Raw genomic sequence first — 61,681 nt, 5'->3', positions numbered from 1 at the left:
AAAATTCTCAATCCATCGGCCGAAGACAAACCAAATCATCAGAGATTTAAGTCAAATCCACTTCCATAGATTGTCTATTCCTTCCCTCTGGAGGTCCAAAATGCCAAGAGAGATTGAACAAGGGCAATGATCATCCCAAACGCAGAGACACAAAATGCTAGATGAAAAGGAGAGCAGCAAAGAGCAATATACAATCTCATCTATCAAAGCCTCTTCAAGAGTGATCAACTGAAACTAGTCTTTATCTTCTTCAGTGGCATGTGTGCCACGCCCCACTAGATGAAGCCTTCCAGTGTTATCAGAGAAAGCTAGAGACCAACACACCTTCCAGGGACAAAGTCAGTTTAGTTCTCATAAGGTGGTTAATAGCAGCTATTGAGATTTTACTACCACAAAAAGCTCTCTCTAAGCAACTCTGTTAAAAATAGAATTAGTTTTGGAACTCACTTAGGTCTTCTTTAAGAACTTTGAGCCACTAAGGGTCACTTATTTGGTTAGTACACAAGTGAAGGGGCCATTGTCCAGTGATGTCTTGCAGTGAGAGAGGCCTTTCAGAGTATGAGCAAGGACAAGCCGCCCAACTCTTTAGCTAGAGAGCTCTGCTGTACTCTATAGACATTCTGAGCTCTTTCCCAAGTGATGACCCAACAGATCTTCACTCCCAATTGCCAAGCGTATGAGCATGTTACAGAAGGGCCCTGGGAGACTATAGAACGTGTTGACACTGATCATGATGAACATCACTGGAAGCGACAAAAAAGGTCTGACAGGTTACCATTAGCAACAGGAATACGGCCCTCTTCGGTTCATATAATAGCCTGGAGCAATGGCTTTTGCAGACCTGAAACTTCATTTAGCACAAGTGGGAGAATCAGGGAGGGCTCATTTCCTTTTTCAGTGGTTTCCTACCAGCCTGTTGGGCCACTTGCTGTGCACTGCCCTCAGTCTGCACAGAAGCTTGAACTAACCCAGCTAGGTTGTCTTGTAGGCTAGACACATCACCACATCAGTCACACAACAAATCAAATTACCCCTCTTTAAGTCAACTAGGCATGAGATTTGAATGGCACTGCTCAGGAATCAATGAGGTAGCATGTAGTGGTGAAGGCCAGTCCCTTTTCTAGAACAGACTGTTTGGGCACCTTTCAGTGAGCGTGTAAGGAGGAGAGATTGTGAGTGGAAATATTTTGCCAACATGAAGGCAGGGAGTCACTCACTCAAATTTAGCCCTGGTCATTGTGACAGAGGGGTGGCTGGGCCAAATTTGAACAGTGCTGGGACCCTATGCACTGGTCACAACGCCCAGAGTGGAAAGCTGAGCCCAGCCAGCCCATGATCCTTTGGTGCATTCCAGTGAACCAATTGTGGGACATGATCCTCAGGCTGAGAAACTGCATTAGGGAGACAGCATGACAGCTACAGTAATCCCTCTGTCTGGACATTAGTAGTATAACGCGTATTTACAATGCCCTCAATTCAAACGGCAGCATGATCAGAGTTTTGCACACAGTGACTGGGCAGAGTCTCTCCACTAACCCTCTGAACCACAACACTTCTTTCCAGCTGCCTTGCTGTCAAGGAATCTCATCCTAGATGGCTTTTATCTCTTGGAAGCCCCGTGCCTCACCTCTTTGAGAAAGCTGCCTTGCAGTTAGGCTCAGGTTTCATATGCCATATAAAAAACAAACAACAACAAAACCACCACACACACAGAAATGCAGGGGTGGAAGGGACCTCAAGAGGGCATCAAATCCAGCCCCCTGCACTGAGGCAGGACCAAATAAACCCATCCCTTGATGGATGTTTGTTCAGTCTATTCTTTAAAGCCTCCAGTGGTGGGGATTCTACACCCTCTCTTGAAAGCCTGTTTCATAGCCTAACGATTCTTATAGTAAGAAAGTTTTTCCTAATATCTAACCTCAATTTCCCTTACTGCAAATTAAGACACTTACTTTTTGTCCTACCTTCTGTGGACATGGAGAACGATTCATCACCATCCTGTTTGTGACAGCTCTTAACATATTTGAAGACTTATCACATTCCCCCGACCCGTCTTTTCTCAAGACTAAACATGCCCAGTTTTGTTTTTTAACCTTTCCTCCTAGTTCAGGTTTTCTAAACTGTTTTATCATTTCTGATGCTCTCCTCTGGGCTCTCTCTCTCCAGTTTATCCACATCTTTCCCAAAATGAGGTGCCCAGGATTGAACACAGTACTACCAGTACAGCAGGATAGTTACCTCTAATGTTGTACATACCATTCTCCTGTTAGTACACCCCAGAATGACAGCAGCCTTTTTCATGAATGCATCACATTGTTGATTCATAGTCAATTTGTAATCTATCACCCCCAGATCCTCTTCAGAAGTATTACTGTCTAGCCCAGGGGTCGGCAACCTTTCAGAAGTGGTGTGCCAAATCTTCATTTATTCACTTTAATTTAAGGTTTCACGTGCCAATAATACATTTTAATGTTTTTAGAAGGTCTCTTTCTATAAGTCTATAATATATAACCAAACTATTGTTGTATTTAAAGTAAATAAGGTTTCAGAATGTTTAAGAAGCTTCATTTAAAATTAAATTAAAATGCAGAATCTCCTGGACCAGTGGTCAGGACCCAGGCAGTGTGAGTGCCACTGAAAATCAGCTCATGTGCCGCCTTCGGCGCCCGTGCCATAGGTTGCCTACCCCTGGTCTAGCCAGTTATAGCCAGCCTTGCACATGGTAGGAGCTCTACTCTGGTTCAGAATTACAAACGCTGCCTCTACTGGTGGGCATTCAACTTAATAGGAGAAATGGGATCTTGTCCCTTTAATAACTAAGTTCCTTTTCGTTCCACTAAACACAGTGGGAAAGGCCATTTTTGTTGCATCCAGAAGTCAAGATCCCCTTCTAACACTCTGTTATGGACAGACCATAAAGAGAACATTTCACCTTTCTACAGAGACCTCCAACTGAAGATCCCAAAGTAAATATTTGTTAAGTCTCTCATCCTCCCAGCCTCCAGATGACTGCTTGTTGGGCTTCTGAGCAGAGTGCAGTCCCTAATCCTGGTTCAAGGAGAGGCTGTTAACCACTCTGTCTAGTAGATGTCCGACCATTTAGAATGTTGGCGACAGTCAATTTCTCTCCTGTCCTCTTTCACATTCTCTTTCCTCTTCCAATCAGAGGCGGTGCTAGGAAGCGTCATGTGTCAATAAAAATCTTCTTCCTCCCCCACATCTTCCCTAGAAGCTATGAGGGAACGTGCCTCTGCTCTCTTTTAGGCAAGTTGTTAAGCTATGTGGGTAAAGTAGCACACAAAAAAGGAACAGACCCCAGAAATGGCCACACAGATTCAGAGAGTCTCGGGCCAGAAGGGACTATTAAATCTACTAGCCTGATCTCCTGTGTACCACAAGCCAGAAAAGGACTGCTCTGCTTCAACAAGACCCACTGGGATCAGTAGCTCTGAAGAGAAGGTTGGAAGCAGTCTGCATTCGCTCATTAGACAGCTGGAAGTTTCCACTTGTCACTGGCAAATGGGAGGGTTATCTTTTTCAAACCCTGGGTTAATGTTGTTCCCCTCTGATGAACACCAGCAAATGGCAGAGCTTGCAAGCCAGTTTCCGCTGGAACAGAAGTCAGTGATATGGAGAATAGGTATTTAGTTTGTGTAACTTTTTTTATTTACACTATGTACACCAGTCCTTGAACAAAGATGGCCAAACAGCATGCAGGAAATCCTCTTTCAGGAGCCTCAGTCCAAACACCAAATTCCTCATGCCCAGAAAACAACTCTGCCTCAAGGACTGATTCCTAGTTCGCGATTAAGGGAGAGATTTAACTTTTTGTGTTTACAAATGTTCCCCGAAAGAAACTATCACAAAACTGTAACTAACAGAAGCATTTCCTCAAACACTGAACAGTGCTCTCATGTTAAGAAAAAACCTCATCAGACTCTTGGAAGTACTACTCCCATTTTGTGGAAGGCCACATGGTAAGTGGCAGAGTTGGAAATTAAACTAGAATCCTGGCTCCTTGCCAAACTGAAAGGTTGCGTGCGTGTGTGAGAGAAACTTTTTCAAAATGTGGAACACATTTTAAAGAGATGTCACATGGGCCACCTCCTGCTATGGCAAATACAGCAATTGCTTATGTGGAAAGTAACATCAGTAAGGTTATGTATGTAGTTGTCCTCAGTACAGCATATCGGAAATGAGGAGGAAAGCCAGCACCATGTGGTCAGCTATCTGTGAACTACCGCTAACTGCTGTGTCTGGGGCTTGGGAGCCTTCTGGACTGTAATTCGTAAATAAGACTGTAAAAGAACATCTCATTGCTAGGAATCCATTCCCAAAATGTGTGTACTCTTCCGATAGGGAAGCCTGTGTTCTCCTATTCAGTCGCACTAGAAGTCCCATTCTGCAGGCTTTTCCTATTCTGCCTCATATATTGAGTAAGTGGCACAGGACTGTGGGGTCTCTCACCGCCCAACAAAGTGGGTCTGAGATGAAGAGTGACTCACTGGGTTAGCCTAGTTACTTAGGTACTTACATCAGCACCATCTCATGAAGTAGGGAAGTTTTCAACTCATTGTACAAACAGGGGACTGAGGCAGAGAGAGAGATTAAGTGACTTGCCCAAGCTCACATAGGAAACCTATGGGAGGGCTGGGAATTGAACCAAGTCTTCCACGTACCAGTTCAGTGACTTAACAAAATCATAATTCCCTCTCTCTCAGCTAAGCCTCCTTCATCCCCTGCTCATATGCTCTGGGGAAACAAATGACGCGGCTGCTTGGGACAATGCCTGTGGGAAGCTCAGGCTCCATGACCTCCAGTTAACTTTCTTTGATTTCTAGGGTATGTCCAGACTACCCGCCGAATCGGCAGGTAGCGATCGATTTTGCGGGGATCGATATATCGCATCTCATCTAGACGCGATATATTGATCCCCGAACGCGCTCCCGTTGACTCCGGAACTCCACCGGAGTGAGTGGCGGTAGCGGAGTCGACGGGGGAGCCCCGGACGTCGATCCCGAGCAGTGAGGACGGGAGGTAAGTCGGGATAAGATACTTTGACTTCAGCTACGGTATTCCCGTAGCTGAAGTTGCGTATCTTACCTCGACACTGCCCCCCAGTGTGGACCAGGCCCTAGTTAGAAGCACTACCCCTGGAAGAAAGCCAATGCTGACTGCATCTGTGTTCTGTTCTCAGGTCAGGACATCAGTTTACACTTGTAGGGTTTTCTCTCGAAATATGAACCTGTTGCCTTTTCAAACCATTTTGATCATCCTTAGAGGGAATTTCCTTTCCCTTATATCTCCATCTTCCTTCAGGTCCTTCCTTTTCCATGAAACCACCAGCCGAACTGCAGAAAGAGTCAACTGGACCCCAGTTAGCCTATATTTGACCTCTCAGCTCCTAGGGGGACATAAACCAGTATTCAGATCTCTGAATCTGTCCAACCAGAGACAGCAGGTTCAGTGAGCGATTTGTTTCTTACCCCCCGATGATGCAAGAGCTTTCTCTGAAACTCCTGTCATCTGGAACAGCCATCCTGGATCTTGCCAAGTATCAATACGCTCTCTCTTAAAATCTCAATTCAATCTCTCACGCCTTTAGCTCTTAAAAGGAACACTCTCAGGTAAAAGACAACTACTGCCTTTCCTCACCTTTATCACCTTAGAGCAGGGGGTCGAAGACATTTCATAATGTGGCCCATATTTTAATACAGATTGTCCCATGAATGACTGACTGCCCTCCCAGTTATGATTACAGTTCTCACCTTCCTTTCCATTTGTGATCCTGAAAGTACCCCTGCAGCAATGATAGCAATTGTGGGCATGAAAAAGGATAGTGCATTTTTAGCTGTATTTTACTGCAGTATGGTAGGTGGGAATGAAGAGAAAGATGAAAGGCAGTACCATATGACCAGCCTGCTCTCCACAGAGCTTCTGTCTTAGGTCATCACAACTGGAAAATTTAAAAATCTCAACTAATTTTACTTGTCTTGGTTTTTGTTTGTTTACTTTTGCATTTCATTCAGCTAAAACACTGAAAACAGACTAGCCAGTTTCACTTTTGGGTCTCATTCTAGCACAATGCTGAATGTCTGAGCTGCAGACGCTGCAGGGAACAGTCACAATTCAACTGCTGTCTGTTAGAATTTAAAAACAGTTGTGACAAAAAGTATTAATTAATTTAGGGATCTGAAAACTCCCCGACCAGTGCACAGAACCTGGGTGCTAAATTACCTGCTAGTCCCCCTAGCCCCTTAATAATAATAAAAAAAAAACTGAAAAAATTATTTTCCTCTGTAAAATTTCTTTTAATGAAAGCATTTTATGATACTGTTTGTAAGAAATATTCTGTACATAGAGTAACTAGTCTTTACAGTTCCAGCTAATACTCCTTTCAGACAGTGAATCCCTCCAGTTCCTATCCCACAGCCTCAGCCTGGGGAGCATGGGAAGAGTTGCAAGCCTGCAGATCAGGTTTGTACAGTGGCCTTGCCTCTGCTGCCACTATCCACGCTCCCACAGCTACACTGCTTCTTATGCTACCACGAGTATGCATACTTAAGCAGGGGACTCACTCCCTCAGGTTCATAGTGTAGACATAGCCTAAGATAAGCAGCAGGCTGGTCGAGTTTCTTTTGTCAGACCTGTCCAGAGAGCAGAAGCTCTGAACATTTCAGCCTCTGATCATTAAGCTGCACTTCCTTTTCCAAACTCAATCGATCAGTTGTAATTGCACTCCTCAAAAATTGACAGATAAAGACAAAACTGAAAAGCAACAGCGATAGGAAAAGGGTCAAAAAGTTGCTTTGCTTTACCAATAATCCTGATCACCAGCTGCCCTAGAGGCTGCAGTCTCAGGTTTAATGTACCTGCACTCTTGCCACTAGCAGAATGGAAACTCAGGCTGCAGTTTGAGGAGGAGGCTTCCACGCAGCCTGCCTATGGAGATGCTCTGGCGCAGAGCTGGCAGCCTGTGGAACTGGAAAGCCTGAGCTGTTGCGCTCAGACAGACAGAGACAAGAACAGGAAAGTACTTAAAGGCAGTGGCATCCTGCCCACTCCTGTGGTAGCCTCAGGCCATCAGCTCTCTTCCAATCTTTGCAGCACCTGAGTATGTGTAATCTGGGTTGCCAACTACATTAGGAGCTGGCTGTCCGCCTGCTCAAATTTCTCAAAATATCTGCCGTCTCAGCTTTCCAGGACTGAATCGCTCGAACCCGTGTGAATTCTGGAGGCAAAACAACTAACGGGAAAAGAACGGTCAGACTAACATTATCTGTGTCAATACACGTCACTATGGCACTAAGAAGAGGGGCTTGCCCGCTCAGATGCCTGTTGTGTGGCTCCTTCCAGGGCTCTGGTACCTATGCAGCCACACACAGGAGAAGACTGACTACAACTGTTTACTAAAGATGTGGTCAGTGGAGAAGACAGATTAAATTGCCCTGATGAAATGCCAGTCAATGATACCAGCATCCCGCTGTTGTCACACCATGGCTACTCCTAGCGCATTTTCCAGTCTGCGGAATGGTGACCTCGGTTTTGTTCCAATTCTATTATGGTATTAGTGTTACCTTTAGGATATCTTATGAGCAGTTGCAATGAGGTTTGTATTTGTTACCAATTACACTGGGGCATCATGTTTAGATTCTGGCATTAAGCATTGATCCCTTTGTAATGTCAGGGAAATACTGTAGTAACACTGCTCCAGAAGCCTGCCAGTAAGTCCCCACAGTTCCACTGAAAGGAGCTAATTTCTACTCCCTTGCCAGCGCGTTGGCACTTGGTAAAAGATGTGCTTTACGGTTGAATCTATGCTGGGAAAATCTGTAAACTTTTTCTGTACCACCGTAGCTCTGCCTATGCTACCAATGGTGTAAGCGATACCTGTGCTTTCTCTACACTCTTTTACTACTATGTTGTCTGACCTACTCCGAGCAGGTCTAAAATGACATGCTGGTTATAATATCCCCAGTCTACACTAGCCAACGCTGCCACCTGTGAAGCTGTATGAGATTTTAATGAAACTGCTGTAGTAGAAAAGGCCTATTAGGATAGAATACTTTTGCAACAACTGTCAATCACACCTCAGATCTGCATATGAAAAGCAGCTTGAAAGTCTCAGAACTCAGGCTACTTAACCTGTCAATGATCTGGGTGCTGAACACAACCCAAGCGTGAGAGAACTCTTGATGCAGCAGAGAGTTAGAGCCCTGGTCCTCTGAATCAGGTCTAAAAATCCATTGGCTCAGAGCGCTAGGACTTTGCTCTAAACAGTGTGCATTCCCTTTTAAAGGTGAATGTGGAGTGGGTAAAGCTAATACTTATCTAGAAAAGCGAGATGTGAGAGTGAGATGAGGGGTGATGGAAGACAGCAAGTTGGGCACATTCATAATGCAGAAGTCAGAAAAAAGGCCAGTGAAATTTTGTGGCACATCATAGAACAGGCAGGTAATATCTCCTTTGGTACAGTGCTGGTGGCCACACCTGTAATACTACACACAGTTCTAGGTGCTGGAATGCCAAAAGAGACATTTAAAAAAACCCAACAACAGATGATGAGGAGCCTGAATCCTAAGGAAAGATAAAAAGGAGTTAAATGGTATAATTTGGTGGAGCATTTCAGCCATCTAGTGGCCACAACCACTGACACCTTGGTCCAAAGACAACCCCTTCCCAAACCATCCACATAGTCAGTTTGGGCTCACTCAGTTCGCTTCCTCTGAGCGAATGTAAAAGGCTGAAATGTTGGTGACACAAACCCCACTCCAGCTTCCTTCCATAACACCCGTCACAAGGATTTCTTACAGGAATATGCCACAGTTAAGAAGAAAACAAAGAGCCTCTTTCTTCTCCACAGCGAACTCTGCCGAGTCACAGTCAGCTGGACTTTTTCCAAGCAGTCAATTGAATGATAAACCCTGACTACACCGAAGCCTCTGACTACTTCTATAAAAATATCAACTGAATAAGTGACAGTCTCTCAGGAATGAAAGATATTGTTGTAGAACATATCAAAGATCATCCCACTTTTCATCAGAGGTTCAACCAAACAAGCAAAGCATTAAAAGCTCCAAGGGACATCAGGACCTGTCCCTGCACCTCACACCTTGACCTATCATGGTTGTTCACGGGTCCTCAGCTAAGCAAGATCATCTCTCCTTCAAAGAGAGCAACCTACCTAAGCCTTGAACAAGTTTAGCAAAGATGATTAGAAGATCATCATTATTCGTATTATCATAGTGCTCAAGAGCCCTAGTCTTGGATCTCGTTGTGCTAAGCACGATACAAAGAGAACAGAAAGACTGTAAGCTCTTTGGGGCAGGGACTGTCTAAGACAGACAAGAGACAACAGCTGAATACAGGCAACAAAGGAGTAAAAAACAAAACAATGCTGGTCAGCATGATAGGCTATGGTCTCAGCACACCAGCAGCCAAGCCATTGTCAAGTGTTTTTTTGCAGGCATCCTGGCAAATGAGAGTTTTAGGAGGGCTTTGAAGAAGAACAATGAAATGGTTTTGCAGGTGTTTACCAGATGCTCCTCTCAGGTGTGAGGGGCAGAACAGGACAAAGCACAAAGGGGCTTGTTGGAAAATGTAACATAAGTGATGGAGGCTGGCATCATAGGCTGACTGGAGGTGGGAGTGGACCTGTGGATAGTGAGTGAGAGATAACAGGAAGGGTCAGAATAGGCCACGAAGGGCCTTGAAAGTGAAAACAAGCAGCTTATGTATGACATCAAATATCAGAGGGGAGCCGTGTTAGTCTGGATCTGTAAAAAGCAACAAAGAGTCCTGTGGCACCTTACTGACTAACAGACGTATTGGAGCATGTATGAGGTGATAGAGACGAGGGAGCCAGCAGAGGGATGCAAAGAAAGGAGAGACATGATCAAAATAGAAAACACACAGTGAATGCTAATGAGTTTGCAACTACCAACCAGTTTCTGATCCGATTCCCAGGCAAACACACCAAATGCGTTGAGAACCAGGTCCAACAGAACCCCACCTCTGCTTGTTAACATCCTGGACACTTCGTACATCAGTACTCAGGCTAGGCATAGCACAGAGATGGCTCTAGTAATACAAATGGATTGGTGATCTCCTTATGGCAGACAGAGGCCAAACCTCAATGATCAGACTGCTCAACCTGTCAGGGACGTTCAACACCTTTGACCAGGATGTGCTGGTGACCTACATTCAAAATACAATGGGAATGAACAGTACAGCACCAAACTGAATTTCAGTCACTCCTTTTAACGATTGCAGGTGACAGGCAACTGCTCCAGGAGTACTCCTGTAGAATCCCATCAGAATTAATCCTGTCCCCTCCCTCTTTGTCAACATGCATATAGAGAGTTTCAGTAACACCAATATGCTGATCATCATCATCATCATCATCCAGATAACAGAGATAACAGGATGAAAAACAAATAAGTGAAGCTCAACCCAGGGAACCAGAAATCACACTAGCAGGGCAAAAGAAACACTTAGCCCAGCCTGCCCACAGCCCAGCCATGCCCTGCACAGAAGACATTATGGATCTGGATTTCAAATGAGTGTGTAGGGAAAGTGGGTGGGTTGGTTGAGAGTATACAGAGACAATCCTAAGAACCAGGTACCAGTAAAGCAACCTCTCTTCTTTGACATGGTCCCTGCATGTGCTCAGAGCCTAGTCAGCAGTACAACCCCACAAAGACAGACAAATATGCAATTTGAACTAAACAAGGATTGCAGAACTGCCCTCCCAAAGTGAGCACTAGCTCTAGATACCAAGTCAAAACAACAGCGCCATGTACATTTGTGACTAACTTCAGACAGCAGCTCTGCAGATTCCTAGGACAGAAACATTACGAGGCAGGCGGGCAATGCTGTGTTAGCCCATCAGAGTGAGCCCTCAGACTCTCAGGAAGTAACACATTTCATTGTCTAAGCCACTGGTCACCAACCAGTTGATCGCGATCTCCAGGAGGTGCAGTGAGATTGCCACTAAGGCAGGCTCCCTGCCTGTCCCAGCCCCATGCCACCCCTGGAAGCAGCCAGCATGCCCCCGCGGCCCTGGGGGAGACAAGGGTCTCCATGCGCAGCTCCTGCCTGCGAGCACTGCCCCCACAGCTGCCATTGGTGGGGAATGGGGAACTGTGGCGGCGGTGCTTGCAGGAGGGAGCAGTGCACAGAGGTGCAGGGGTGTGTGGGCCCCTTTTGGGAGCAGCTTGGGGCTGGGGAAGGCAGGGAGCCTGCCTTAGCGGCAGCCCTGCTACACCACCAACCAGGAACCATCAAAAGGTAAGTGCCACCCAGAGGAAGCCCACACCCCAACCCCCTGCCCTGAGCCCCCTCCTGGAGCCAGCACCCCATATTCCCTCCTGCACCCCAACCCCCTGCCCCAGGCTCAACCCAGAGCCCACTCCCACACTCCGAACCCCTTGGCCTCAGACCAGAGCCTGCACCCCCTTCCTGAACCGCAACCCCTTGCCCCAGCCTGGTGAAAGTGAACGAGGGGGAGGGAGAGCTGGAGTGAGAGGCGGGGCCTCAGAATAGGGGCAGGGTAGATCCTGGGTTGCACCTCAATTCAAAAAGTGATCTTGGGTGTAAAAAGGTTTGAGACCACTGGTCTAAACTAACCTATTTTGATAGCATTACACAGAAGAGGTATTCCTTTTAAACTGGTCTCTAAAAGCTACACAAAGTCCAGATAAATTCTGAGTGCCTTACTCCATAGCCTGTTGGGGTTGAGCATTGCAGACACACTGTCCATCAGCACTCACAGGAGCTAAGAGTGCCAGTAAAAGAAAGGTAAAGCACACTGAACATGTGTCCACAGCACATCATTCCTTAAGGCACTAATTCCAGGAAGACAGAAGCATGAAACAGTCTTTTTGAGGTCCAAATCCGACAATGCCCCAGAACTAAGCTGAAGCTTGCCCAGCTTGATAAACATATTGCATAAAGGCTCCACTCACGATGCACAATTCAGAGTCGTTTCTGTCATTAAGCAGCTAGAAGTCTGGTGAAAAAATAAACCAAGATTCTAGACAGGGTGAAGGTCCTTACACCTACAAGTAGCTGTGGAAAGGAATGAGCTGGGAACGGCATGGTCTCGTCCTCAGCTTTGAACATTCAGTGCCACCAAGAGGCTCCCAAAGGCATTGCTTTTTAAAAGCGTGGGTGCATCCAAAAACTAGGAGTATGCAGAGGTTCTCTGGGTATCTGCTGTGGAGCAACACCCCTGCACTGAAAAATACCTACTTGTACTTGCATGAGGCAGCTGCCCCACTTTGGCATGGAAGGAGTTGCAGCAAGCCAGAGAGGCTGTGCAGAGCCCCAGCCAATCGTGGAAGGGCTTATTGGAAGCCAATCAAGTGGAGGTTTGAAAGCAGCCTATCAGGGCCAGGCTGGGCCCTATAAGAAGGCTGCAGGGCAGAGAGAAGCCGACTCTCTCCCTGGAGGGCAAAGGGAGAAGAATTGGCTCTTAGAGAAGCACCTAAGGCAGAGCAGAGCAGAGCAGAGCAGAGCAGAGCAGAGCAGGGCAGGGGCAGGGGCAGCAGAGGCTGGGGGAGCTCAGGGCTAATGGCTACCAGACTGGGGCCCTGACACAAAGGGGCAGAGAAGGTGCTGGGGCGACGGGGAAGTGGCCCAGGGAAGCAGGCAGTAAAGGAGAGCTGGAGGAGGGCAGTAAGTGGCTGCTGCTAGATGGTCCCTGGGTCGGAGCCCAGAGTAACAGGCAGGCCTGGGCTCCCCTTCTTTCCCCCCCCCACTTGCCAGTGATGAGTGGCTAAGCCAGGCTGCAGCTGGCCCTTGGGGGAAGGGGCTAGACTGAGGACTGCAGTGAGCCACTGAGGCCAGTGATAGAACCAGAAGCTGCCGGTCCCCCGGAACGGGGGGGTGGAGCAGGCACAGCTGGAGGGCAGTGTCCGGAAGCAGACCCCGTGGTCCGGGAGTGATGTGGGTCTGACTGTGAGGACAGCGGAGACCGAGGGAGTCACGGTGGGCGAGACACCACTAGCGAAGGCGTACTGCTGAAAGAGCTAATTCCCAAACCAGCCAGCAGGAGGTGCTGCCGTGGTGAGTCACAGTACATTTCAACAGGCACCTTAATACGAGTCCTCAGCTGAGAACATACAGAGGGATACTCTCAAGTGACCCTTTACAAACTGCACTTGCATGTGTATTTGAAGTGCCATGGCTCCTTATCAAAGGACTCCCCCTGCCACCCACATCACCTATGCTAAACTCACATCAAAAACCCACTGTGCTTGTGTGGCACGCACCTCACCAGTCATGCCAACAGTCCCCCAGCATCCCAGCCCTCATGGCTGGGGAGACAAGCACAAACTCCACCAGTCTATGATTGCAGGGTAGAGGGGCACACACCTGCCTACAACCCTCCCAACCATGCTCACAAGCACAGAGAAGAAGAGTGATTTACCTGTCTGCACTTGATCTCTGGTTACCCTCTGTTCCACAGAGTTCGCATTTATAGCATGAGGTGAGCATTTTTCCTGTGCAGATCTTCCTTCTCCAGAGCACATGAACTTTGCTGGCATGAATCACCACTGCCCTGAGGAACAGTCTCATTCTGAAGAGTGACTGAGCCAGGCTCTGAGCAGATCAACACTTTTTTGCAGTGTTCCTTTTGTGAGGAAGGGCTCTTAACGTCTCTGTCAGAGCCCTGAAACCCCCTTTGTTTGGCCTTGCTTTCTACCTCTAGCCCTTGAACTCTTGAGTTGTAGCCCTTGGCCTGCTAAAACAGTACCGGTCTCGTTAGAGACGCTCACCAAACCCACTCACCAAGAGTCACTGTTGATTGACAAGGCACTTCCCAGCTCACCCCGTGTCCCACATGACACTTGGGAACTCACCTCCTGCATGGTTTGGCTTTAAAACATTCCTCACAGATAGTCCTTTGCCCAGACTACAGCAGAGCCTGCTGCTTGGAATGGCATCGATCATCCACGGGCCTCAAGTCCTGAGCTCTGCTAAAATAGGGCCACTAGGACCACACAGATTCCCCCCACCGATGCAGCTCAGGGGACAGAAACTGCAGGAAGGAGTCAGCCAGAGACAGCAGCTGGCACAGCAACTCCAGAAGCACTTGAAGCAGGATACACTGATGACAGCCTGCTTGCTGCATTTTCACTCTGAACATTCTCTTTGGTGCTGATTGGTTGTTAGCTCAACCTCCTCTCCCCACCTTCTTTTCTTTCTATTTAGCTAAACCCTTCCCAATCAGATCCCCCATGAGAGACACACACACCATGGTTACATGCCATGTGCACACCTCACTTTGCCTGGACAGTGCAGCCCTTTCCCCTACTGGGTCTGTCTTGTTTATTTAGATTGCAGTCTTTGGGACAGGGATTCTCTCTTCTTCTACATTTGTCGAGAATTTAGCTTTGGGCAATATCATAATCCTTCAAAATTACAGTGACTTGGTTTTTACTGAACCAAGTAAATACGATGGGTGGGCAGGTGAACTTGCCTGACCCCTTCTAGGGACAGCTAAAAACCAAGAGCTGGCTTAGGGTCTTTTCAGCAACATGACAAGAACATTCAAAGCAGAGAAAACCTAACTTTTCCCTTCCTGCCCCTAGTGGGGGACCACTCCACTGGTTCTCCCCTCTTTCACAGTTTCAGGGCCTTGTCTGCACCAAAAAAGTTTGCAGACATAAATATAGTGGTAAAAGTGTACCTGCAATCCCTGAGAGTGCAGACACAGTTTATACTGGTGTAGAAGTGCTTATGCTGGCATCGTTTATAACATTTCCTGAGAGAGATAAGCTACGCTGGCAACAGCATACCCAGTGCAAGTACATCTACGCTAAGGCTCATACTGGTATAGCTACAGTGGTGTAATTTTTTTTATTTATTTTTTTTTACCGCTAAGTGACACACTATGGCGGGATACGTTTGTCATGTGCAGACAAGGCCTCAGCAGTGTTTAACAGGTAAAGCCAGAAATTTCAGCTGTCACTGACTTGCTGTATGACCTCAGGCAAGTCCATTAGGGAAAGGGTTTTCAAAGGGGCAGCTGATAACGCATAGAGAGGGCAGGGGCCCCCCTAGGAACCAACTTTAGAGCTGCATAAGGTCAACATTAGCAACGAGCTAGTTGTGATTCTGGCAGACACAGATGGAGGCAGCTACCAAGCAGCCCTCCACTGGTTGCTGACTCAGCCCCTTTTGCTCAAGAGGATGGCTGGGGCGCTGTGGATGGAGTCAGAGCAGGTTGGGAAGGGACGCTCCAGAAACAAGTGGCAAGTTTACTCTCAGGAGGAATATGGGCGAGGGACAGCATACCAAATGGGGTGACCATTGGAATCGGCTGCACCCACAAGCCTTTCAGCCCACACTTTGCCTGAGGCATTGTTAGGTGTACAGCAGCCCCTAGCATATCAACGGCCTGTTCACATAATACCATCTCGTAAGTGACTAGAAAATTTACCAGACAACACAAATTCAATTAAATATTCCCCTCCCCCACTTCCTTCGTGCAGTGACTCTCAAACTTGCCAGACTATTCTACCCCTTTCAGGGATCTGATTTGTCTTGCGTACCCCAAGTTTCACTCATTTAAAAATTACTTGTTTACAAAATCAAACATAAAATACAAAAAAAGTGATTATTACTGAAATTGCTTAATTTTCATTTAACCATATAATTATAAAATAAATGGACTGGAGTATAAATATTGTACTTACATTTCAGCGTATAGTATACCAAGCAGTATAAACAAGCCATTGTCTGTACGGAAGTTTAGTTTATACTGATTTCACTAGTGCTTTTTATGTCGCCTGTTGTAAAACTAGGCAAATATCTAGCTGAGCTGACGTGCTCCCTGGAAAACCTCTGCGTACCCCTGGCTGAGAACCACTGCCTCAGTGAGTCCAGCTTCTGGAAGATACCATTCCAGCAGTCACCATGTAAATTTCAGTCCACACTAGTGTAAGTGAAGTAACAATTTATTAGTTTACAACTTACCTTTTCTACTTTCCCTTATTTCTTTTGCAGGAGAAGCAGCCTACTGGGTAGAGTATTTTAATCTTTGATTTAGTTTCTTATCCAACTGTCCGACAGTTAATATTTGTATTCCTTAGAAAGACCAGGCTAGCAATGCCTTGACTGCTCTCTTCCCTTCCGGGACCAGAAGCAGAGGAAGGGGAGTAGAGATGCACACAAACAGGCATCAAAACAGCCTCTGCTCCCTACAGCCTCTCTTCAATTTGTGCATGCCGTTCTTGGATACACTTCTCAGGCCTAATTTTCCGATAACCCAATGGGTACATAAGGGCATTTAAAAACCAAGTGTCATTCTGAGGGCAAAAAAAAAAAGCACATAATGGCAGCGTGAGCATACACAGGCTTTCAAAACTCTAGCTCTTAACCTCTCCTCACTCCAGATACCACGTTCCCTCTGCCCTGCACTCCCTCACCCTCAGGAAACCCATGCCACTGCTCCTATGTTGTCATATCATCCAATATTGTTGTGTTTGGCAGAATTCATTTTTATATAATTTTACAGATATTGATGTATTTTAAAGCATTTTTTCAGTCACTAAATTTTTACCATTATGCAAAATTATGAAGTTTAAGCTTTTTATTTCTACTGATTTAAATTCACGGTTGCAGGAAATCATGGGGGTCAGAATTATTTAATGACAGTAGACGATGAGATTCACAAAGTTAATGCTTTATAACCATTAAGCCACCAACTGTATATTTTGATATGTGATGTTCACAAAGTAAATATCCTTAAATCACACTCTAATTAGTTCTCAAGGAGGATTCTTCTTACTTTGTCTATTTGTAAATTTCAATCATCACCTATGGGAAAAAAAATTCTGGTTTGTGTGTGTACACAGTGAAATCAATGTTTACCAGTAAAAATCTAATCCTATGGCCTATTATTTTATTTTGTGCTAGAGACCCTGTCTTTCCAACTGCACTCTGACAACTTACAGTACCAAAATGCAGACTGTGAATTGGCATTTCCCCAGCCAACATACCAAGGACTCTAGCTGTCACATCACCATCATCTTCTGGTTAAAGCCACCAGGCAGAGAGCAACAAGTTTTCAAAGCCAGTACTTCCTGTTTATTCTGGCTCAGGAGCTCAGAGAATCCCCTCCTAGGCAGGGCCATGTCAATCTAGATGTGAGGTCTGGGCTTGAATCAGAACCAAGGGAGACAGCATGAATCCTACTGGCCGGAAAGCTACATTTCAAGCAGGGAGGTCAATGTCGGAGACAGCCAATAAGCTACATTATATGCTATGCAATGGGACCACAGGCACTTATCTCAATTGGAAGAGACAGAGAAGGTTCAGTACAGGTGCAAGGCAAACCAGGGAGCTGCTGCCTGCCTTTCACTTCTAGTCCGATTCCCTTTTTCTAAGGTCGTTTTAAAACAAATTCACATTAAAAACAGCGTGAAAACATCCAGGCAGGTATGCCCCAAAGACCAGAGCAGGCTGCCTGAAGTGAATTAAGTTGCTAGTAGGAGCTCTGAAACTCCAACTTCCTTGTATGTGTTACTTCTCAACCCTCTAAACAGTTTTATTCAATTTGTGATCTGATTCTCCTTCTCAACAGGAATTCCAGCTGTTCTACCAACTGGACACACTGCGTTCCCTGCCTCCAAAGTAGACAGACACCATTCTGCCAGGTGCTACTGATGTGCAGCTGCAAACTGCTTTAAGGTAAGAGGAAAGCAGACCCCTCTCCTCCACACCCTGCAGGTAAAAAAAGAGTTAAATGTAAAAAACATAGAAACAGAAAGCATGGAGCTAGACAGACATGCGTAAGTGTGATCTGAAATCAGAAACACAGCATGTGCATCTTTTTTTTAAATCCTACAGAAGCAAAGTCCAAAATGTCTTCATCCAACAAAAATAGGTTTTTGTTCTGCTTCGTTATTACATTCAGAATTCAAGTTTCCTGTGTCCTATTCGTCCTGGAAGGCCTATAAACAACTGAACAACTAAGGGGATAACACCAACTCTGGCGCTAAGTGACACCTGAGCAGAGTACAATGGGAGAGATTTTTATTCAGACAGTTTAAAGCTTTTTGTCAGTCAACTGAGTTAAATAAGTCAAACCAGACAAGCTGAAAGAAGCACCTTTAGTTTCAAACACTTCTCCCTTCAATTAGGGAACGAGAAAGCTCTCCACTTACATTACCTGAACCCTCCAAATGACCTCTTGCAGGAAGAGGAAAGATTGGACTGGTATTCCTAACTAGATTTTAAGCATTGCTGGAGTTTTTGTAGCTTTAAAGAAGGGGGAATAGGCCCCATTTTCAGATCACCTAATATCACTGCTTGATCAGTGATTCCATCACATCTCCTCCATTCCTTTGTGTATTGTACATTTAGGGAGTTACCTCTTCAGGCAAAGGACCTGGGCTTGGTACTTGTCTGTGGGCGCTGTGTTGCAACGAGCACTCCCCAAAAGATGAGAATGAGCATGTCAGGGCACGTGTCCCCATCCCACAGGAGGTGGGAAGCGTGGCAGGAAGAAATCCAGCCGCTCCATAGATTCCAGGCACTCCTTTTCTCCCTCCCCCACATCAGATTAGCAGTTCTAACCTCCCCATATTCTGTGCCTCTACATCACGCAGGCGTGGAAGAGGAGATACATTTTTACAGATGTTGATCCCACGTGAAGGGTAAAGATTTCTCTCACATCCTAGGGCTTAGAGGAGCACATTCTAGCTCAGGGGTCGGCAACCTTTCAGAAGTCGTGTGCCAAATCTTCATTTATTCAATCTAATTTAAGGTTTCCCGTGCCAGTGATACATGTTAACATTTTTTAGAAGGTCTCTTTCTATAAGTCTTTAATATATAACTCAACTGTTGTTGTATGTAAAGTAAATAAGGTTTTTAAAATGTTTTAACAAGCTTCATTTAAAATTACATTAAAATGCAGAGCTAGGACCCGGGCAGTGTGAGTGCCACTGAAAATCAGCTCGTGTGCCGCCTTCGGCGCCCGTGCCATAGGCTGCCCACCCCTGTCCTAGCTCCTGACAGTGCGAGGAGAGCATGGCAAACGAGTAAGGGGGAGAGAAGAGGTACTAACTTAAAAAGAGATCCTCACTTTCTTGTGGGCAGGCATGCATGGAAAAAATGACAATCTCATTTATTCCCTCCCACCTGCACGTTTAAAGTTAAGGTAGGAAGGCAGGTGTAACGGAGAGCTTGGCAATGGTTTAGTAGGAGCTGCACCTCTGGGAATGGATTTGATGTCATGTGTCAGCAAGTAAATTGCTATTGGCTTCTCAATAAGCAGCACTAGTGAGCTAAGTGTTTCCCTGTGTTGTGCAGGCTCTCTCGGACTCAATACAGCAGTATTGACAGCACAATCACACAGTAATCCAAGCTCCACTAATATCTCAGCACTTCCTCATTGAAAATACACTTTCTGCTTGGACATCAGCCCATTAGCCTGGGCTAGAATCATCCCCCAGCCCACTAGGAGATGTAACTGGCATTGCCCTCAACGTATTGTCAGGCACAGCCAAAAGAAACAATCACAGACAAGGGCCTTCTCTCCCAGCAATAGATCACAGCAGAAACAAAATCAAGCAAAAGTCTTTATGGATAAAATCTCAGCCTCTGCTAAAGAAAACGGGTGTTTCCTTTCTAGATATACAGGCTCATTGCGGGAATTACCCATCCTCCCACCTTCATCCCACTTTGCTGTGTTATGTCTAACTTAGGGTGTAGCCTCGTCAGGGCAGGCGCCTGCCCTTTCATTCATCTGGAAAGCATCGCTGATGTCCATTGTGACTAGAGCGCTTAAAAAGTAGCCACTTGTGGACACTGGCTCTAAGCGGCCCACACCACCAGGGTAGCAGAACTGTTCAGGGAAACGCTGCACACAATTCCTCCACAGCTCTGTGCTGGAAACTTGGACTAGCCTGGGAAACAGCTTCATATTCCTCACAGCCAGACACTCCATTGGGGCTCAGCTTCACAGCCTAATGTTCGACTTTTACCCAGTGCAGCTAGTGTCTGCTGCCACCTACACCTGGTGTTTGTCCCGCAGCTCCAGCTCCCTTCCTCGCACAAAAGGCAAGAGAATGGAAGGTTAATATTGGACACTAAATAGTGCCAGGACTCCCAGCTGTGCAGGGTTTCACATCCCAACACTCCAGCATGGTATTAGGGTAGTGCTGGCTGGACGCAGGGTCAGACAACATCGGGGATTGTTCAGAGTTGAACCCTGCCTGTTTCCAGATGTAAGCCAGCCTGATGTGAGGATGGCTCTATGTCCAGGATTAGGAAGGTGAGGTCAGAGACTCTTCTGTTGCCGAGAGAAAGGTTATCCTGTTTGGAGTCAGATGAAGAACTGATATCTGGTTAGGAAAAGGTTAACTCTATCCCAGCCTGCAATCTGATAAATAGCTCTGCAGAAAGCAGGTTCTCTCACTTGGATATATGATGTCACTAACCTTTATTGATCCACAATCAGAGAACTTTGCTTATCTCTCTCCTGTGATATGCTGCCCTCCTGTACTCAACTAGTGTTTAATACACTGCTGGGCGTCTGCACTCTTCATAGCTCACCAGCAGACCACCGCTAGGCCACCAGGGGCAATATTTCACAGGCTGTGCCAGCACAGGTCACTTACGGGACAGACACACCCCCCACTCCCAATTCCTTTCTCCTTTTCTGCATATCATCATTCTAGATCCACTGTACATGTCCCTTTTTAAGTACTTAATGCAAGCAGAAGCTATAAGGCAAGAGTTAGCAGTGTGAAACTGATCACATTAACTCGAATACATTTTAGCCTAGTACTTGGAGTCTATTTTAAACCAGATATCTGATATTAACTATTTTTTCCAAAATTCCTGAATTTAAATTTAATCCTAATTTCCATTATATTTGGAAGGTAAAACACAAATGAATAAGTGAAGAAACAGAGCAGGAATAAATGATGAATTTTCAATGCATCAGTAAGTTAACAGTGGGAGCCACAAGGTGACATACTAAGACTAGTGTTTTTTTAATATATTAGTGATCTTGGAAGAGGGGTGAACAGTGAATCAATGTTGACAGTAGCAAGGTGATGCACACTGGAAGAATTTATATGAACTACTCACACACATTGCTGGGTTTTTAATTAACTGTGGACTCTCAGGAAAGATCTGGATATCACTGTGGACAACTCAATGAAAGTCTCTGCTCTACATGCAGCTGTGGCCAGAAAGGCAAAGAAAATGTTAGGATGATTAGGAACAGGATAAAAAAATGGATGTTATAATGGCATTATATAACTCTCTCACTTGGAATACACCTCTACCCCGATATAATGCGGTCCCTGGGAGAAATCTCACCGCCTTATAGGTGAGACCGTGTTATATCGGGTATGGGCCGGTACACTGTGCCGGACTGGCTTCCCCAGCAGTGATTTAAAGGGCCTGGTGCTCCAGCCACAGCGGGGAGCTCAGGGCCCTTTAAATCACCGCTGGAGCACCGGCGGCGGGGCTCAGGCAGGGATTTAAAGGGCCCGGGGCTCCACACAAATTCGAATTTGGATACAACGTGGTAAAGCAGCAGGGCTCGAGCGGGGATTTAAAGGGCCCGGGACTCCCTGCTGCTTTACTGCATTCTATCGGGGTAGAGGTGTACTGTGTTCAGTTCTGGTCACCCTATCTCAAGAAGGGTGTAGCAGAGACAGAGGATAAAAGTTGTTGGGGGTTCCGGGTGGGCATCTATTTGAGGAAAGGTATAAAAGATTGAATCTGTTTAGAGAAGGATGAGTAAGAGAAAACAAGATAGATGTATGAAAAAATAATGACTGGTAGAGAGGATATAAGAGGTGCTCCCATCCCATACTACAAAATCAAGTGGATGGCCAATGAAATCAAAAAGCAAAATATAATTAACTTATGAAACTCACCACCATCTCTGAATCCAAGAAATTAGGAGGATTCAAAACATATACTAGAGGTTGCATTAGGCTGGATAAAATATCTTTTAAAAGGATATAAACCCTCCTGCTTCAGAGTATAAGCCAACATCTAAATGCTGAGGGTTAGGAAGACACTTCCCCCTTGGGTAGGTTATTCCACAGCTGTCTACAATGAGGTCCTTGCATCTTCCTCTGAAGCACCAGGCATAGGCCAGTCAGAAACAGCATTATTGGAGTAGACGAAGTTCCAGTCTGGCAATTCAGACATTCCAAGACTTTCGTTGAATTTTTTTTTTTTTTAAAGTTAAAGCCATTTTGAGCCACATGCCTACAAAAGCATCTTGAAGTAGCATATCCCCGCCCGCCTTCCCCCGCCCATGGAGATTAGATAGGACTATTGTCCAAATGATCAAGTAAAGGGGGCAGCACAAAAAAACCCAAATGTAGACTCCTCCCACAGCCTGAAGGAGTTTTAAATCAGGCCTCTCTCTTATGAGGCTGAAGCTATTGCAAGGGCCAGACCACAAGACAAAGCAAATCCAACAGAATCCAGAAACAGTGCCAGATGCTGGGTTTGGTTTTGACAAATGACACTGTGCCCCTGGCCTTAGTACTGAATAAGCCAGGGGGAAGATAGGTAGGAGAAGCCACGCAGATTTGTTCTCCTACCCACGTGAGCCATCTATCATGCAACCACTGGAGCCCTATCACTCCAGTTATATCACACCCCAGGGTGCAGAGAAAAAAAAAGAAAAAAGGGAGCTGAAAGTTTTGATCGTGCTAATTGTTGTGTACCAGTTTAGGTTAGTAAAATACTTTCTAGACCCTTCTAGGTTTCTCCTGTATTTACCAGGACAACAGAAGGCAAAAAAGCAGTGCATAACATTCAGAATGTCCTTTCACTGCTTCAGAGCACCCACTATTTGGGTAACTGAACATTAACAAGTTGCTACAATAAAGTTTGTGGTTTTAGTAAGCAACTTCCAGTCTGCATCTATGCCAGCGCATCACCACCACCAGACGTGAGCAGGAGTCGAACACCTCACACAATACAATGCACAAAGGAGAGAGTCGGTCACTCCCCACCTCTCAAAACTCTCAATAGCAGACCCTGGCCAAACATTTCCCTCTTCCTGGGCTCCTCCACACTATAGGATTTTTCTTCCATTTCCGAGCATTGCACTGCCACTGAATCCGCTTTAAAAAGAGAGGAATCCTAGGGTAAAAAGGGTACTATTGGCCTCTTCCAAGCAGGGCTAGGCAACCTGGTGGTTAAAATATTGGTGCCCTGCCTATGTTTGCGTGCCCACTGTTGCTACTACTGGAAGTACAGCTGTTGGAAATTTGAAGAAAAATCTTGGTGTAGAGCCAGTTTCGATGCCCCATTTTCCCTACAGACAGGCACTCTGTGAGACTGTGCCTACCCCGCAGCGCCGCACCTTGGACAGGACTTGTAGCACCTCCATGACAAACCAGCGAAAGCTGGAGTGGTTAAAGTCTTCATCGTCAGTGAAGGCACAACGTTCAACAACATATGTGATCTGCACACAGAGCCAGGCAAGTAACCTCACTTCAGAAACACACATCTTTATAAACACGTTCGTGTCCCAGGCTGGCACAGACTTTACCTTTTCTTCCAACAGATAAAATTTCAGCCACACCAGGATATTTCTGGGAGTTCATGCTGTGCTCTCAAACAGGGATTTCAGCCTCTTTCCACAATAAGCGCTACAACAGGTCTCCAGTGTTGCCATCTCTCATGATTTTGTCACAAGTCTCAAGATAATTGTTTTCCTTAAAGCTCCAAGTCCTGGAGTCAAGTGGCTAGGTGAGGATTTCAGCCTTCATTCTTATAGAAAAAGTAAGTTTCTAGCCCCCATGACTGTGGAGAAAGCTTCAAAATATGACCCCAGTGCAGCCTAGAGACTCAAGAAGCAGAAGGCAAACAAACACCAAGTCTACAATTTTTACTTCATCTCCTGATTTTAAAGCCAATCTCATGATTTTTGGTGAGCTTAACTCGTGATTTTTGAACATTTGGGGCTGGCAATACTGGTCTCCTCCTCACTGCCTGGAGCACCCAAAACAGACTGTACAATAATGAGGATATGATGCAGGTGCTACTCCACCACTTTACAAGAATGGGTGAGTAGCCTCATTTTAATACAGATGTGGAAATAGGAAGAGGTTAAAGTCACTTGGCTTAGCCACTGCATGACCTCAGTCGAGACTAGAGCCTACATTGCCTAGATCACACTCCTCCTTTATGTAAGCAGCCCTGTAGCACTTGACCCTAGGTCTGCACCTATGTCGCACTTGCGGCCAACCATCAATAAAATAATAAAAGCAAACATTGTTTGAGGAAGCCTCTCCGAAGACCATACTGCTCTGCACATCGGGGCACCCTCAGCAGAAGCCAGTCTGTCCCGCAAACAGCACCAAAGGGAGGGCTTTTCCCTTTTCTTTATGTATTGAATAGGTGCCGCTGGAGGCACAAACACACGAAAGTCTGTGTAGGACAAGGGAAGGAATTATCCCTCCCATTGATTTTCGCTCTGGGGTATTAGAAAGAACACAGCGTTTATCTGGAGATTTCTTCCCAAAGCCAACTGCAGACTTTCAAACAGAAACGAGACTTGAAAGGAGCTTATCGGACAAACGATCGGCTGAAACCATCATCACGGAGAGTGGGAGACCCGGCAGGGAGCTCTATGATCCCATTGTTCCTCCTCGGACATCTGAAAGCAACTGTTATTGTTGCCCAACTTCAAACAAGCAGGCAAGAGGGCACAGAGGGGAGAGACAGACTGACCAAGGCATAAAAGGTTTTCCACATGTCTTTTTTTCCCAGAAACGTATCACTTCTCTTCACTGCTCTGCCTCTTCTGGCAAGACCTGCAAGGTCCCATTCCCGCTCCTTCCCATCACCACAGCAAAGCCATGGTTTCATATCTCAACCTGTCCAATTTCTATCTCATGAAAGAGAATTAATGGAGGGGGCGAGAGTGAGAGAAAGCACTATTCTTCTAACTCTGCGCAGACAGGGAGAGGATCCTAAACACGAAACTGAAGGCTAGCGATGTGGTCACACTGCGTTCTGCATCATTCACTGGGCAGTGTTCCCCCAAGTGTCTGGGTGAAGAGAAATAAATAGCATAAGAAAGCCTTACCTCGGGGGAGCCTTACATAGAACTCCTGGAGAGGTGAGTGACAGATTCACTATTAAACTGAAATAGAGAGTTCTTTCCACTAATAAAACACATGCACAGAGGTGAACTCAACAACTGATGTCTGAGGTACTGCTAGCTAGTCCCCAACTCACCCACCCCCTCCACCTCACTCCCTTTCCTCCTACCTCATCAACAGGCTAGCTCAACAACAACAAAAATTCAAAAGCCCCATCTCCCTTTCACTCTCTTTTCCAGGTAGCAGGAAGGTTGTAATTGGCGAAGCAGGAGATTAGAAATATCGGCAGCCTCTAAGTAAGACTTTAATTTACTGGCAGATCAATAGCGCTAGGGTTATATTGGCAAAGTGTCTACAACTCTATTGACTCACGCAATTCCTCTTATCAATTTATCAGAAATCTGGAAGCCATAAGATATTGTTTGAAGAAAAAAGGCAGGCAGGAGCTTGAGCGTTTAGTGTGTGCTGCCCAATCGGGCTCTCAACACTAAGCATTTTACAGCAGACATATCTGCTACAAAGGAGGCTAATATATACATATATATGAGATATGATTAAGAATTAACTTGCTTCCTCACATGCCACTCTCAGCCTTTTCAAGTGGCTCCCTGTACCTTAGACCTTTAACACAGTGATAGTTTCTATGACAGGAACCACCCCTCATCCAGCAACCAGTGTGATTTGAACCATAGAATATGTATTTAATAAACTCCAGTCCCAAATTCAGGGGCCCCCATTGGGTTTCGCACAGGTTCAGCTTCCTCATCAGCTCACAAGAAGACTTTAAAGAGAGGAGGACTTCACACTGCCAGCTCTCCCCTCACCCCAAACTCCTAGGAGACTGCAGCTAATGGGGATTTTGTCAAATAACATTTCCGCCCTCATTCCTACAGAAAGTAGAAAAGGAGAGGAGATGAAACCCCTCGCTACCAGAGGTCTGGCATAGGATGAAGGAATATGAACACCAGGAAGCACACTAGAGAACAGCACCTTATGCACTAGATCACTGTGGATTAAGTCCAGAAGAGAAGGTGCACAGCATCCCTACCACCAGGCATCCCTCCTCACCCCTCCTCACCATGAGGAGAGCATTTATTTTGTTCAGGGGGAAATCACATCTTGTTTTTTGACTGGCCCGATTCATACAAAAAAAAAATTCTGCTTAACTGCTGTTTTGCATTTTGTTGAGACAAGGAGTAAATATAAGTGTTTCCAGACAAAAATAACTCACTAATGACAAAGGCTCTGCTAATTAAATTGCCCTACCTTGGCACCAATGACCTCAGACAAGGAATTCAGCTGCCCAGCCCCACCCTGTCCCCAGGAGGAGCTGCTGCCCCCAAATGGTAATGTGAAATACTGCCACACTGAGAACGTGAGAGACTTCTCCCCCTTCAAGTATTCCAGAAACATTTTTGCAAGCAGCAGGACAAGACTTAAATGTCTATCTGCAAACAGAAATATCAAATATCACATAACCCCGCAGCAGGCCTGATGCAGCAACCAGAGAGTTTCATTTATAAACTGATCTGGTAGCCAGAAAATTCCCACTAACTCCCTCTTCCTGGGCAAGGAACATTCTTATGAGAGGACCGTTCCAGAGATGCTCCCTTCTACTCCTGGAATCAAAAAGCAAGGACTGTGGTTATACTGGGATTGAAAAGGAAATCCAGCTATTCTCCTAATGCAGCCAGGTTTGTACTACTGATCCAAAAACCGAGAGGTGGAACACTAGAATTTAACAGGCAAACTGGGTTTCAGCTTTTAAGAGTATCACCAACACTCTCACTCTATGAGGCACAGTTTAGGAACTCCAAGTTGCAGAAACCTTGTCCATAGTACCAGTGCAGCTGCTCCTCGTCAGGTTTACCAAATATAGTGATAAAATGTTGCAAATGACTAGAGCTCACAACAACTGCTACCTCTTGAGGAGGTGCACAAGTGCAGATATGTAAAAATGCTAATGCATGCTAGGCCCTACATGGACTTTTGTGGTTTCCAAAGTGCATCCCTCTTTCTTACAAAAAAGCAGACAAGCCAAATATCTGGCTGCAGACTTCAATACTGTCCAGAATATGAGGACAATGCAGAACACATGCAAAGATGAGCACTCTTATAGTGGGCTTGCTTTTCCAGAAGGTACACAATGGCCTAAACATCTAACAAGAAGTCTGTTGATACCTTTCATTTTCCAGTCCTTTCTCCCTCTCCAATCTAGTCCTGATAAACCAGGAATCCCCACATCACTCAACGGAACACATTGTGTTGACACCTAGCTGGAAACTCAGCATGTGAAAAAGCAAAGAACTGCAGATTCTGCTACAATAAAGTTTTTCCTTTGAAAATTAACTGAATTTCAGCTTGCTGTAGGTGAAAAGCTCTTCCAGCCCCCCTCAGGTGACTTTCCCCAAAATTAAAATACTGAAGCTGCTGGAGTGCACACACACACACGACATCTCCTCTGACTTCTGTTCCCCAGACTCTGCACCAGGTCCCACCATATGAATAAGGGTCATGAAACTCATTTCTCTGTAGTCCAGAAGGCAGAGTCCTAATGTTCAAGAGCTGTATCTTGCTCCTCCCAGGTTACAGACCAACCTGTTAGCATCCGAATGGAGCAGGAAGGAATGAAACCCTAGGTGCCTCCTTAATCTCCATTCATAGTCAAGAGAGAAGCTAAACTATTTACATTTGTCTACTGCTTGTAAACAAACCAAATCTACTAGGTGCTACTCAAATCCTCTGCAGAGTCCAATGCACTTTTAAGGGTAGGAAGAGAAAGAAACTAATGCAGCATATAGCTCAGTGAGGGAGCATCAGGACTAAAAAGAACAAGACTCTTCCCCATTAGGGCACTGCCACACGGCTCAGGACACCAAGCCAAGACCCTCCAGCTGTTTCCCAGATGCCAGAGCTGTTTAGAGGTGAGAAACCTCTGACCCAGGTCTTTAAGCAGGAGTAAGAGGGACAGTCTGGCCTGAAGGGAAACACAGAGCTTCCCAACTCATTCTTAACACCCAGGAGCTCATTTCAAACTGCTAGCACATAACAGATACAGGACTCTTCCCCCCCACCCCGCCCCTCTTGTGGGGCAGGCTGAATCACCATGGAGACACAAGTCCTGCTCATACTAATGTCTGGCTGCCCCAGTGTGCATTTGTGAACATTAAGTGGGGGAGGGGAAGGCTGCAATCCCACACAAGGTTACCATGGAGCTCCAGCAGTTTAATATATTGGGGGGGGCAGGAGCAATGCTTCAGGCCTGCTGGCCAATGCATGGGGTTTAACAAACGTGAAGCCGTGGAGCCTGGTCTAGTGGTCTGAGCACAGGCCAGGGAGCTGGGGGACCTGGGTTCTGTACTCGACTTCTGCGGGCTGTGTGGGGCAAGACACTGCACCATCTGTACTGCACAGGGATTTGTAAGAGAAAGGTGCGAGAAGCACAGAATACAGGATTAGATCTTCAGGGAAACGCCACCAAAAGATGGGTTCGGAGTTGAATGCCACCAGCAGAGCCCCAGTTCCATGAGGCCATGGGTTCCATTTCTATCCCTACACGAACCCAAGCTCCCCAGTGAGCCCGAGGCCACTAGGAACAGCAACGGTGGCATACCGGCAAAGCACGCAGGGCAGCATGGAGTCCGAACAAGAGGCCAGCTCAGTGTCTTTTAGAAACAAAAAACGTTTCGACTTGACTGGAGACTGTCCCAGCCACTTAATGGCTCTCCTCCTTTTAAATGCAGATTTGAACTTTTCACCCAGGGTCAGGCAGCTGCAGCTCACCCCACCCTCAGCAGGGGCCAGGCGCCAGCGCCTTTCTTTAGTCTCCCTCCAAACCCAGGCAGAAACAGAGACCAGCTCACCCCTTGCTTGGAAGGCACAGGGCTCAAGCCATGCACCGTCAGTAAGAGCACAAACCAAAGCACTGAACAGGCACTAAATTCTCCTCCCACAGCTTCACGGGCTGAGGGCAGTTTGGAGTTTCCAACCTACCTGATTCTCCCAATTATAACTGCCTGTAAAGAGCAGTTAATGAAAACCTCAGAGGGTCCCACCTGGAAAAAGAATGGCACCCTCTGTAGCACAGATTTCACGCTAAGCCCTCTGGGGGCTCTCTATTTACCTGAGCTGTGTCTGGAGCAAAGACAGCCCCTTTGGAAGGGGCCCAATACTCCACTTCCCATAAGCATTTACATGGAGGCCATCCCCAGGATACCTAGTGCTGAAGGCACTTTGTCTAGCCTGGCTCTCTCTGAAGAGCAGTGTGAGATATAGCTGCTGAAAGAGCAAAGGTATCATAGAATATCAGGGCTAGAAAAGACTTCAGGAGATCATCTAGTCCAACCCCCTGCTCAAAGCAGGACCAATCCCCAGACAGATTTTTGCCCCAGATCCCTAAATGGCCCCCTCAGGGATTGAGCTCACAACCCTGGGTTTAGCAGGCCAATGCTCAAACTACTGAGCTATCCCAGGTGTTTTAGAATTCTCCTCTGACAGGACAGTATTCTGGGAAGAAAGGAAGGATGGCCTTATGGTTAAAGCAACTGACATGCTCAGGAGATCTGAGAGATCTTGGACAAGTCACTCTGGCCTTACACTGACAATGTTAGGGAAGTCTCCCACTGTAGCACAGGTGGGAGCACTAGCGAGCTATTTTACAAGTGCATCATCTATCTTTTCTCAGAGCAGCTGTAGATAACATGATGGTAAAAATGTTGGCAGCCATTCTACAGCAGCATTCCCACTTTTGCTAGGGCCAGCGGAGCTGCACTGGTGTTAGACCAAGGGCTAGAAAAGTTATGAAAATCCTGTTTAGATCTGGGGTCGGCAACCTTTCAGAAGTGCTGTGCTGAGTCTTCATTTATTCACTCTGGTCTGATTTAAGGCTTCGAGTGCCAGTAATACATTTTAACGTTTTTAGGTCTCTTTCTCTAACTCTACAATATATAACTAAACTATTGTTGTATGTAAAGTAAATAAGGTTTCAGAATGTTTAAGAAGCTTCATTTAAAATTAAATTAAAATGCAGAGCCCCTTGGACCGGTGGCCAGGACCCGGGCAGCGTGAGTGCCACTGAAAATCAGCTCGCGTGCCGCCTTCAGCATGCGTGCCATAGGTTTCCTATCCCTGCTTTAGATGCACTTGTTTCTCCATTCTTCAGCTGTAAAATGAGGAGAATGTTCTCCTGCCTCACAAGGGTGGTCCATGAAGTGCTCAGCAGTAAGCACCATACACAAGCCTTTTAATAAATCATGACTGAGACCGTGCTGCTGCCTAAGCCAACCTCGATGGGCTCCACACGTATGCCCAAACCCAGGCTGCCAGATGCTTCCTCAATCTCACCACACCCACAGCTAACCTGCTGAAATCCTCTCTGCCACTCCAAACTCACCCTAGGAGCCTACCCAAGCCTTCAGTGCTATCACCTTCGTTGGCTGAGCAAGACCAAACTCTTGTTGCTTCTTATGCTTCACTGCTCGTTTGTCCAAACCCTTGCGGTCATTCCCTCAAGGTCTTGTTAGGATGCCAATGCCACCTCCACCAGGTGTCCCCCAGCTCTTTTCTCTGAAAGGCTGGCTCAGCACCATTACCTCCATTACTGGAGCCCCTCTTCCTCCCCGCAGACAGCGAGAGAGAAAGCAAGCTTTGCACAATTCAACACCAATGTCACTACATCTCTAAATAAAGGATGATGGGGGAGGGGGCACAGACCGATCTAGCCCAAACATATCATCTCTGAAACATGGCTTAACTCACCAGCCTGAAGACTCCTACTGCTGGGGCCATTTGCCTCAGGTTCCTCAAGTATCACCTCAGCAAGAACTGACTCAACTATTCTTGCTGAGCTTTTACTGTGTTCAAGTGCTTCCTGGGCTGGTTTATTTCTAGAAAATAATTTGCATAAACTCTTGTCCTACTGGATCACTCTGACATCTATCAAGAGTCTAATCCAGCCACTGTTTCCACAAGCCCATGGTTCTGTAACCTCCCAACAGTGCAATATGGGACTAGAGCGACATTTTCATCCTGGTGAGACTACACTGGGCAATACTGATATTCAACCCCAGACCAGGCTGCTACAGAACCTGGTCAATCCCTGCAGGTTAAAGTTTATACTGTAAATCCACAAGGAACCAATCATGGTCTAGTCTAACCTCCAGTATAAAATGTGCAATAGAATTTCAAACAATTCCTGTATCAAGCTCAATAACCTGAATAGAGTTTATCTTTGAGAAAGATCTAATCTTGATTTAAATGAAAAGGAGAAGACACAAAGAAAGGAGGCTGGGGAAGACAGACAAGCAAAGGACATAAATTGTAATAGTGCCCAAGGAGAAATATTTTCTCATAGACTGCCTATAAATGCATAATCCTCCTTCCTTTCTGGAGGAGGAAAGAGTGACCAAAGGAGAAGAAAGAGTCAGTCTGCTTCTTGGACCTCGATTTTCTTCTCTCTCTCTCTCTCTCTTTTTTTTTTTTTTTTTTAAAAGAAGGTGCTCAGATACTATGGCAATAGGAACCTGATAAGATCCTAGACAAAAACAATAAGATTCTTTAATGATGATGATTAAAAGTTTAAATTACTAATGGCTAAGTTCTCCACGTGATCCTCGTGCAAGCCTCTTTCAGAACAGTAGGAGATTCATTGTGGATCATGGGTCATATGTAGTCCTAACTATATACCATGACCCACTGCTCATAATCAAAAATACATTTGTCCCTTTCCATGGAAGGACTGACACCCTGCTGTACAGTTTTGTAACCAGCTCCCACAACATGGCAGCTTTCTATCCTGAATAAGGTCTCCTCTATCATAACGCCAGCTTGGTTTCTCACTGCCATGAGCTGAAATTATCTCATTGCTCCTAGTGTGCGTCTGACACTCATCCAACTAGATCCATCAGGAGTGGCAGATGTATAAACTCTCTCACTCAACCCAGGAGCATGAAAGAGGTAAAGAAATTACTTATGCTTCCAGGAAGGAACCTACTGCTGTCCCCTCTTTGCATCTGACCTGAACCTGGTAATCCTGACAACTGTCCCAACAGAGAAGGAAAAGTGCCCAGTGCTTTGTGAAAGTGAAATGCTTAGCCATCTCCTAGGAGAAGAAAAGATGCACAGATATGGAAGAGCCATCCTAGGTCTTACAATTAGAGGTATTTGCATTCCTCCTGTAGCAGGATTAGCACAAGAATGTGTTTTGCAGGGAAAAGGAGTCCTGGAAGAAAACGCAAAGAAGAGGGGTGGGGGAGGAGTTTTTCTGTCTATCAAAAGCTCTCTTAGCACTAGCATGAAAAATCAGAAAAGTGGAAATAACTTGCTAAAGTAGTCTGGGTTGAAAAGGCCACCCCAGACAGTGGGACAGGAACTGCTTCTCCTGGCACTTTGATCCCAATGGTCGCTATGAGAAACCAACTTCTCTCCCTTGGGTTAATCAAAACCAAATTACTCAGGAATGCAGCAGGACAGGTCTGTGCTTCCAGGCCCTATTGTCTTTGAGGATGTGAAATAAGAAAATAAAAGGAGGTGGAGGAAAAAGCATCCAAGGGATTTAAAGAGAGGAAAATCTGCCTACTAGGCCAAAAATCAAACCAGAGTGCTGATGCATCATGAGTACCAGGAGAGAAGAGTGGAATCGACTCTGCACAAGAGGATGGGCTAGAAGAGGAAAACTGCAGAAAAACATCCCCTTTGCATGCGAAGGCTTCAGGTGCAAGTGGCAATGCGTGCCCCTCTTTTCCCACCCCTTCAAGGCTTTAAAGCCACCAGGATAAAAGGCTGCGAATAGATAACCAAGTAGCACCAAGGTAAATTCTCCCTTTCCTCCCCTCCGCCCGAATGCCACAGGACACAGAGTGGTCCTCTCCCTCTTACCAGGGCCCAATGCAATAGAAGTCACATCACTTTTCACACACACACACACACACACACACACACACACACACACACACACACCAGGGAAAAAAATGTCAATCAAGGCTAGAACAAGGGCTCACTGACTTCTATTTCCGCCTGCCTCGTCTGCAGCCCCCTGCCTCAGGCTTCTAATCCACTCTTTCCATTATTTAAATTGTATCCCAAAACATGCTAGCTGCTTTAAGACACTTCACTGCCCAAGGAGCTTGCAATTTATGTAGACAACATACAGAAAAGAGGTGGGACAAAGGGAATAAAAGAATGCAACTTGAGACTCTAGCCTCCAGTCAAAAGAAAATGGAGTGATTCAGAGAGAGCTCTGCTTTACAACTCCTGCCTCCAGGACACAGCCCATGTAGGAAAGAGAAGCTCACAGTGCTGTCTCTTCAGGAGACCCCACCCTCCCTAAATCTTGTCACTGCTGGAGATTAGCACCCCTTTCACCCAATAAATTAATCCTGTACCTCCAATTAGCTCGAGTTACTGTATTGCAAACTCCAAGGAGAGAACACGGCCCTGTGGAGATTTACCCTCTTTTCCAGATAGGCCAAATGTGCTGTGCGACTCCCTCCCTCCCACACAGAGGCAAGAAGGTGGGAGCTTTAGCAGAGATTAGAGGCTGCAGGGAGCGTGGTCTCCTCTGCTCCACGCCTGCAGCTGTGCAGCCAGGGCCCTACCTTTCAAGAGTAAAAACAAAGGCTTAAAAAAAAAAACCAACCACTGTTCTCACTGACTCAGTAACTGTGAAAAAGACTTTGCTTCAGGGCAGCAAGAAGGGAGGGACAGGCAAGGAGGAGAGTGAAGCACTCTCAGCACAGGATACACACCAGCAACAAGGCACTTAAGGCTCTCAGGGCTGGTCAGGAATTGCACCTATTGCATTTATTTGGATCAAGCAAGTAAAATGGCAAATGGCGAGATCCGACTCCAGGGTTTCTTTGTACAGACCCGGACCTTTCCTTGGGTGTCAAGAGAGCGAGCTAATGCCATTTAACTCATTTCACGTGTAAACCTTACTAGCACGCCAAGTAAAAGCAAGTACCCCAGAATGGGGCAGACTATCCAAACCTTGTATTTTGGCAATAATGAGAAAGATGACAAAATTCAAAGAGTAAAATCCTCCAGGCACACAAGTGAACCTCTGATCCGTACCCCAGGCAATGTAGTTGGGGTCCAAAAATTAGTTTCAAAGCATCAGGTGGAGGCCAACTCCCCCCACACACAAGCAGCGCACTCTAAACTCTGCAATAACTGGGCCACAAGAAAACAACCATGAAGACACTGCCTTTTGGGAGTCATTCATCTGATTGTATTTGGTGTTTCCAGTCATGCCGTGAAAGAAGAAATTCTGTGTTTTCGGGATAGCTTGGGGTTTTTGTTTTAAAAACACCAGACATCACTTGGTTGCAGAGAGTAACTAGCAAACACCAGACACTTCTGTAGCAGAACGCAATCAAGGCAGCCAAGAGAACCAGAACTTCCTATACCAACACTTGGAAAAGGTACAAAACTCTTCCTTGAGCTGTGAGCTGCTGGCCCCCACTCACTTTGCACAACCATGTTCAGAACCCAGGAAAAGTGAAAATTCTACAGTGACAAGTGCTGGCAACTTTGACTGCATGGCAGCTGACCTCCACAGCTGCAGCCATATTCCTTTTATCTAGTGATTAGATTGAGTCCAGAGCACCACTCTGGTGCCCCTCTATTCCTCCTACAGAGGGAAGGGAGGGGCATGGTCTGGCACTCCCCCAATTACACGTGGGTGGGGGGTTAGGTCAGACGACTGGAATCAAAAGAATAAAGCCCCTTTCCTAAAGCTGCAGGAAGCAAAGAGAAAAAATGCTAATTAACTCAGCAGCAAGTTGTTAGTATTTGCATATAAATGCAGTCACAAATCACTACAAACAAGCTAGGACAAATCAGGCTTATTAGCATATACAAATCCACCCTGGACAGCCGCTCTAGGTGGGTCATTGAGATGAGGTGTTCACTTTGGAGGCAGCCTGCCAACTTCCTCCTGGGGGAGGGGAAACAGAGAAAGGGTCTGAATTCAGACAGACATTTGCACTACTGAATCCCGTGGCACAAGTGTGGCAAGAAACACTACCCCCAGCCTAGTAAGAAGAGCGGCTACATGAAAACGTAGAATTTAAATGCAGAACAACAAGGAGGGTCAAGAAGAGAAAACTGAAAACTGTGTTAAGTGAGCAAGTGGCGCCTAGGAAACAGGGGGCCGAGGTCCCAGAAACTGTTTAACACGCAGCAATTTCCTACCTGCAAAATACCAAACAAACTGTGCAGGGTCAGGAGGAGAAGCCCTTTCCCTACAGAAGACGTACAACGGTTGGAGGGAATTAGAAAGCAGACAAAGCTCTGCTGCAAGTCATCAAGAACTATGCAGCAGTGCACAGTCTCTCTCCAGTGGGTACAGGTCCTGTGCTTCAGAGTGCCAGAGGTTCTCCGCGGTAGGGCGTTTTCTTTTAAGTGTGAACTCCTGCTGCAGGCTGCTAGAACCATGTCAGGAAACTATACACTGCACACATGAAGCAACTGGTTCGGCCTCCTACAACCTTGCCACAACGGTTACTAGCCATGCAAATACAAAGCATGTTGCGCCAGTCACGGTGCCTAATGCATCACTGGAAGGTGCTCAGAAGCCATGATGTTAGGCGGAGTAGAAGAATCTAAAACAGAACACAATTCTGGGCTACTTCTATTGCTCACTTGGTTCTTTATTCTCTTCTCCCCACCCAAATCAGGTGGATTTGATTCCTCCTTTGGCTTCCTTCCTTGCTGATGAGAATTTCATAACTTCTGCTGCATGAACTACATGGACTGCAGGTGGGTTCACCTCTGGGACAGCTCTCACCATCCCCCTCCTAGATGTGCAGTAAAAGGGGATGAATCAGCACTCTCTACTTTATTCATGTTGTCCAGCAAGTCACCCATTACGGTAGAGGAGGACACTTCATCCAGTGCTTTTCCTGTTTCTCCCATTCCCAAAGCCCAGCCTGGTGGTCCCACTGTTTTCCCTGACTGGAAACTAAGTTAAAGGAAGACTAGAGATTAGTAGTTTACAGATCCACTCACTAATGTCCACTGGAAAATCCTCCCTAGCAAGAGACCTACAAAATTTAAGCTTTCACATAAAAAAGTGAAGTCTCCAGCCATTTTAACTAGAGATTGCCTTCCAACGCTAACAGAGTGCAAATCTATGCAATGGTGTTCCGAGTTTGCAGACAGCTCCACTGTCTCCTCTGCTTTTGCTCAGAGCTTCCCCAGGCAACAGCAGAATGAACACTTCACTCCACCTATGGCTTGGAGGTTTATTCTTGCTAGCGAGTGTCTGAAATTCATAGAGCTTTCTTCACATAGGAAACATTTTCTACGATACACACAAGCAGGAATTTTTGAAGTAGTTTTTAGAAATCCATGATAGTTTTTAGAAAGATCTATCACATCTTTTTTCAGCAGGTCTCTGGCCTGTGTTACACAGAAGGTCAGACGAGATGAACACAAGGGTACCTTCTGGCCTTGGAATCAATGACTCTTCAGTCAGCATGTGTGCCAGCTTTCTCAGTGGAGGTTGCACTTCATCATTTAACTTGATGCTGCTGGGATGTGTCAGCGCGGGACCAAAAGGAGCAGCTTCTCCATTAGACAGCTGGAGAACCATTCCAAAGTCCTGAAGTTCTATAATGTAAACGTTTTTGGTAATTACGCCCAATTAACAGTTTCTAAATCAGTGGTCACCAACCCCTAGATCACGAAAGAGTTGCCAACCCTCTTGCAGCTAATAGGCTGGTGGGCTAAGGCAGGTTCCCGGCCTGCCTGGCCCCACACCGCTCTAGGAAGCGGCCATCACGTCTGGCAGTGGCTCTGGAGGTGAGAGGCAGAAGGTCTCCCACACTGCCCTCGCCTCCAGGCACCACCCCCACAGCTCCCATTGGCCAGGAACAGGGAACCACAGCCAATGGGAGCTGCAGGGGCAGTGCCCGGAGGCGAGGGCAGCACAAGGAGACCTCCTGCCCCTCCCCCACGAGCCACTGGAAACTGGCCTTTCTAGTCCTCTCAGTCCTACTGTGCACAACCCATTGTTAAAATCACAGTTTCAAGCCTGCATGTTAATTATTATTTATTACACATAACGCAAACATTTCTTAGTGATTTACTCTTTGTAATTAGCTGGCGCAGTTACAATCTGATGGTTTTGTGATCAGCATTTTTTTCTTGAACAGTTAGGAAGATGGGGGCCACCAGAAAGATACCCTACTGAGACTCCAGAGGAATGGCGGCCTCACACATCACTTAAGCCTTGTCTACACACTAAAGCTGTACCAATTTAGCCAATCACTATAGAAACTGATTTAGTTAAATTTGTGCAACTCTCTTGTGTGGATACTCATTTTGATTTAGGAATGCCTTACATCAATTGGCTTAAGTCAGTATTTGTATCAAAAAGCTAAAACTGCTTTGAGGCATTACTACAAGGGAGGTGCACTAATTTATCTACATTAGTTTCTAAAGCAATTTAGCTAACCTAGTACACTTTCTCCTGCATGCTAGGCCTTAGCACAGAACTTTAACTTTGTGTCAAGAAAAAGTCGATGCTCCATTATAATAAATATAAAAACAGCTGGTCATGGCAATGTTTGGGATGGGAGCACCACAGAGCTCGGCCAATTCTAACATTACATTGGTGTAAATGAGGAGTAACTCCACTGGAGTGGATGGTACTACACCGGTACAAGAACCAGAGTGAAATTAAAGTCAGGGCCATTCTGTGAGTCAGCACTCTAACGGTATTTAATATTTAGCTTTAAATACACGAAAAATCCAGTATGTACCATATACTCTAGGCACTGCTGACAACTTAAAAATATAATAAAGTTCTACCCTAACATAACTGACATCCAACAGTACAATTCAACCTTAATATAGCCCGCTATCAGGAAAGGCAGGCAATTCTTCCCTCTCCCCCAGACACAGTTACATTTTTGTTTGAATCCATGTTTCTCTCTCTCTTTGGATCATGCCTGATTGTGCTGCAGAGTCTTTACAATGTTAATGCAGATGTGAAGAAGCCAGTTTCCAAATGTTAATACTGGGCTGTTTAAATTGGAACGAAACTATCTGAAAGCCTGCAGCAAAAATTCATTTTAGAACAGCAAAGAGCCTGAAACACATTAGAAGCCTAGATACACTTTCTGCAACTGCAGAATTTAGCAGTAGAGTTGTTTTTAAGGAAAAGTGAAAAAGGTTATTGCTCTTGGGCAGTTCAGGCTGCAGGAAGAGGAATGTGCGCAGCCAACATACCTAGCAGGGGTGTTAGGAGAATGGGACAGCATTCATACCGAATTCAATAGACCAGTGCTACTGCAAAAGAGCATGTGGAAGGTAAACATTTTTTAATGAAGTGGACCAAAAGCGCTGTTAAGAGCTGCTCTGAGCAGCCTAGCTTTGGCAGGGGTGAGATACTTGTGCAAGTCACAGATGACACTACAGCATTGCATCTACAGTACAGGTTTGCACCAGTGCAGTTCCAGGTGCAAAAGAGTGCACAAACAAGACCTCAGGCTGCAAATCTGTCCCACCCTCAGCCTATGTTGTTTGCGATTTCAGCACAGACACCCTGGCAATAACCAAGCTCAAAAGGGAGTGTTAAAGGGGGAACTGCAGTGCTTAGATACACTACCTTAAACAGCTGAGTATAAAAATTTCCACTGCCATTTTTAGCCATCCTTGTTCCATGAACAGGACTACTGGTTCTCTCAGTGGAGGGGGTGCCCTATGAATGATACTTCCTCAGAGGGGTCCACAGGACTGAATCAATCAGCTTTTCCATACCAAAAAAACTGGAAGCCAAACTTGTAAAGTTTTTAAAAGGCAAGTCCTACAAAGCTTTACAAAAATTCTTATGTTAAATTAAAATCTCTTATTTACTTTGAAAGGAGTCTGAAAAACAGCACCGTCTTGTTCAACAAATGTCCCCCCTCGTGCATATTTAGAATCGTACCTGCCCACTCCAGTGAGAGCTTTTTGTGCTTTTGGTTCCCATTAGTCCTCCAGAGTCAATACAGTTATGACTGAGTGAGCTGGATTCTATTCCTACTTGTCGATCATCAACAGAATTATTTCCTAAGGAACTTGTCTACATGGGAAAATTGCACCAATTTAATCTAAGGTGTGAATTCAATCTGGTTTACTAGTGAAAATCCCTGTATGGACACTCAGATCAGTTTTTAAAAGTCCTTTATGGTTTACCTTAATTTGATTGGGAACAGATATAAATTAAACCAAAATAAGCCACCCATAAACCAAAATTAAAGAGAGTGTCCACCCCACACAGGGGTTTGAACTAGGTTGAATAAACCAGTTTTTAAACCCATTTAAATTAAACTAGTGAAAATTCTGGGTAGAACAGGCCTAACCTTATTCCAATAAATCACACCTATGCAAATCCACCAAAGGCACCAGAGCTGCACAGGTGTGAATGAGGGCCTCCTTTAGCCAGAAGAACCATTATAGTTACAGATAAGGGACATTTAAAAAAACAGCTTGCATCTGACAACACAGGCTGAGTTTGCAGAGTTACCAATGAGAAAAGAGAGCATATCTGATATAGAAATCTTAGAAACAATAAATCCAGAGATGCATCACAGCATTTTTATGAATGGTTTTTCAGAGTAAAACTGTTCTCTATTGTTTAAGTCACTTAAAACAGGGATGTCACAAATATGATATACGGTCAATTTAAAAGAAAAACAGAAATAGTTTCAAGTCCTACACATCCAACGGGGAATTCTCATTTTAGGAAATGTATTTTCAATTTTTGTTAAACTACATCTCTTTCCTCCACTGTGTGAAAGACCCACACCAACAATGAAGAAACTGACTCATCAGAGAAAGTCAAATACACAAAGCACTTTCCAACCCGCACTGTAAACAAAGGGAAAACCTCTGGGCTTCCCATTAACACCTCATGAGATGTTGCCTCTATCAATTTTCAGACAGAAGCATGATTTTGAGCTTGACTTACCCCTTTAAAAATAACCCCCATCAAGGTGATTCTTACAACACTATCATGTGTTAAACTCTGAAGAGGGAATAAAAACCATGTAAAGCATTTGTCGATGCTTCACTCTGTGTAGTTAATGCTGGGAATGAAATCGCACATCACGCTGTCACTCCGTGTAAAGGTGATCTGCCAAGAGAAGGGGAAGTTGCCCTGTTTTTGCTTCTTTACAATATATGAAGGAAGGTGAATCACTCCCTTAACACCGAGCATTAGAAATTCAGGTTTTATCTATTCCAGGAGTGGCCAAAGTGTGGCTCGTGAGCCATATGTGGCTCTTTTACTTTTAAAGTGCGGCTCAGAGTCCCGCATGCCACCCCCCCATTCTTCACCTAACAGACAGGACGGGGGGAGGGGGAGCTCAGGACCTCTGCCTTGCAGTGGAGTAATGAGGTAGGGGCTTCTGTCCAGCAGGAAGGGGAGGGGGGTGTCGTCTTAGGGCTTCTGCCCCACAGGGTGCACCTGCTGGGGATCGGGGCTTCAGCTGAGTGGGGTGGAAGCCTCAAGCCCCGTCAGGAACCACCTGCAGGGCTGATGCCCCGAGCCCCGGCAGGTTGCCCCGGCTCTCGAACTTTTGAAGATTGTCATATGCTGTTCAGAGGGTCAGTAAGTCTGGCCACCCCAGTCTGTTGTTTTCCTGGAAGGCTCTAGACATGACTGGAAAACTAGTAGGATATCACAGTACAGTAGCTAGGGACTGAAACCTGAACTGAAAGGGAAAGGGGTATGAAGGCTCTTTAGAAATCTGTGTTCATATATATTTAACTCAAAGACTTGATAAACAGTTGGGGGAAGTATCATTCTTGTTAAACACTTCACCCCTTCAATGGTAGGCTAAGAAAGCTCCCATTCCACTTCTCTGGTTCCCTCAAGGAGACTTCCAGCAAAAAACAGGAAAGACAAATTTGATACTCCTAATATTTCTAAAGAAAAAAGAAAAAAATAATTTGAGAGAAATAAGACAGATGCAAAACTATTTCTTCCTTTGCTGGGCACCTTCAAAGGGAATGTTAAAGGCTTGAGCTTTATGACTCACTCTTGGTTTCATTCCACTTCTTGGATTTTAATACTAAGAACCTGAGCATTGCAATGGTAGAACAGAGGCTCTCACTGAATCTTCCTTCAACTCTCCTACACTTAACTCGGAGATCCAGTCCCGCATCAAAGCCCCCTCCAGGCACTACATATCAGCTTTATTCCCAGCTCCATCCGGCCCCTCACCCTCACCCCCAGAAATTCATGTACGAGGTCTGAGCAGTCACTAACCTCTGTTAATAAAAATGGAGGGGGGGCACAATTTCACTGCTGAATCAGGGCTCTGAAACTGAGAACACTCAGTACACAGCAGGAAGTCAGCAGCAGATGAAAATTCCACTATCATTTCAAATATTTTAACATGCCAGCTACTCTGTTAATGTTAAGCTTATGTCCCCCTGCCTCCAGCACTCAGAGGGGAATCTCTCTCCACTCCATGCATGCCAAACTCCCACAAGACACTTTCACATTAAGTCAAGAGGGTCCAAATCCTAGCTCCTTTCGCAAGGTCCAGAGGGAGGCCATCTGGCTTGGGCTCTCAGCGTTCCTCAAGGGTCTATGCACATGGAGATTTCTTCTGCCTTGAGAACGGGTTGGGAGGAGGAGAAGAGGTGTCACTACTTTGGAGCACTGCTAGCAGAACCCTAGATGCCCCTATAAGAGAGGACTAAATACAGGAGAGAGGTGCATAACGCTGAAGCCTAATGACTGAGCAGCTAGGAGCTTCAAGATTCCCAGGGGGCCGTCCAATGCCTCTCTCGAGATGCTCACTTCACAGGCCTCATTAATCTTTGTGTTCCCTGACTGTATCATGACCTTCAGATGCAAAAGGAAGAAAAACCAGTTTCATCCAGAATCCTGACAGGATGCCTATTGCATGGAGGAACGAGCTGATGCTTCATGTCCTAGTGGCCTCTCAGACTAATGGAGAAAAAAGGAGAAGAGGAAACGTCAACTCCCCCAAACTAGTCTCCCTCTTCCCACCTTCTACAAAGCTCAGCTCCAAAAATTACAATTCACAAAGGGACTCACAGTAAGAGGAAGAATCTTCAGAGAAAAAACACATGAATGAGGCGACTGCAGTATAGTTAAGACACTCCCCGTATGCCAGCAACATACATGGTCCAGATGCAGAGCTGCTGCCAGCCAGGCCCTTCGTCCTGAGCCCAGAGACAGCTCACTTCAAAACAGCTGAGAGATTTGGGGGGGGGGGGGAAATCAAGGGGTTTACTCCTTAAGGTGAAAGTGGTTTCACTGCCTCTTGTTAAACCCAGAGAAAGATAACTAACTGACACTCCTTAGGACAGAGTTAAAGCTTCTTTAGCCATTTGTTTTGAGTAATTCCCTGGACTCTTCCAAAATTCTGCTCAGATGCTTAAACATTTGCAGTTTCAGATGAAACTGTTGTGAGCCTGCAAGGAAGGGAGCTTTTTAGGCATGACTGCTTTGGCATCAGATCCACTTCAATCACTTCTAGGATCTCATGCTGACCAACAAGAGCTCCTGCCTGCTTAAAACAAAGGAGAAAACAGTCAAGAGACTGATTAAAGCAACAAGACAACCAAGGAAAAAGGTTGCAGTAGCTCCCTCCCAGCAGATGCCACCATAGGCTGAAAATGCATCAACCAGACAAACAACAGTGGGGACGAGAAACCATTTACACTCTACCGGAGGGAGCCAGGTATTGCTCTACTGTACTCAGCACACCTCCCTTCTAGGACACTACACTAAGCAAAAAGAATGAAACTCCCCAGCACTCTACCTCATCCCCCCTCCTCATCTAGTCAGGGACTGCAACAATGCCACCTGACCGGCAGTTAGCGCATCCTTCTCCAACACCGGTCTTAAGATAATCATGTAGCAGACATCTTGCCTCCTTTTCCCCTACTCCTTCATGCTGCAAACAGACTAACAGAGTAGTTGGCATGCGCCTCCCAAACTCCCCTTGCTCTCTGACCCCAGAATATACCAAATCAGGTATTCTGCATAGATCCCAGCAATACCTTTAAGGCTCAATTTGGGGGAGACGGTACGGCTAGGAGTAGAGTATGTCGGCCTGCCCTTTTAGATCTGTCACAGTTTTACTTGATTGAAGTCTTCTCTTTTAAACTACTACACTGGCTCTCCTAACCTGGACACCTCCGCACATAGAATTTACACACCAGGAACCACTGGGAGCAGAAGAGATTAAAGATGACATTTCTGCAGTGGTAAAGCGTGGATTCCAAAGCAATCCCCTTCCCCACAGCAGTCAGACAGCCCCTCTGGATTAGAGATGGACCTTTCACCTTTGCCAGATGTGCACATCCACTCCTCTCCATACCATAACTGCTATCATAGTAGAAGTATTTTACAGCCACTGTCACTGCCCTCTTTCCACGAGATGAGGCAACACATACTAACAAGTGTGATCCAATAAAAATCTAGCACAGCTGCTCAGACAAGAAGATTCATATCCCACCCCCATTCCAAAATAAAGGTCAATTAAACCAGAGCCCCAGGCGTGTCTATAATGGTCCTGCTGAATGAGGCCCCAGGAATGGAGGTGGTGGCAGCCGTGACTGCAGCAAGGTAAGAGAAGCGGAGGAAGGATAACAAGACTAGACTAGGAGATCTCCGTATACAGTCACTTTCTATCTGACAGGCAAAACGGACACTGGGCAGTTTCTACGGGTCTGTGAGCAGATGTTTTCCCGGGGAATCATTCTGTTACCAACACAGCTCCCAAACCTGCTACACTAGCTGGCCTGCTCTCTTTTCCAAGATGAAAGAATACAATTCATAAAGCCTCCAATATGTGGAATTATTTAGAAGATAAGGGAAGATTATGAAGCTAAGAAATAGCTTCATACTCAAATGCAGATTATGGATCCAGGAGGAGAGTGTCCTTCTCTAAATAACTCTAGTCTGAGCACACCTAGGATATGGCTAATTCCAAGCACCTGACTACTAGAAAAGCATTGACAAAGTGGAGGCTATTCACAGCAAAGCAACAGGAACGGCAAGGGGATGGGACATAACGAAGTGCTTTCCATAGTCAGTGTATGACAAACCTTCTACCATTAATCCTTACTACAGTTCTGTGACATAACTAAGTTTTATCTCATTTTACAGATGGAAAGTGAGGCACAACGGTTAAGTGATTTGCTCAAAGTCAGCATCATGACTAGGCTTGGGCATTCCTGACTTCAAATCCATGCTCTAATCAGAAATCTGCATCTCTAACAGCCTACAGGTATTTGAAAGATGGAAACAGAAGGGAGGGAAAAGAACTCAGGATAGGAACACACATAACTAAGAGTAAAGGGGTGAAATTCAGAAAGGGGAGGCTTAGGCTCAACATCTGAAAGAACTTTCTAGGAGCGGATGTTTTAAGGCTGTGGAATCATCTCCCAAAGGAAAGGGTGGAATCCCCATTGCTTAAAACTAAACTGGACAACCTAGTATAAAAAGCAATCCTGCATGGGACACGACAATCTAGCAGGTCTTTTCCATCGTCAGCTGCTACGGTCGTGTTGAAAGGGAGATGGTCAAATCCCCCATGCCCCAAACCATCTCTGGAAGGGAAACTCCCCTCCCCCCACTGCCTGCGAGAGCTGCGGGACTTGCCCAGTCGGCACAAGGCGGGATTCCGATTGCCGTCCCCCCGAGGGCCACCGCCTGAACGCAGTCTTCCTGCTGCCCAGCTTCTGGTAATAGCTTTATGTAAATTAAGCCAGGCTCTCACAATTTGCCAGCGTGCACTGCACTGGGAGGGGGCTGAGGGGAAGGGGGGGCTTCACATTAGACATCAACAAAGCAGAAGGTTAATTTGAAACTCACAGCCCTGCTGCTTGTAGGCTTGTCTCTCCCTCACTGCCTCGCTCTCCTTTCTGTGCAAAGCCTGACATCTACAGTTCTGTCTGGCACACTAAGGGGCGGCTAATCGGAAACGCACGCAAGGACGCTGGGTACACAGCAGCCAGGAGCTCTCGCGCTCCTTCAGCGAGCGCGCAGCCTCTCAAACACACAAACCAGGCAGGCACAAATCCACTTCAGCCTGTGACTGGACCCCTCTCTGGAACCAGGAGGGGCTCCTGTAAACCTAGTGGATGTCAAGTGTCCCCAGCAATACTATGCTTGGCCGTCAACCATTAGCAGGCTTCTCCTGGCCTGGCCAACAGCACAGAACACACTGCGTCAGCTCAGCTGGAACTGGCTCTTACTGGCGTGCACTGATGCTTCCTGCTTTCAAATAAAAGTCTTCACTCTTCTAAAAGGGACCAGGCCTCATCCTACAATCTCAGTAACCAGACAGCGGGAGCTTCAATTGTGAACAGTCTGGGGGAAGGGACCATCTTTGTTATGCATCTGTAACAATGCCTAGCACAATGGCTCCTGACGTATGAGCGGGGCTCCGAGCAGCACTCCTGCAATACAAATGAAATAAATAAAACATGATGATAACATAACCAATCTAGTTGGCAGCACACACACAAACCCACGTCAACAAAATCAGTGCAGTTCTGTTTCCTGTACTGCCTACAACAGTAGTGGGCTCTGCCTTCAGTCAACCTCCCACCTCAGACTCTATCCTACAGCCCCATCTTTCAGGTACCCATCACTTCACCACACAAGATATCTTTGGTAGGCCAAAATGGAACCCCGCACTGACCCCTTCACTATTTCATCTGACTGCAACCTTTCAGGCTTCTCAAGTGCCTGCCCGTGTATTCTGCTTTTACCACTGTACTGCATCATACAGAGAGAACACAAAGCTACGGGCACCTCACGGGATAGCAACGAGGCAGGTGCTCAGATACTCCAGCAATCTGTGCAGGTATTTATCCCATGCTCCTCACCAGAACATCTGGTATAAATGCTTAGATGGCTCGGAGTGTGTATATGTATATTAGTACTTTTGCACACACTAAAGCATGGTTACAATGTGGGGGGGGGGGAGGTAGGTGTTGAAACTCCCTGTTACCTAACAAGCTGTTTTGTCATTAGTGTATCATTGGCTAGAAGAAGCCAACACTCTCTGGTACAGACACCAGGCTAGCCCCTAGAAGGAAGCACCCGCATTTTATTCCAGAGAGGTGGTAATTCTATCCACTTCCTACCCAGCCAACACTCCAGAAGCAGGGACAACTACCCTAGGGTTATCAGGGCACTAGGAGGGACAGAATAGTCAGGAGTATTCAGAGGAAAAACAGCATTCCAGTGAGCTGAGACTTCCCAGGACGTATCTGTTTCTATTCAGTCATAGGAGGAGATTACTTTTCTACAGGTGTATTCATACCAAAGTTATGGTTCTGAAAAGACTATACATACCGCAAAGCGGAAATGTTTTTTATGAAAACTTGGGGGGGTGGGATTTTCTGTGGATAGACTGCAACACACAGTATTACTATCACCAACACCCCAAACCTCACCCGTCCCCAAAGAAATAGAGAAAGACCAGAGCCTCATCCCTCCAATCTCGCCTCTCTTCTGAAACATGAAACTTGAAAGCCTGAGTACTCTGGGCTTGCACTTTCCACCTTCCTGGGAACACAAACTGTACAATTAAGGACAATAAGAAAATGTTTGAGTGCTGAAAAAAAATCTAATTTTGTTGCTTTCTTTGAACAAGGAGCACGTTTGTAATTTGATAATACCAAAAACCAGACAATTAACAGTTAAACATAATAACGAATTAAAGAGCAAAACAGAGACACCTGGAGTGCCACATAAACATCAAGATTTAGCAGCAAAAGAGAAAGTCTTTAACGATGGCTACCAGAACCTGCTTCTTCCACCTCACAGACCTAACTAACGGGGACACAAATAACCTGAGATCCCCCTGGACACAGAACACTTGCTATGAGCAGACGCTCTGGGCTACATGCAGAAACAGGCAGGTAATTTGAATGTTGTGCTGCTCCTATTACAGAATCAGTCTGCAGGTCTCCCCCATTCCGACACCCCTGAATCAAAACATAATTTCAAACAAGGCTGAACTTTACCCGTATGTTTCACCCTTTCTCTGAAAATATATACACAATGTACACCTGGTATGGAATACCACTGCTCTTTAAACCTTGGTTGCTCTGGAGATAAATACTTCACCTCCCCTGCACCAACAGATGGACATTTTCTGTCCTGCAGAACCAACAAGAAAAATAATAGTATTGGAAATGGTCACTCCTCTCCAATTCCAGTCCTTTAGAAACTAATCCAGTTGCATCTGAATGCATGAACTGACAACAGCTAAATACAAACATTTTAACAAAAATGCTGGCTTCACATGCCCCGGAAATGGGAGACTTACCATTTCAGAGGTTCAGCTAGCTGGTAAGTTACCAAGATAAAAAAAAACTGTGCCAACCAGATTTCTTCACACATATGCAATGAGTACACATAACCTGTTTGCATTCTCTCACCGAGGGCAGATATAATTCCTGAAATAAGGGACAATGAGTAGGAGCTCCCTCATTTTTATCTAAAAGGGAAACCTTAGCTATGTGCTTTTTTCTTACATAACTGAGTTTAATATATTTATTCTTGCAAATCCTTTGCTACACTTAAAAAAACCACACACACAAACTGTAAATCAGTGATAAAACAAGAGGCAGACATTCAGTTGAGCTTCTTGTTCTGCCCTTATCTCACCCCATTGTGCCTAGGCAGTTATATTTAGGTACACATTACGATCTGTGGTACCGAGGCCCCCCTCGGGCACTACGTAGAATGCAGATTTTCCAGACAACAGACCACAACAGCTCCGTCAAAACCATTAGAGTCTGCTGTGCCGAGGCCTATGCACAGATGTTTGGATTCCCATTCTCCTGACACGACAGCCCTCAACTCCATCGTGGCAGTGATAGTTCCACAGATTAAAAATCCTATCCAAGTTTAAAATGACAGAAAAAGAAACGAAGGAAGCAGAGGAAGCTCTGTGCAGGTGCTGAAGACAGTCTGTTACTAGAAGAATTTCTTTCATCTAGTTCTCTTTTCCTCACCTCAAAATACAGAGGTATAAATCTCCTATAAGGGACTAATGGGCTACAGTACAATTCCAAATAGGGGGTGGGGGAAGGAAGGGGAAGAAGAGGCTGAATTATAGGAAAACAAAAAAAACAAAAAATAGAGTATTCTTGCATACCACACGAACACCTCATCTTATCCCCAGGAGGTTTTTCTATGGTACAACCTGCAAAATTTAAGAGTTCATAACAGAAAAGCTGACAGACCTCTAAATACAGCATCCCAGTTGATGCAGATATATTAAGGGGGGCGAGGGGGAAGAGAGGAGAAGGATGGGAAAATCGGACTCCTGCTTTGTTCATGGACCATCTCTCCCATCTGATGCATCCATTTATATTCAGCGTCGTACAAACCACACAAAGGCAGGTGGTATTACATTAAAAAACAAAGTTAAGAGCCTTAAGAGGTTTGGGGGGGGGGGGTGTAATTAGTCTTTTCTAAAATGCACCAATCTCTCCTATGTGCAGTATGTGTTACGACACCTTTATAATTAAATTACTATATCAGAAACACGACTCATACAAGCCATAGTACAACCTAGAATAAGATGGTTGCCTAATAATTCTTCCAGTACAGACAAGCTTAGAACTGATGGGGGTGTGGTGTATGTGCAGTAAAATGTCATAAAAAATGGTGCCTATAAAATACAAAATCAAGTTAAAATAAAAGTCGTTTCATGTTTTACTTTTTCAGCACATTTTTATTTTAAAAAGTTGAAGAAAGTGTTAACAGAGAGACTAATGCACTCAGCCATATGTGCATCAGTTTAGGATTTACCAATTTCTACTGAATCTGTTCAACTGCTGGCCTGGCCTACGGTAAATCTGCTCCATGTTGTTCCACTCATCCCTCTCAAGACACAAACTGAAACTGTGAAATTTAAAGAATGAGATAAAAAATCCTAAAACAAAGAGATTAAAAGATGGACAAATGTTTTTGCATTTGTGTCTCGCCAAAACGATTGTTTGCTAGACTCTGCTCTGACAATAACCATGAGGAGGCCATCCAAAGGCGCTACGCACACAGGGAGACTTCTCGTGCTGCCTTTGGTCTGAGTGAAAAGCACCTTAACTCAGTTCTCCAGGAACAAAAGGCCAGAGCCATGGAAGGGGAAAGAGGTTACCCAGGGTTTCACATCAAGCCAAGTGTCAATGCTGGCTCATTTTTCACTCCAGCTTGGATACGGAAAACCTGAAGCAAACAGCCAAATGGCCACTCCTTTCCAAATATAACTAGACATTTAAAAAAAAAAAAAAAACTTTGCCGTTAGAAATTTGGTTTCTTTCTTTTCCTCCTCTTTCCTATGTTTGTTTGTTTTTGTTACTGACTGAAGAATGCTTGCAGAGGAGAGAACTGGGCTAGACAGCAATGTTAGTAACATCAGGAGAACAGGGCCCATACCTCTGAAGTCAGTCAACTGACCAAGGAAAGGAAAAAGCCACTTAGAAATGTTTAACTGGAGATGAAGAACAGAAATAAAGCGGGGGGGGGGGGGACTTGAAACACTTTCCTTCTTTTCACAGCAGGAGCCCCACTAATGCTGGCCCCAGATTTGCAAGTGAATTGCAGTTGTCAGAACTTTTTTTGGCGGGGGAGGGGAGGGTGGGAGGGACAGAGGGGAGTATTAAAGGCATTAAAAAGGGGAGCGAGCGAGAAAAGGAAATTGAGATGAATCATCGCCTGCCACTGCAGCCCATGGACAGGCCACGGAAAGTTGATGTCTGAGCATTTAACCAGATATTGGGATTGGAGCTTCTTTCCAAGCAGGCAAATCAGAGAATGACGAAAAGGCACCATACGACCCTCAGCCTTTGAACCCAGAACTTACTCAGCTGCTGCACTTCCCCACGTTGCCCTAGGCTCCAGCTGGGGGGGGTGGGGGTGGGGGACGGAGGCACAACAAACAACTCAAATATGAAAGGAAATGACATCAGCAAACTGAAGGACCCGTTTAATAGAGATCAAAACAAAACAAACTTCTAAACCTTGTGTGTATACAAGAGACCTCGCTCAAGAAAGACAGAAAATGTCACCACTGGAAAGCAGATATACAGCTCACACTAAAAAAAACACAGACAAATATGGTGGGGTGGGGAGGGAGAGAGAACTAAGAGGAGGCCGAAAGCCCAGCTGACTTTATTTTTTCCTCTGCTGATACTTAATATTTATTGGTGTTTATAATCTAAAAGCCATGCTCTGTGTTTCACTTAATACAGGACCAGACAGTGCTCCCTAATGAGGGAGCATTACAATCAGCTTGTAATACTGAATTTTTAATGCTACCAAGGATTCTGTTACATAATAATATGAAAACAGCCGCAGAAAGTGGGCTACCAATGACATGCCACAGTAGGTCACCGACATCTACAAGACATGGGTCCTTCTTCCCCACATTACCATTTCCAATCAGTGCCGAATCCCAACGCAGGTGGCTAATATTAAAACAAGAGAACAGCCTGCTTGCCTTTCGCTAATCCCAACGACGACATTAGTTTAACTCCAACATTTCACATAACAATAATTAGAATTCCTGCCCTGTTGGGGTCAGAAGATTTTACAAACTTTTTTGAAGCACGTGGGGAGACTTGGCACAAATATATAAACTTTTTTCTCTTTCAGAAAACAAAAGAAAAATAATACAATTTAAAAGTTCACAAAACACACAGGCACACTCATACGTATAAATTACATATAGCCTCTGTTTCTCCTCTGTAATACCCTAAGACTGTAAATCTATAACCACTGCAATGATTTAGTGATTAAAAACACGATAACATATTGTGTAACTGCAAACCACAGAATGTCTGCCAACTCTCCTCCAAGATACAGGAACAAAAATACAGAAAATGCGTTGCTTGCAGCAATCTTCCTAAACTCAACTGAACGATTGTAATGAAAGAACAAGACATAAAAAAAGTATTGATACTATGCGAGTATGGGAAAAAATTAGAGAGAGCTTTAAATATGTAATTTGTGAGTGCGAGAGAGTCAATCTAAACCTGTCTTTCCTTTTTCTCTCTTTTTAAGTTTGTTGTAACTGGAATAACTGGTCTTGTGTGATGTCTTGCATATTCAAAGTGCTTTGTAATAGGATATGGAGACTGAACATTATTTGCCTAAACTCAATGGATTTTATTTTTTCCCCTTCTCCCCACTCCATTTTTTTGTGGGGGGGGGGCAAAAGAGGGAGAAGCAGCTTTAAGCTGTAAAGCAAATCCCTGAAAGGGGAGACTGCAATTTGTAACATGGCAGGGGAAGCAAAATTTTTAAATTTATTTATTTTAAGGCAGCGATGGGAGTTTTGGCCTCTAAGGAACCAACCTGACCCCATTCTCTCTACTCTCTTACTTCCCCCCCTTGCAGGATTCCTGCACCTTCAGTGAGATTCGAACTCAATGTGACCCTAAGGAGGGAGTCACTGAGCTTCCAGAAAATTGCTCCATATTAAACAAGAGGGAGAGAAAAAGAGAGCGGGCAGAGATGTACATATACACAGCAAGTCCTGGAGCTACCAAAGACCAGCTTCAAGCACAGTTCAAAAGAGAAACAAATCTTTCCCTGAGCCCAAAAAGAGTTTAACACCGTTTCAAAAACACACCCCCAATTTATAAATTAAAACTAAAATGTGTGTTTTTATACACATAATATACACACACTGCTCTAAAGATTTCATTTTAAAAGAGCATGAATCACCTCCTCTCTAAAGCAAAGGAGGACAGTTTATTCAGAGGAATCAATAGGAAAGAGCATTTGCAAATATTTAGATAAGCACTGTGCAATTCAGCATTAAGTAATTAAAAACTGAAACTGAGAAAGGAGGGACTGGCCTACAGTGGCATTTTCTGCCTTCACCTCTCCCATCCCCCTAACCACAATCTTCAAAACTAGCTCCATGTACACTTTAATAAAATAAAGGACCAACCAGACTAAGTTGAACTTCTCTTTCAAAATACATCCCAAACACAAATTCACCTAAGGCAGCAGGATTACAGGGACTGGCAACAAGGATGGTATGGTGTCTGCATTGGAACAATTTTTAAAAAAAATTAAAATATTTTTTAAATTGCTTTTTGGTGTATTAATTGTACAGAATTATATGACACTTAACACAGCTGAAATCTAACCCTAGATTAACAGAGACGGGATCCTAGGAAGTGTTATTGTTCATTTGAAAGACTAGGAAACAACCACATTAATCCACATTCAGGAACTGGTCGAGTTTAAAGACATCTCCTATTAAACCTCTCAACACCCACCCGGAACACACACCGAGAGAGAGACACCCCTGAAGAGGAAAGTAAAGGGCCGGAATTTGGAAGCGAGGCAGACAAAGTGTCTCTGCTTCCCAGAGACGGTAGCCGAGAGCCGGCTGTAAATTCGGGGGTGCTGGCTGCAAGGAAATTGCACACTAGGAAGAGGGAAGCTGCACTCGGGCAGCCTCGCTGCAGAGATTAGAGAAATTTACAGTAAATGGAGGGACACGATTTCTGCACATTGCCCTATCGATTATGCAGATTATTCTGATCAATGTTCTCTCGCCCCCCACAAACCTGTGTTTGAACCCGCTCAGACCAAGTTCCTGTCCCTCCCCAGGCACTCTTCAAAAAGGGCAAAAATCTCGGGTGCCTCGAGGCGAGCCCGGGAGCCCGCTCCTGTCCCGCAGTGAATTTCGGCGGTGTAAGTCGTAACCTAACCCTGCGCCCCGAGCTCGCTGCTGCTCCGCGGAGCTGCGCACCCCGCCGGTGTCACCCCAGCCCTGGGCAGGCGAAGCAGCCTCCTCCCTGCGCAGCCCGCTCGCTCGCTGCCATTGTCCCGGGCGCCGCCGGGCAGGGCACGCAGCAGTCCAGGGGCGCTGGGCATCTCCTCGGGAGCAGGCGAGTCCCCCGCCTCCCGGGGGCTCGCGGCGCTGTGCGGTGCCTGCCGGAGCCGGAGCGATCCCCGAGCCCGAGACACCTGCGCGCTGCAGCCGGAGAACGGGGCAGCGGGCGGCAGCGGTCGCGGCGCCTGTCCCGGGGCAGCTCCCCGGCGGGGCTCCGGGACGGCGAGCGGCACAAAGTTTGCGGCGGGATCCGAGCTGGGCGGGTGGGAGAGAGAGGGAAGGAGGGAGGGGGGCAGGACCAGCCCCATGCAAAGCAGCCCGAGCGCCCCGAGCAGGAGGAGCCCGAGCGGGGGACAGGGCAGGAAAGTTGCCACTTACGCGGTCGCTTCTCCGGCAGCGGCGGCGGCGGCGCTTTTAATCCTGGGCAGAGGCGCGGGGGCCACAGATCCCATGCAGGCTGCCGCGGCTGCAGCGGCGGGAGCGGCGCGCTCCGAGGAGGAGCCCGGGGCAGCAGCAGCGGGAGCAGGAGGCAGCAGCCGGAGCCGAGCAGGAGCCGCCGCCGCCGCCGCCGCTGCCCAGCAGCAGCATCGTTGTTGGGGAGTTTGCAGCCCCCCGGAGAGAGGGGGCCACGGGCGGCAGCAGCAGCGGCGGTCGGGGCGGAGCGGAGCGGGCGGCGGGGCTGGCGGTCGCCGGAGCAGGAAGCGCCCGGACTCAGATCTGATGATTGGGAAGAAAAAAAACTCTTTGGATCTTTATTCTGCTAATTAGTTTCCTGCAAAAAATGGCTGATTAGTGCAGTGCGCATGTGCCTCATTACCCAGGCACGACGGGAAGGGCTAATTAGCCACCTTCTGGATCAATAAGATTCAGCCCAGGCGGCGGGGGAGGGAGCGAACGAGCGAGCGAGGGAGCGGGCGGGGGGAGCGCGGCGGCGGCGGCGGCGGCAGCAGCGCAGCGAAACTTGGGGCATGTGGCCGGCCCCCGGCGCCGCCCGGGGGGGCCCGCGGGACCCGGGGGGGCCCGGCCGCCGCCCAGCCGGAGGGGGCTGGGCCGAGGCTCCCGCACACGCACCCGCTGGGGCGCTGACCCGCTCCCGCTCTGCCCGCGGGCTGCGCTCCCGGCCACCTGCCCGGCCAGGCCCGCCGGGGCCCCGCCGCGCCGCGCCGCGCGGGCCGGGAGACCCAGCGCCGGGAACTTCCCGCGAGGAGCTGGGAAAGTTGCAGCTGGAAACAAGCGCAACTTTGCCCGTCTCTAGGGGTAGGAGCCGCGGCAGGGGGAGCGCCGCGGGCTGCGGGCCTGGCGCGGAGCCGCCCCAGGAGAGCGCTGCAAAGGCCGGCGGCAGCCGCGGACCCCGCCGCCCTACCTGCCCCCAGCCCGGCGAACCCCGCCGTGTTCCTCCGGCCCGAGCCTCAGCGCCCCGCTGCTGCCCGAGCTTGAATGACACGGATGCACTTGTGTAACTTCGCCCGCTGCCTTAGCAGCCTGGCAGTGCCACTTGCACGCGTGTCCTGGAGCGGCCGCCGAGCTCCCCCTGCGCTCCGGGAGCCGAGTTCGGGGGGCGCCCAGCGCCAGGTGCGGAGAGCCCGCTCCTGCCCGGCTCGGGCAGCCCCCCCCCCGGGCTGGGCTCGCCCCGACCCGACCCTCGCTGGGCAATAAAGCTGGTTTTATGCAGAACGCTCAGTTTAACAAATCGGGGCTTTTCTCTCCAGGAACCAACAGCGAGTTCCCATTCAAACTTTCCTGGCTGCTTTTCCAAGCGGGACAGCTGATCAATAAAGCCAAGTCCAGCCTCGCTGGAAATCGGGCTACAGGTTTCACCAGCCATTGCTGCAAAAGCTTTGTCATTTTCTAAAAATAAAAAGCTAAAAGTTATTGTAGAAGAAGGGGCTTTTTTTGTCCTCAGCACAATGTGCCTTTTGTGAGGTTAATGCCATTCTGGGGCTCTCTATAGCCCTGGACAATGGGGAACTCCAGGAGGCGGCTGTGCCTCTGCCTTTTTTCTTGCTTGCTTTCTCTCTCTTCTTCTCTCCCCCCCCCCCTGCTTTTTTTTTTTTAAGGAAAGGATGTAGCATTCCTTCAGTCCCAACAGAACCTGTGCTTTGATTAAATATTTCTTTATTGTTACGGTAACATTTTTGCTTTCAATTTGTTCCATTTGTGATTAGTATTTAAACTTTCCATTTGCAACAGTTAATCGCTCTTTTTTCCCCCAGCCCAATGTCCTTGTAAAATCTAGCTGACTAGAGGGAACCTGGGGTTTGAATTTTTAGGAGATGGACCAGGCAAAAAAGGGTCTACAATTTTGTTGTTGGTTCCCACCCCCCTTTTCTCGGTCTCCAAGAACCTGTGTAAATGTTAGTTTTTCTGGGGAAAAAAATGCAGCCAATTTATGTCTTCCTCCTTGAAGATGTAGAGAAGCTTTAAAATGTCATTAATTTATATTTAAAAAAATAAAACCTCCTGATTTTAGTTTACGGAACAAGGAATCCAGTTGCAGTCAGTGTTTCCATTTGGGAGATTCTGAATACAGATGGATTTCAAATTGTAGTATAGTAAACTGCATGTTAAAACTAGTAAATATTTGTATTTTTAATTCTCTAATCCTACCAAGCATACGTTATTTAATATTGAGGTGGTAATTTTGAAGTCTTTACAATTTTAGTAGGAAAGGTGAAGGAATGCTAGAAATCCAAAGAACAGCTATTATCTGGTAAATTAATAAAAGAATTTTGCAGTTTTGGGATGTTTGTGAGATATAAGAAAATGGGCATTTAAATGGGTATATCATTTTATTTGTAAATTATGAACACTAAGAGCTATGCATGGAGGGTGTGTAACTATTTGCATGCCTGTATGTCATTTGTGAATTTACACACATCAGTAAGTATATGAATGCAAGCATGTACTTCTGTCAGCCTTGCAAAACAGTCATGGAAATTTACCTGTCCCTGCACAAAAATCTGTTTGCCCATTCTTACTATGATAACTGAAAAAAACAACTTGCCTATTTAAAAAAAAAAAATCCTACTTGCCTCGGGCAAGCAGAATTTTGCAAGGCTGCTCCATGTGCTGTCTAGAGAGGTGCACAGAATTTGTAGCTGTCATTCTTTGTGAATATAAAACAAATTGCTTTGATGACAGTGAAGCTAGGAGAACAGAATAAAGGCAACAATTGCCTGCTAATTCGCGGTACAGTTTTTAAGGAGAGCGTATTTTCTCCAAAGGTTGTAGATGTAGTGGGACAGGCAGGCAGGACCCATTCTCTGTGTGCACATTTTTCTCCAGGGTACAGGAAAAAGTAAACATGTGGATAAGGGGCAAGGAAGTCTAATACCAGATACTATGGTGATAGGTGCCTTAGAAATAACGTGTGCACACACCTTATTAGACATGTACACTTCTCTGGGCAGTCTAGTCGGTTACTGTCCATTCACTTCCTATGAAAACGTATAGTTCTGTAAATGCAAACATGCCGAAGTGCACGTGTCTGGGTATTCAACACTAACCAAACATCCTTCTTTTTGGCAACTCTGGGGTATTCCTCTGGCTCTGCTGCTCTCGCCCCTCCTGTGACAGTCTCTCAGTGCTCCTGCATTCTTGTTCTTCTGTGCTTTCTAAGTGATCCAAAGTGCCCACGAAAGGATGAGGGCAGCAGCACGGCTGGGGTTAGAGGCACTAATGCTACTTCTCCATTTCAGAGTAACTAAAGGGTTAAGCAGAAAAGCCAGGGGAGAGGGTTTTACTCTTCCTCTTTTTCCTCCCAGAGCCGGGTCCAGGCACAAGCAGCTCTGCTCTGGGGGTCAAGTCCGAAGATGCCTTTCTTCTGCCTCCGGAAAGAGCAGAAGATGAGGCGAAGGGAATTAAGGGAGCTGGGGAGAGAAATAAGGCCAGACTAAGATGAGGAGATAGATTCCCTCCTGCCACAGCCTCACCAATAGGATAGATGAGGAGAAATAGAAGGAAAAAAAGGAAGAGTTCCCCTTTTAAGTGTACAGTGTGCAGAGCTTACTGAGTCATCTGAACTGTCCTGCAGTTATTAAACCCTTATGCAAACACAGAAATCTGACTAAAGGGTGCTGAAATAGCTGTAGATAAAGGTTACAAATGCAGATAGTACATTTTATATGTACAGGTTGGTAATAGTAATTAGAAAATGCGATTGTTCTCAAAAGAGTTTGGAGACTAAATTCTATCATTAAAGTATAAAATATCAGTTTTAGTCCTGGTTTTGAAGTGGAAATCAACATAATCCCAACTGCAGAGTCACTAGGGTTGCCTCCATTTTATTTATATACACACCTTTACATTAATATAAAAGTATTTAATCTTTTGTTTGGATATCTCATGTATTTAATGGAAAGCTCTCAAACTCACCTTATAAGACTTCAAAAAATGTAAGTATTTTCATATAGAAAAACAACACATGAATAATTGCATCAAGAAATACAAACTCTTTATCCATCTAATTTTTTTTGACCTGCATATCGAAGGGATATGTATGTAGACATATACCATTGCATTTATCTATTTTGCACTAATGGAATGAAAAACAGTTTTGTACAATTTAAAGACTAACAAATATATTTACAGAATTTGCTTTTCTTTAAAAAGTTGCATGAAGACTAAAGAGTTTTAGGAACGCGCTGGCTGGAAACTGCTTAATTCCTGATCCATCGGTTATAGTTTTCTGCTGACTGAGTTCCCAGATGAGTGGTGGTTTTCCATGGTGAATAGACTTGGGGCATGATTCTGGGTCCCTAAGTCTTGTATGGAGGCAGGGTCCTTCCGTGGAAATGCAGTTTGGCTACCCAACAAGGTCCTCCCTAAAGCATGAGTGGGACAGAAATCCGGGTATGGCCCCAGTGAAATCAGATTAATGCAAGGAGTCAGTCAGCAGGGAGCGGCAACCATGTCACAATTTCAAACAGAACCCCAAACTGGTTGAATACGACTTACTCTAGTGTTTTGGGTGAGGTGGAAGTCATTGATGCTAAAGATAGAAAAGACCTATTAGATCTTCCAATCCATCAGCCCTACGGAGCAGTTCATGATAATGATGCCTGCATGTAAAGGGAGAGTTCCAAGCTATTTTTCAAAATTCCTGTTTAAATAAGACAATAACCCATTGTAAAATGTAACCTAGCTTAGAAAAAGTCCATAATATGAATTGTTGATATGATTTTCTGCTTCTTGGAAATATGTTTAAAGAATCAGAATAAAACAGAGGCCCAGAGTCCTTGAAGTAGCTCCAAGTGATAAAGTCTGCCATTCATTTTAAACACAGTGTGCATTGTGAAAATACAGGTCAATTTGAAGGCATTTGTCAAATTTCCAGTTCTCTGCTCCTTTGCAATGGAAATCTGCAATCAAACCTTAGCACTAAGAGTTTTGGGTCTGGTTTTCTCAGCATTTATTTTAGTTCACCTGCACAATGCTTTGGTTGTATTTTTATTTAAGAGTTTGTTTATATCAAGTTGAATGTGGGGAGAGACGGGGAGGTTAGCTAACATGAAATAGATCAAGCTGGTGCATTAATTTAGCAAAGAATCCTGTGGCACCTTATAGACTAACAGACGTTTTGGAGTATTCACCCACGAAAGCTCATGCTCCAAAACGTCTGTTAGTCTATAAGGTGCCACAGGATTCTTTGCTGCTTTTACAGATCCAGACTAACACGGCTACCCCTCTGATACTTACATTAATGTAGGGGTTCCTACGGGTACAAACAGCACAAATAATCAAAAGCATTCGCTTGCAAAAGAGTTATGCAAGCCACACAAGTGATCTGATGCATTGTGCCCATATACATATGTTTAGCAAGAGGCATGGAAAGGGATATGCCACGGCAGCACATTCATTGTTGGGATGCAGAAATGCAGCAGGGCTAGAGAGATAAACAGAGGGCTAGAGAGAGACGCACTGCTGAGCAATTCTAGCAGATGTATGAATTTCTTCTGGAGGCGTGTATGCGTGTATTGTTTAATGGACAGGAGGCTGAGTTCCTTTATTGCTGAGAGATGTATATGTGGATATGCTAGAGGGATGTATGTATTTCTTCTTGAGAAATACCTGCTGTAGGATTTAGAGCGAGCGAGCTCTGGAGTGAGGAAAATCAGGGGGATATTTTTCTCTCCCTGTTTTTTCATGTCTCTTCCCAGATACTCTTTATTCAATGACTTTTTTTTTAAAGATTCGGACATCCATTTTTTTCATCACCGAAATTATCTTAGTCACTAAGAATGAAAGGCATCAGTGGACTACGAGAGCTATTTCACACCCTTGCCTTTGTCACTGTTTATAGCACATAAATATTCCTTCAGGGGTAGAGCAGCTTCATAATAGGGACTGTTATTTCAAACAGTGTTTCTCAACCTTTTTGATACCAGGGACCGGTTTGCTGCCTTCCTAAACTGTGTCAGGGAGATCTCAGGGACCAGTGCCTGTCCACAGATGAGTCATTGAGAAACACTGATTTAAAACATATATATTTGCCTATTTTTGCAGGTTTTAATGCAACGTATGGTAGATTTTTATTGTGATGGGGGAAAATGGACTCATTATGTAGCTATACATTAATACACCTTTAAAAAAGAATCACCGAGGAAAAAAATCTTGACATTTAATCAGGACTCACTAACCTGATATAAATATTGAGCATCATTTCCCTCTGAGCTGTAGCTTATGCCTGAAATACTTTATGGATATTTGCTGCAGTTGTACTTGTTTTATGCTTGTACACCTTCTGCCTGTTGTACTGATGTCATCTTCAATATTAGAATTTATTAAAGTATTTACAGAAATCACTGAGTTATGGTCACTTCCCTGATTTTTTAAAAAATATATCAAAATAAGGTCATAGTAAAACTAATGTCTGGGAACAATTTTAAATGAAAAAGGTGGGATTAAGTTACAAAGTAATACAATTAAAAAGATAAAATAGACATTTTGCTTTCAAGGCAAAAGGATAAATGAAAGGTTCTATATTTTCCAAAAGAGTTCTCTCACAATTTGGTATAAATGTATCAAATACACTAAAAAGAATCTGCATTTCTTCAACAGTCAGGGCCCTTCCACAGGAAATCTTGCAAAGGAGAGAGACTCATCCACAATTCACATAAACCTCCTCAAATCGAAGACACCAGATCTTCAAGGGGAAGATTTTTAAAAGGTTTCCAGTGGGAGTTAAGCACCTAACTGGCCTTTGTGCTTTTGAAAATCTTCCCCCTAAAATTCTTTTGGAGTGAGAGGGAGGCCTAAGAGAGAAAACTTGAGTCAACAGATTCTTCAATAATGTAGGTGCCGGTGCCTGGCCTGCTAACCTTATATTATACCAGCCTTACTCCCCTTGCTTCCAAAATTCTAAGTTGGAAAATAGTGAGATACTCATTGTGAGAGATGGGGACAAGGTCCACCTACATCCGTCTTAGTCAAATATGTTCATCTTGTTACCTTTTACTAAAAATAGATGTTTTCTCTCTAAGAGTCTAATTTACAACTGCACAAAAAATCTGCTGCTGTGAAGGGGGTTTACAAAGATTTGTGCTTATTTTATAAAATCATACATACATGTAAAATACCTCACACAAAGTTCATTTCAAAGAATTACATTTTTGTATGTTTTTTCAGAATATTTCCCATATATAATATAAGCAAGTCTTAACATTTGCAAAAGAGGGAGTCTTGTTTGTGACATGCCTATTTGAAAGTGGGATCCAGTATGTGACTTCAGTCAGTTATGTACCCTGCAGCTAAACCCTGGCCCTCCCCTAATAGACAGTATAGCTGCTCTGATTAGTGCCCTCTGAGGGCTGGGATGTGGGGACTGACCATCAGGGAGCTACAGAAACCCTAAAGGAGGCTTCCTGCTCCTCCCTCAGCAATTGTTCTGATCAGCAAGAAGCTCTGCACCAGAACAGCAAAGAGGATGGATGAGATGTGAGTAGACTGCAGGGCTGAAAGGAAATGCCTCACTGCAAGGATTCTCCTCTCAGCACCAAAATCAAACCAGGGATCTCCTTTTCTTACCACTTACCACTTCCTTTACTTCCCCCCCTCTATTTTTTCTTGGAATGCAGCCTCCCAGATCTGGTCAGTGCTTGGGATGTGTGTGTTTTCTATCAGTCCTGAAGTGTTTTACAGATGGAGATGATTTGGGGGCATTCTAGCCTGTCCATTTGCAGCAGGGTCTGATGTTTGTCTGTTGCTGTCTCTAACATTTCATGTATTGTGTTCACCAAAAGATTAAATTAAATGTTCTGTGCTAGAGAGGCAGAGAAATTGGTCCAATGTTTCCCATTTTGTATTGTTTCCTGCAGAGAGGAGTCACTAGTAACCCCTCTCCCTTCCTTCCTTTCTTTCCACCCCCTAAAAAAAGGTTCCACCAGGTATCTGCTGCCACCAGTTTCAGAATTCCATAGTGTGAGGCCAAGACTGCAAAGAACTGAGTTGTGGGCAGCTGCATCAAATCCCAACCCTTTGATTCAAACCATAAGCATTAGTTTGGTTATAGGTTGTGTTCTCCAGTCACACATTATTGATCTGCAAAGAGTCTGTTCTGTCAGACCATAGCAGCACAAGAACCCCCAAAGACCAGACCAGCACTTTCCACTGGCAAAGGGAGTGAGCAGGACCAAAGAGCATCCCATCTGCAAACACTACAGCACCTTGGTTTTGTTAGAAATAAATGGCATGTCAGCAGCTTCCATTTAAAGTACATTTGTA

At 45.6% G+C, this 61,681-nt stretch overlaps 1 long non-coding RNA gene across 1 annotated transcript; it reads left to right on the top strand.

Annotated features, from left to right (window-relative positions):
- Positions 1 to 12,530: 12,530 nt before the first annotated feature.
- On the top strand, positions 12,531 to 17,669 carry LOC123349133. Its single transcript, XR_006573388.1, has 3 exons — positions 12,531 to 13,068; positions 15,813 to 15,948; positions 17,594 to 17,669. It is a non-coding gene; the product is annotated as an uncharacterized LOC123349133 (long non-coding RNA).
- Positions 17,670 to 61,681: the final 44,012 nt, after the last annotated feature.

The sequence above is a fragment of the Mauremys mutica genome, chromosome 14, assembly GCF_020497125.1.
Source record: "Mauremys mutica isolate MM-2020 ecotype Southern chromosome 14, ASM2049712v1, whole genome shotgun sequence".
NCBI lineage: Eukaryota > Metazoa > Chordata > Testudines > Geoemydidae > Mauremys > Mauremys mutica.
The sequence above is the reverse complement of the archived record's forward strand: the minus strand, read 5'-3'. Positions and strand labels throughout refer to the sequence as shown.